General features: G+C 39.7%; 2 protein-coding genes across 2 annotated transcripts; both read right to left on the bottom strand.

Annotated features, from left to right (window-relative positions):
* Nucleotides 1-15,061: 15,061 nt before the first annotated feature.
* On the bottom strand, nt 15,062-46,392 carry LOC121465163 (protein ZNF738-like). Its single transcript, XM_041678359.1, has 4 exons — nt 46,276-46,392; nt 21,644-21,770; nt 21,051-21,146; nt 15,062-16,527 (listed from the first exon to the last, which is right to left on the bottom strand). Exons 1-4 carry the CDS (start codon nt 46,360-46,362, stop codon nt 16,523-16,525), a joined length of 315 nt encoding a protein of 104 aa, XP_041534293.1. The 5' UTR covers nt 46,363-46,392; the 3' UTR covers nt 15,062-16,522.
* Nucleotides 46,393-55,490: 9,098 nt separating this feature from the next.
* Nucleotides 55,491-67,251, bottom strand: LOC121464682 (disks large homolog 5-like). Its single transcript, XM_041677706.1, has 6 exons — nt 67,119-67,251; nt 64,647-64,806; nt 63,395-63,526; nt 62,548-62,731; nt 56,727-56,842; nt 55,491-55,570 (listed from the first exon to the last, which is right to left on the bottom strand). The coding sequence occupies exons 1-6, from the start codon at nt 67,249-67,251 to the stop codon at nt 55,552-55,554; spliced, it is 744 nt and encodes a 247-aa protein (XP_041533640.1). The 3' UTR covers nt 55,491-55,551.
* Between the last annotated feature and the right edge of the window lie 1,460 nt (nt 67,252-68,711).

Genomic DNA, 68,711 nt, shown 5'->3' with positions numbered 1-68,711 from the left:
ACTCAATATTTAATTACATGATAGTATCCAAGATAAATAATACGAGAACTACTTTCTATCTTAAAGTCTTTTATTTTTAGAGTATAAGAGGCTTTGTGTGGTAGTTGAGATTCTTGCATTGGTCAGGCAAAGAACTGGTTCATTGAGAAAGGGTTCTTGTACAAATATCAAGCCAATCCATAAATTAGCATGTAGAATACTCTAAAAGCTAAAAGTATGTCTGCTACCGGGACCAACTATACCGTTTTTTGACATATGCACAAAAGAACTGACATCCCACTGCAGAGATTCTTGCTCAGACATTCACATTGCTGTTCTTTCAAAATAGGTAGGAAATGGAAACACTTAGATATCCATCAACTGCCAACTTGATAATGAAAATGTTTTACTCACAAATGGTTGGAAATAGAAAAATCATGTTGAGTTAGGTAACCCAGACCAAGAAAGAAAAATGTCCCATGTTCTATCCACCCTCAGTATCCCCCGGACTAAGTATAGAAACCAGGAAAGAAGGTGAGAATGCAGTGGAGAGCAGAATACCAGGGTACAAGTGATCTTATTGGGGAAATAGTAAAAGGAGCTACTCTAAATAAGAATAGGGTTGATCAATTCAAAAAAGGGAAATATGCATAATTACTACAAATAGATGTAAAAGAATCATGAGCAATAATACTATCAACTACCTATCAAAAGTAACTATAATAAATGTACATCAGGTACAATTATACAATACAGATTAAGCAGAAAATATAAAACCATGACTTTAATAAAAGAAGATAATATCTAATAAAATATTTATTATTAGCCCTCATATAAGTTTAGTTCACCTCTCACCAAGGAAAATTTTCTTTGCAACAATTCATGAGAAAAAAAATAATGAAACAAATGGCAGAATTCTGGAACCCAGTCATATCTGGCACAACTACAAAACAAGTCCCACATCTAAGGGTCAGAGAACATGCAGAAAATAGAGTCCTATGATTGTAAAGAGCAGAGGATCAGAGTTGTCTCTGTAACTGTGTCTTCTAATATGTCAGAAGATACACCATAATTCTTATCAATATGACTGCCTAAACATGAACTGAACAAGGGAAATGATAATAGGCATTCAAAAATGATTCAAGAAGAGACCATAAGGCCCTGACCTTACACAAAAATCTACATGGGATGAGTAAAGGCTGAGAGTGGGAGAAATAGTTCTCCCCATGGAAGAACACACCTGTCAGTTATCCACCAGCAAATATAAACCATGAAAACATACAGACATGTAGCATTATAAAGGTTGAGAAAGATATATATGAGTGTATATATGCATAAATATATGCATGTAATAACATTTAATGAAGAAACAGTCCATAGATTTGAAAGAGCCAGAAAAGCTGTTTGTGAAAGTTTATAATGCAGAAAATGATGGAATTATGTGAGAACTTCAGAAAAAGAAATAATGAATACTCAGTTGTTTTTAAAAAAGGAATTTTTAGAAAATTTGATAAAATCAAAAATGATATTGAATAAGGTAACCTAGAGCTAGAAATACAAATTTTTACATTCTTTATCTTCTGACGTTACTAGCTCCAAATTAAATGGTGCACATGTAGCTCTATATGAAGGCTTTTTGCCTTGTCTTGGTGTGCCTGGTTTTGTGCAATTGGACTGTTTGACTCTTACAGGCCTGATCTTTTTCTGAAGAGGAAATAGAAGAAGAGTAGATCTGAGGGAGGCTATAGGCAAGGGTGAGCTGCAAGGAGTGGAAATGGGAACCTGTAACCTGGATATATTGTATAAGAGAGGAATGTATTTTCAATTACAATGAAAAATAAAATACAAAAAATGCGCAGGAAAGGGAAAGTCTAATAGTTGTTCTTTCTTCTATTAATTTTAAAAAACCAAGAGTCTATTTTTATATATTTAGTGCTATGTAAATTTCCAAAGGAACAAAGCCACAAAGAGTCTTACTTAGCTATGAACCACACGAAATATCAGTATGACAAAATAACCTTAAAGGTGCAATAGTGGCATGCAGATTATGCAGATAGACAATAATTGTCTAATCTGACCTAAGACCTAATCAACAAGAGTAAACCATGGCTGGAAATGTAAACCTAGCTAACTACCCATGGCTATTGTACTTATGGAGGTTAGAAGAGAACCTATAATCATTACTTTGCTAAATCAGCATAATTCCTAACTATACTAAAATCTTTTTTTTCTACCGAAGAGGGTAGCTCTCAATCCTGATGAAGCAAAGACACAGAGACCCCTACAGAAAGCCACAGCCAATAAACATGAAAAGTTGATACAACTACTAACCCTTAAACTTGGGGATCATTACAGGAGAGGAAATGGTATCATTTTAAGAACAAAAGCAATAGGTCCTTTGTTGTGACTTTGTGTTGTCCAGAAATTTCAGAAGATCCACTCATAAAATCCCAACAAATGACTGCCTAAACATGAGCTGTACATGGATGATACCAATTAATATACTAACCTGGAAAAGACAAAGCCCACATGGCCTCAAGTCCACTAAAATATTTAGAGACAACTAAGATGCATTGAAAGAAGGAGAAATAGTCTTCTGTTGTGAAATATCGCTTTACACTCTGTGAAGATTTGTCGGTGTTGTTAATTTAATAAAAAATACTAAATGGACAATAGTTTGGCAGAGATATAACAGGAATTCTGGACAGAGGGCATTGGTAAAAAGATAGGCAGGGTTGCCAGCCAGATGGGGAGAAAACAGGATGGGTATTAGAGAGTAAGATAGACAAGTCCCGTATAAGAATGCAGATTAAAAGATATAGGATACTCTAAGTTATAAGAGCTAGTGGGACAAGCTTAAGCTATAGACTGACATTTTATAATTAAGAATGGGTTTCTGTGCCATTTTTGTGAGTTGGTAGTCCAAAAAAAATCCACCTATAGATGGAGTCCTATTTCTGGTAATGTATAGTCATATAAGCTCTGAAAAATCTTTTAAAAGTAAGTTCAGTACTACTCAGTGGTAAAAAACAATGACTTCTCAAATTTTGCATGCAAATGGATGGAAATAGAAAATACTACCCTGAGTGAGGTAACCTAGACCCAAAAAGATGAACATGGGATGTACTCACTCATAATTGGTTTCTAGCCATAAATAAGGGTCAGTGAGTCTATAATTGGATATCCTAAAGAAGCTAAATAAGAAGGTGAACCCAAAGAAAAACTATCCTCTTGGGTAGGGGAAGTAGACAAGATTGCCAGGCAAAAATCGGGATCTTAAGGGTGGGGGGGGGAGGGGGTAAGGGGAAATGGGGAGAGAAAAATGAGAAGGGTAGGATGGGGAGAACTTGGGGCAACGGGATGATTGGGATAAAGGAAGGTTGGATAGGGGAGCAGGGAAGCACATATCTTAATTAAGGGAGGCATCTTAGGGTTGGGAAGAGACTTGGACTTAGAGGGGCTTCCAGGTGCCCAAGGCGAGGTCCCCAGTTAGTTCCTGGGGCAGCTGAAGATAGGGAACCTGAAATGATCCTATTCTATAGCCATACTGATGAATATTTTGCATATCACCATAGAACCTTCATCTGGCGATGGATGGAGATAGAGACAGAGACCCACATGGAGCACTGGACTGAGCTCCCAAAGTCCTAATGAGGAACAGAAGGAGCGAGAAGACGAGCAAGGAAGTCAGGACCAAGAGGGGTGCACCCACCCATGGAGACAGTGGGGCTGATCTATTGGGAGCTCACCAAGTCCAGCTTGACTGTGACTGAAAAACCAGGGGATAAAACCGGACTCTCTGAATATGGCGGATAATGAGGGCTGCTGACAAGCCAAGGACAATGGCACTGGGTTTTGATCCTACTTCATGTTCTGACTGTGTGGGAGCCTAGCCAGTTTGGATGTTCACCTTCCTAGACCAGGATGGGGGGGGGAGGACTTTGGACTTTCCACAGGGCAAGGAACCCTGACTGCTCTTCAGACTTGAGAGGGAGGGAGAGAGGAGTGGGGGAAGAGGGAGAGGAGTGAGGGGACAGGGAGAGGAGTGTGGGGGAGGGGTGGGAGGCTGGGAGGAGGCGGCAATTGTTTTTTTCTCAATAAAACAAAAGAAAGTTAAAAAAATAAAAAATAAATAAAATAATACAAAAAATAAAAAAAGACCTTTGTTTGTTGCGGGGTTGGTGAAGATCTTCTCCCAGTCAGTAGGTTGCCTTTGTGTCTTAGTGACAGTTTCCTTTGCTTTACAGAAGCTTCTCAGTTTTAGTAGGTCCCATTTATTCAATGTTGCCCTTAATGTCTGTGCTGTTGGCGTTACACATAGGAAGCGATCTCCTGTGCCCATCTGTTGTAGGGTACTTCCCACTTTCTCTTCTATCAGGTTCAATGTGTTCTGACTGATAGTGAGGTTTTAATCCATTTGGACTTGAGTTTTGTGCATGGTGATAGATATGGGTCTATTTTCATTCTTCGACAGGTTGACATTCAGTTATGCCAGCACCATTTGTTGAAGATGCTTTCTTTCTTCCATTGTATACTTTTGGCTCCTTTATCAAAAATGAGGTGTTCATAGGTTTGTGGGTCAAACCTATGGGGATTGCATTGAATCTATAAATTGCCTTAGGTAGAATTGCCATTTTTACTATGTTGATCCTCCCAATCCAAGAGCAAGGGAGGTCCTTCCATTTTCTGGTATACTCCTCAGTTTCTTTCTTCAATGCCTTAAAGTTCTTGTCAAATAGATCTTTCACTTCCTTGGTTAGAGTTACCCCAAGATATTTTATGCTGTTTGTGGCTATCGTGAATGGTGAAGCTTCTCTGATTTCCCTCTCTGCTTCCATATCCTTTGTGTGTAAGAGGGCAACTGATTTTTTGGAATTGATCTTGTATCCTGCCACATTACTAAAGCTGTTTATCAGCTGTAAAAGTTCTTTGATGGAGTTTTTGGGGTCGCTTATGTACACTATCATATCATCTGCAAATAACGAAAGTTTCACTTCTTCCTTTCCAATTCGAATCCCCATGATCCCCTTATGTTGTCTTATTGCTATTGCTAGAACTTCAAGTACTATATTGAAGAGGTATGGCGAGAGTGGACAGCCTTGTTGTGTTCCTGAGTTTAGTGGGATGGTTTTAAGTTTCTCTCCATTTAATTTGATGTTAGCTGTCGGCTTGCTGTATATAGCTTTTATTATATTTAGGTATGACCCTTGAATCCCTAATCTCTCCAATACTTTTATCATAAAGGGATGTTGAATTTTGTCAAATGCTTTTTCAGCATCTAATGAAATGATCATATTTTTTTTTCTTTCAGTTTATTTATATGATGGAGTACATTGATAGATTTTCGTATGTTGAACCAGCCCTGCATCCCTGGGATGAAGCCTACTTGATCATAATGGATAATTTTTCTAATGTGTTCTTGGATACGGTTTGCCAGTATTTTGTTGAGGATTTTTGCATCGATGTTCATGAGTGAGATTGGTCTATAATTTACTTTCTTGGTTGAGTCTTTGTGCGGTTTTGGTATCAGGGTAACTGTAGCTTCATAAAAGGAATTTGGCAATGCCTCTTCTGTTTCTATATTGTGAAATACATTAAGGAGTATAGGTATTAGTTCTTCTTGGAAGTTCTGGAAGAATTCTGCATTGAAGCCATCTGGACCTGGGCTTATTTTGGTAGAGAGGTTTTTGATAACCTCTTCTAATTCTTCGTGACTAACAGGTTTATTTAGGTTGTTCACCTGGTCCTGGTTTAACTTTGATATATGGTATTTATCTAAAAAAGTGTCCATTTCCTTTACATTTTCCAGCTTTGTGGCATATAGGCTTTTGTAGTAAGATCTAATGATTATCTGAATTTCCTCTGTGTCTGTGGTTATGTCCCCCTTTTCATTTCTGATCTTATTAATTTGCAAATTCTCTCTCTGCCATTTGATTAGTTGGATAGGGGTTTATCAATCTTGTTGATTTTCTCCAGGAACCAGCTTTTTGTTTCATTGATTCTTTGGATTGTTTTCTGTCTTTCTATTTTGTTGATTTCAGCCCTGAGTTTGATTATTTCCAGTGTTCTACTCCTCCTAGGTGAGTCTGCTTCTTTTTTTTCTAGAGCTTTCAGGTGGGATGTTAAGTCTCCAATGTGAGCTTTCTCTGTTTTCTTTAAGTAGGCACTTAGTGCTATGAACTTTCCTCTTAGGACTGCTTTCATAGTGTCCCATAAGTTTAAGTATGTTGTTTCTTTATTTTCATTGAATTCCAGGAAGACTTTAATTTCTTTCTTTATTTCTTCCTTAAACCAGGTATGGTTCAGTAGTTGACTGTTCAGTTTCCATGAATTTGTAGGCTTTCTGGGGGTAGCATTGTTGTTGAATTCTAACTTTCATCCATGGTGATCTGATAAGACACAGGTTGTTACTAATATTTTTTTGTAACGGTGGATGTTTGCTTTGTTACCGAGTATGTGGTCGATTTTTGAGAAGGTTCCATGAGCTGCAGAGAAGAAAGTATATTCTTTCCTCTTTGGGTGGAATGTTCTATAGATGTCTGTTAAGTCCATTTGATTCATTACCTCCATTAATTCTCTAATTTCTCTGTTAGGTTTTTGTCTGATTGACCTGTCCATTGGTGAGAGAGGAGTGTTGAAGTCTCCTACTATTAGTGTGCGGTTTGATGGCTGCCTTGAGTTTTAGCAATGTTTCTTTTATGTACGTGGGTGCTTTTATATTAGGGGCATGGATGTTCAGGATTGAGACTTCATCCTGATGAACTGTTCCTGTTATGAGTATAAAATGTCCCTCTCCATCTCTTCTGATTGATTTAAGTTTGAAGTCTACTTTGTTAGAGATTAGTTTGGCCACACCTGCTTGTTTCTTAGGTCCATTTGCTTGATAAGCCTTTTCCCAGCCCTTTACTCTGAGTAGGTGCCTGTCTTTGTGGTTGAGGTGTGTTTCTTGTAAACAGCAGAATGTTGGATCCTGTTTTCGTATCCAATCTCTTAGCCTGTGCCTTTTAATAGGTGAGGTGAGTCCATTGACATTAAGTGATATTAATGACCAGTGGTTGTTAACTCCGGTCATTTTTTTAGTCATAGAATTTGTGTGTTTCCCTTCTTTGTTTTGTGTATGTGAAGGGTCTCTAGATGTCTGAGTTATTGTGGTCATTGTTGGACTCCTTGGTTAGTGATTTTCCTTCTATTACTTTCTGTAAGGCTGGATTTGTGGCTACGTATTGTTTAAATTTGTTTTTATCCTGGAAAATTTTTTTTCTCCATTTATAGTGAATGAAAGCTTGGCTGGGTATAGTAATCTGGGCTTGCATCCATGGTCTCTCAGTTTCTGCAGTACATCTATCCAGGACCTTGTGGCTTTCATGGTTTCCATGGAGAAGTCAGGTGTAAGTCTGATTGGTTTACCTTTATAAGTAATTTGGCCCTTTTCCTTTGCAGCTCTTAATATTCTTTCCTTATTCTGTATGCTTTGTGTTTTTATAATTATATGGCGAGGGGATTTTTTTTTTTTGATCCAGCCTATTTGGTGTTCTGTATGCTTCTTGAACCTTCATAGGTATATCTTTCTTTAGGTTGGGAAAGTTTTCTTCTATAATTTTATTAAATATATTTTCTGGACCGTTGAGCTACACTTCTTCTCCTTCTTCTACTCCTATTATTCTTAGGTTTGGTCTTTTTATCGTGTCCCATATTTCCTGAATATTTTGTGATGAGAGTTTGTCGGACTTGCTGTTTTCTTTTATCAGTGTGTTTATTTTCTCTATTGTATCTTCAGAATCTGAGATTCTTTCTTCTAACTCTTGTATTCTGTTGGTTATGCTCGTTTCTGTATACTCTGTTTGTTTACTTAAATTTTCCATGTCCAGCCGGCCCTCTGTTTGTGTTTTCTTCTTTGCCTCCATTTCAGTTTTCAAGTCTTGAACTGTTTCCATGATCTGTTTGATTGTTTTTCCTTGGTTTTCTAGGGTATCATTCACGGATTTATTCAATTCTTCAAACTTTCTGTTATATTTCTCATCCATTTCTATAAGGACGTTTTTACATGCTGTTTAAGGGCATCAATCACTTTCATGAAGTCAATCTTTTCTACTTCTTCTTGATTAAGGTGTTCATGTCCTCCCATTCTGAGGTCGCTGGTTTCTGGTGGTTTCATGTTGCTTTTCAGCTTGTTGGGCGAAATCTTGCCTTGGCGTCTGCCCATCTCTTCTTCCAAATGCTCCCTAATGGATCTTCTTTTACCAGATCAGGTCTCCATACCTACCCAACGCTGGCTCTCCCCAACGTTGGCTCTCCTGGCGCCGAGAGATCAGGACTTCATGCAGGTTGGGCAGGTCGCAAAGAAATCGCCTATCCTGCTTCTTGCAGGCAGGCAATAGAAACAAAGCGACTCCCGCCCGCTTGGGTGCCCCTTCTCACTTTTCTCTCCCCATCTCCCCTTTCCCCCATCCCACCCCACCCCCAAGCTCCCAATTTTTGCCCAGCAATTCTGTCTACTTCCAATATCCAGGGGGACGACTATATGTTTTTCTTTGGGTTCACCTTCTTATTTAGCTTCTCTAGTTTTTGATTGTTGAGGAGTGAACAATAGCTATTGAGAGACATTGAATTATAGAAACTGCTAAATTAAACCAAACTATATAATTGTAAAAGCCTTAACTTCAAAGTAGAAGTCAAAAAAATATGTTACAATGGGAAAGATGTCATGCCTTGTTTCCATAAAAACACAAAAAACTGGGGATTCATTGAAGATTGGTGGCGATAAGAATTTATCAAGGGAGACCTTGTAAAACTCCTGGTTACAAATGAAAGAGATAAACCTGAATATATAACAGCTGACATATATTTTACCTACTCAAACATAATATACTGCACATTCCAAAGTTGTCTTAATGCAAAGTATAGAGAGTTATAAAAGGAAATAGCTTTAAAAATAAAACAAAGTCTTTAAAGAAATAGTAAAAGTAATATAAAGAGTACAAACAGACATAGATTAAAGTAGTAAAGAAAAATAAATCATATAAAGATGGAATATACACAGAGTCTGGATTATGTTTATTATTGTGTTTTCATTTAATTGTTTGACTGCAGACATTTGATTCTGGAAGCTGCTAAGATAAACCAACATAAAAGTATCTTGAGTTCAAAATTTGAGTCTAAGTATATGTTTCTGTGGAAAAGAGGTTCTGCTTTTGTTTCCACAGAGGATGGACTCCCATGGATTCCTTCCAGGGTAATATGGTTTGATGGACAAAGAATCCTAAAATGGCTCCATGAACCCTAAAAATACTTAGTCCAAGAATCAGCAAAAAGTAGTCTAGAGAACCACATCCAAATTCCCAAATATTTTTTTTGTAAGTCATCATTGGTATTTATTATTTGTGAGTTTATGTTTCTTTTTTTTAATTAATTTATTTATTTAAGGATTTCTGCCTCCTCCCCGCCACCGCCTCCCATTTCCCTCCCCCTCCCACGATCAAGTCCCCCTCCCTCATCTGCTCGAAGAGCAATCAGGGTTCCCTGACCTGTGGGAAGCCCAAGGACCACCCACCTCTATCCAGGTCTAGTAAGGTGAGCATCCAAACTGCATCTCTATATAATATTCCCCTTTAAATGAAAACAAACATTTACAAACAATATTGGGAATTTGTAATGGCTTTGGGGGAGCCTAGGCAAATTCCCAAATATTGTTTGTTTTCATTTCACTTTACATTGGTATGAACTTTGGTGTGCTGATACAAATTTAAGGTCAATATTTTATACTATATATATAATGTATCATTTAAAATTATGGATTAATATATAGTCCATTTATAAAAAAGTCCCATGTGCTGAGCATGCACACCCTCTACAAATAAACTCTATCTCTACTCCCCAGAATATCTCTCACTCACATCCTTCAATGAAAGTCCCTAAAGGATGAATGTCTCAGTCTCTGGAGGACCACATGTTAGGGATTTTCCCCATAATATTTGGCCTCCTAGCCTCCTGACAAACAATTGCTAGTGTCTAGATGTGTCTGCTGAGGCTTGATGCTGAACAGGGCTTTTCAAAGCTGATTTGAACAGTTTGTGGCAAGCTCTGGATGAGGAGAGTGGAATGCAGACAGTATAGATCACTGTACAGTGTCTCTGCATACTCTTATTTCTAAACAGAAGGTGACTTGTGTTCCAGTGAATTCTCCATAGTGGATAGAGAAGCACATTTTCATAGGAGCCAGTGTCTTTAAAGTTAAGGCCCAATTGTCTGAAGTCTTGAGTTTTTTTTTTTCATCAATAATAAGACTATATACATGGTATTTTAGGGCTTGTGCCTTTCTCTTGGAAGATTAATTAGCCAGAAAGTAATTAAGGAAAGAGTGCTCAGTTGCTATTGCTGAATAACATTTCAGGTCTGGTGGTAGAGGCATATGCCTTTAATCCTAGCACTAGGGAGGCAGAGGCAGGCAGATCTCTGAGTTCAAGGACATTCTGGTTTACAGTGTGTACAGTGTGAGTTCCACAATAGCTCCAAAACTACATAGACAAGCCCTGCCTTTAAAAAAATAAGTTTCTGAAAAGCCATAAGTAAGGAAGTTCTTCATCTCCACAAGTGAGGAGGCAGTAGGAAGCTTGCTTTGAATAGTGACCACTTTGTGGGTCATGACTCTTCAAGGACTATATCTACTAGTGGGAAATATGGGACTTTAAGGGGGCAGAATGGGACAGTTTTCTCAGTGGCCTAGATCTTAAGCTACAGCATAAGATCTATTTCTGTTAGGCTGCTTTACTATTGAAAATTACCATCATTTAGAGAATTCTAAAACAACTATGCAATTTGAAGTTGTTTCTTTGAGGGAACTGAAGAACTCAGCACCTGGCCCAGCAATAACTGACCCAGTTCTCTGGTGTTCTTTCACCATAAACCATCCCACCTAGCATAGAAGCTCAAGTGGTGGGTTCTCTTGCCTTCCTACAGATTCTCCACAGGGAATCTTAGAACAGACTCAGAAAGAAAACCAGAATCGCATGCTCTGTCGTGTTTTCTCCAGTTTAGATAAACTAAGATCTTCAGGCTCATCCTCTGATGTTAGTGTGAGTGGTACCTCCTAACTGGTCTTCCAGGAATACTTGGCACCAAAGGGCTCTGATCACCAAATCAGCTTCAGATTCAGTTTTTCGCTGAAATCTGACCGGATGGTTCTTGTCCTCTGTGCTTGGAATCCTTTTAGATAGTTTTCTTTGTTGATGGCTGTGTGCTGTGGGACAATGGTCTGTGCCCAGTCAATTATATTTTAACAAAATGCTGATTGGCCAGTAGCCAGGCAGGAAGTATAGGCGGGGTGAGCACACAGGAGGTAGAAATGGGGCAATGAGGACAGGAGAGTTCTGGGAAGAGGATTCTGCAGTCTGCCTTTGTGATCCAGACACAGAGGAAGCAAGATGTGACTTCCTTACCGAAAAAGGTACCAAGCCACATGGTTAACACAGAAAAGAATTATGGTCTGATATAAGTTATTAAGAATTAATTAATAAGAAGCCTGAGCTACTGGGCCAATCAGTTTACAATTAATGTAGACCTCTGTGTGATTCTTTGGGGCTGAATGACTGCAAGACTGGGCAGGACAGAAACCCCCAGCAAAAACTGTGTCTTACAATACGTTTTGGTTTTGTCACTTCACTGGGTATGTTTTAGCTAAACCTTTCACTATTAAGATAAGAATTTCTGCCATAGCAAGCTGATGGCAGGACATGCTGGCCTTACTTTCAGGGGAAGAGGCTAATACCTTTTGGATGATTGATTAGCCTGTGGAAAAATGATCTGCCATAAATCAAACAGTGGAGAGGAAGATATTGGAATCTCATTTACACACCATAAGTAAAGCATAGCTCACTGAACAAATGAAGTTAGGTTTCTTCTATATCCCAGAATCAAAACATTATTCATACACACACACACACACACACACACACACACACACACACACACACATTTTCTGCCGTTGTTTGCTTTAAATGGGTGTATTGGGAAATGTTATCATTTTTAATATTTTCTACAGAGAAAATATTTTCCAGTTTCAGATAACCCTGGGTTTTGAATTATATCTGTTTTTATGTTGAGGATGTCTGTGTATTGTTTCTTCTGCAGTTGTACATAAACTATTTTTATCTTCAGATGACTCACTGTATAAAGTACTGCCTTATGCCATAATAAAGATAATAATGCTTTATAAAAAATATACTTTTACAAATATAACAAATTTATCTTTAAGATAAATGAGGTTGGAAAAGTAATGATAAAGACCTCTGCAGGATATGCAATTGAATGGAAGGACTCATATGCTTTCTATGCACAGAACATCATAAGCCAAATATAATGACCTGGAAATTCAGTCTTAGACATGTGCTTAAGTCCAGTCTGTGGTTCCCATAACTCAAAGATAATAATCATGTGACTTTACAAACAGTATGCAATTCTAATGGAAATCCTGATATCACTGGACAACTGGATCCCCTGGCTTTCCTACCTGTGATTTTCTAATTTAAATATTTCAGAATTCTGTGTAAGCTTATATTTTAGGGCTAAATTATATTCATGAATGTTTATCTCTTGAATCCACATGCTTCTTCACAGACCATTTTCTTTATATTTGTCCATGCAGCTATATCTTCTGAGGCCTCTGTGTGCCTAAATTTCAAATTAAAAATGTAAAATTGTCCTTCACCATTACCTGAATCTTGGCTGACCATGACTTTGTCTGCTGTTGTCTCCATTCTAGTAAATAGCAGCAGGGAAATTTTATTGCAACACTGAAGAAGAAAAGGCCTGGATTGTAACATGAGAGTCTATTTTTCACCCTGGCTGCTCAGCTAGCTGAGCCCTGAAATACTCACACAAAAACTGTATTCCTTAAAACTCTGCTTAGCCCATTAGCTCAGGCTTCTTCTTAACTCTTAAAACTTACATTAATCCATTATTCTTATCTATGTTAGCCACATGGCTCAGTACCTTTTTCAGAGAGGCAGGTCATATTTTGCTTCTTCTGTGTCTGGACAGGACTGGGGAGAGAGCTTCCCTCTTCCCAGAATTCTCCTGTTCTCATTGACCCACTTCTACTACCTGTCTGGTTGTCCCACCTATACTTCTTGCCTGGCTACTAGCCAATTAGCATTTATTGAAAATGTAATAGAACACAGAATTGTCCCACACCACTATCAGCATTTATTTAAACCATAATTGACAGAATAAAGAATTGTTCCACACCACTGGACTCCAGTCCTCCTTCAAAACCCTTAACAGCCACTAAGTTCTGTTTCCAACATGTGTCTCTTTCTGCAAAGAACAGATTCATTTAATGTTGGGAATCACATAGGAGCATTTTACTTATTTTATTGTACCTGAACAGTCCAAGAATAAGAATATAGAAATGTAGGTTTGATGTAGGAAGCCCTTCTGTATTTGTGTTGCTTTCATTGGTTGAATAAAGAAACTGCCTTGACCTTCTGATAGGGCAGTACTTAGGTAGGCGGAGTGGATAGGATGGAATGCTGGGAGGAAGAAGGGCAGAGTCGAGATGCCATGGTTCTCCTGCCCAAGATGGACGCTGTGGTTAGACTCATGCCAATAAGCCTCAAGTGTACTACTGGGGCTCAATGATTTTAAGTAGGGAAAAGTAATCTTTACACAAGGAATCCTATGTGATGTTAAAGATTATGTGATTATTTGTTGGAAGATACAATAAGGAAGGTATGTTTATTGTAAATCAACACTGTAATCAATTCTATTGTAAGAAAGTTGGTTCATGTTTTTCTCCTACTCTAAGCAAAGTGAACTGATTTCACTTCTTTTTTTATTGAGAAAAGGAAAAAAAAAGTTTCAGCCTCCTCCCAGCCTCCCATTTTCCTCCCCCTCCTCCCACCCTCCTCCCCTTCCCCCCACTCCTCTCCCCCTCCCTCTCCAGTCCAAAAAGCAGTCAGGGTTCCCTGCCCTGTGGAAAATCCAAGGTCCTCCCCCCTCCATCCATATCTAGGAAGGTGAACATCCAAACTCTTTTGACAATTTGAATATTAAGTATGTCCAGTGTTGCTTCTGGGAGTTTGGTATGGCCTGGTCACATAATTAGCACAAAGATAATATGTATGGGCTATTATCCACCACCAGCCCCAGCTGTCAGAGTAGAAAATAGAGTATACATATTTTCATTGAATTGACAACCATGTGTGTCTAACATTCCTGACTTCCCCAGTGCTATCTATGAGCACATGAACCTTGTACTCCCTATAAATTACAGCATTTTGTACCTTCAGTTTTCTCCCTCCAACTCTCCTATATACCACACATCTCTGCTCTCCTTCAAGTTTGCCCTTTTTTCATGCATTGATATTTTTATACATAAATTTTATATGCATATATTCCTAAATACAAGGAGACCAACCAATACAATGTTACTCTTAATGGACAAGCAGTTTATGTGTTCTTTGGGGAATGGCACCTCTCCTACTCCCTGCTTTCCTAAATGACTAGAGTTCTTTGTTTGATATTGGTGCCTTGTAGCTTTTCCTTTGGTATCATTCAACTACCTCACACTGATTTGAACCTCAATTATACAAAGTTTAAAGTAATCTATGTAGTGTGTCATTCTCTGTCCTACCAGTTCCCAAATGACAGGGAGAGTACATATTATGAATGCTTGGCGTTAACGTAGGCTTGTTTCCAATATTAGGTCTAATAACCTAAATTAATCCATAGTTTTACTTACATTCTGCCACACACCTCACAAGCTCATTCCTCCCTGTTTACTAGCAACTCACCTGCAAGACTCAATTTTTCCTCCTACTTCCTCTCTCTGCCCAGAAGTCCTGTCTATACCTTATACCTAAATATTGTCCATCTGATCTTCCTATTAAATCAATCCCACCAATCCATTTCTACTGTACACACATCCCGTGACAAATCTACATCTATTTTATGACATATTTTCATTGTTGCGGTCATTATTGGAAGAGTTCACACTTATGATACCCAGCCATTAGAGAATAGACTATCAGAACAAAAAAAAAAAACAATAAAAATTGGTCAAAATGCTTAACAGTTTTATTGCAAAGGCACAGAATATAATACAAGCTCATATTTATTTAATATCACAAAAATCACAGGAAAATAATCTTTACATAGAGCATAATCTCATTACATAGGCAACCATATACCAAGAAAGTAAATATGCATCAAAATCTGAAATAGTATGACACTGGATTATTTTAAAGACTTCTTTATTTATTTATACAGTATCCTGACTATAGGCCAGAAGAGGGCACCAGATTGCATTATAGATGATTGTGAGCCACCATGTAGTTGCTGGGAATTGAACTCAGGTCTTCTGGAAGAGCAGTCATTGCTCTTAACCGCTGAGCCATCTCTCCAGCCCCCAACTGGATGTTTTTTAACACATTTCTAAACATACAGTCAAGAAATGTTATTGCTTAATTTACTCCTACTAGAAATATTTACTTATTTATAATAGTTAATGCTTGAATGGTATGTTTACAACAATGATGCATAAATTCAGTTTACAACAAATGTTTAATGACAATAAAGTTCAAATTTGGATACAATGTTTCTAAATTTATAAGAACTTAAAGCTGTCTAAGTATTCACTAAGCTTTAAAAATTAATTGAAGGATGTGAGTCTCTGTAATATCTTGGTTAATGTATAAAGAACTGTACAATGAATTATTGTGAGGTATACTAAGAAATTTTATGAAATGTACATCATATATGAATTTTGTGATGCTTTCTAAGACTTGATTTTGTGTTAAAGGACTTGCCACATTTTTTACATTTGTAAGATTTGTCACCATTATGAAGTCTACCGTGAGCATGAAGAGCTAAGATCTCGGTAAAGGACTTGCCACATGCTTGACATCTGTAAGGTTACTCACCAGTATGAATTCTCTGATGATTATGAAGTGTTGAGACATGGCCAAAAGACTTGCCACATTTTTGACATCTGTACGGTTTCTCACCAGTATGAATTCTGTGATGACTGTGAAGATTTGAGACCCTGGTAAAGGACTTGCCACATGCTTGACATCTGTAAGGTTTCTCACCAGTATGGATTCTGTGATGACTGTGAAGAGTTGAGGCCCTGGTTAATGACTTGCCACATTCTTGACATCTGTAAGGTTTCTCTCCAGTATGGATTCTGTGATGATTATGTAGAGTTGAGACATGGGCAAAAGACTTGCCACATTCTTGACACGTGTAAGGTTTCTCACCAGTATGGACTCTGTGATGTCTGTGAAGAACTGACACCTGGGTAAAGGACTTGAGACATGCTTGACATATGGAAGGTTTCTCACCAGTATGGATTCTCTGGTGAGCTTGGAGATTTGCATGATGGGTAAATGATTTGCTATAATCTTTACACTTGTATTCCTTCTCTTTGGGATTAATTCTCTTATGCATAGTGAGGCATACACATCTGTATAAGCACCTTCCACATTCCATATAGTTGTTTAGACTTTCTTCATTTTGATTGTTTATATAATGCTTCTCTTGTTTCTGTTCATGCTGGAACAAAAATAAAGGTGTATGTTATAATAAAAAAATTCTCTTTACAATTATTGTGTATGTATTGGCTCTTAGGAAAAACAGACTTATTCTATGTATTTAAATAAGGATAAAGCCATATTGTGAATTGGTGTTTTGGGAATTTGTTCCTCCAAGATGGAGGAGGGTCATCTGTCTATCTGTTGCTTTCATTGGTTAATTAATAAAGAAAGCTGCTTGGCCTGATAGGGCAGAACTTAGATAGGCGGAGTGACCGAACAGAATGTTGGGAAGAAGGGAAGTGAAGCAGTCGCCATGACTCTCCTCTCTGAGATGGATGCAGATTAAGAATATTCCTGGTAAGACACCACTTCGTGGTGCTACACTCATTAGAAATGGGTTAATCAAGATGTGAGAGTTAGCCAGTAAGAAGCTAGAGTTAATGGGCCAAGCAGTGTTTTAAAGAATACAATTACGTAGGATCAAACCCCCGTGCCATTGTCCTTTGCGTCTCATCAGCCCTCATTATTCGCCATGTTCAGAGGGTCCATAGGGCAGAAAACCCTGACTGCTCTTTGGACTGGAGAGGGAGGGGGAAAGGAGTCGGGGGAGGGGGAGAAGGGTGGGAGGAGGGGGCGTAGGGTGGGAGGAGGGGGAGGGAAATGGAAGGCTGGGAGGAGGTGGAAACTTGTTTTTTTTTTTTCTCCTTTTCTCAATAAAATAAAAAAAAAAGAATACAATTTGTGTGTTATTATTTCCAGGGCTAAGCTAGCCATGCGGGATCCAGGCAGGAATGCAGCCCGCAGCTCCTACTACAGATACCATAAGGTCAAAAAATAAATACAAATAAATTCCCAAACTAAACATTATTGGCAAAAAGAATGTATAAATATTCCACTGAGTGGTATCTTTGGTATCCATCAACTACTCGGTATGGGGATTTCTTGTAAGAGTGACTCTTATCCCAGTTCATAAACTAATTTTTCTTGGGGACCTGTGGTCTATTGGAAATAGCTTAGGTAAACTATAATAGCTTGAAGAAGTGATGAATAGTAAAGGAAGAGATCAAAGGAACTTTATATGCAGATGCAATGAATTTAGGTTTACAGACTCTAGGAACTCCACCAAGAATCTACTACAACTGAAATAAACGTAATCAAAATTAAGGGGTGCAAAATTAGGTAAAGATTAGAATTAAATGCTTTCTTTTTGTTAAATTTATCTTTCTTGATTCTTTGACAAGTTGGAATAGATGAGTTAACTTATGTTAGTATCTACAATTTGATTTTATTCATCAATATATCAGTTTTTCAACCATATAATTACAGTACAAATTCTGATTATATAACTGTGGAATAATTTAAAATTGTGGATAATACCCCACACATATAGTTTTACTTTTCATGATTGTTTAAACTATAGTGAGTTTTCTGTTTGTTTGTATCTATATGTTGCTGAAGACTGTCTTTTTGAGATCTTCAAGAATTGTGTTAGAAATTTGATGGGATTTTCACTGAATTAGTACATTACTTTCAATAAGATATTCATTTTTACTACATCAATTGACCAATCCTTGAGCAGGGGAATTTTTTCTATCTTCTGATATCATGTTCAATTCATTTCTTTAATCCTGAAGGTTTTTATAAGGGTCTTTCACTTTTTTATTTCAAATTACCCCAAACTATTTTCTGAGGCTATTGTAAAAGATATCGTTTCACTGACTTCTATTTAAGTCTTTTCTCATTTTTATATAGGAGCGCTACTGCTTTTCTTAGTTAATTTTGCATCCCTTAATTTTGATTCAGTTTATCACAGTTGTAGGAGTTTTTTGGTAGAGTTCTTAGAGTCTGTAAACCTAAATCATAGCATTTGTTACTTTGATCTCTTCCTTTACTATTCATCACTTCTTGATCTTCTTCATCCGTGTTACTGTTCTAGCTAAGATTTCAAGTGCTGTATTGAATACATATGGAGAGAGTGAGTACCATTTAAATGGTTCCCTATTTTAGTGGAAAGGTTTGAATATCTCGGTTTACTTTGATGTGGGATACAGGCTTGCTGTAAATTGTGTCTTTCATTTGGAGGTAAGTCTCTTGCATCCCTAATCTCTCCAGGACTTTTATCAAAATGGGTTGTTAATTTTGTCAAAGGCTTTTCTGAATCTAATAAGATAAACATCTGGAATTTGACTTTCAGTTTGTTAAGTGGTAGATTACATATATTGGTTTTAAATTGTTGACCTACTATATGTCTTGAGATGAAACCTACAATAGATCACCTTTTATGATATGCTATTGGATTCAGGATGAAAATATTTTATTGAGGACTTTCATAAATGTTTACAATGAAATTGGCATATCTTTCAGTTACTTTTTGTGTGTATATATGGTTTAGGTATCAGGGTAACTATCTTCACAAAAGAATTCAGTGTTCTGCTGCTTTAATTTTGTAAAATAGTTTGAGGAATGCTCATGCTAAGTCAAGAAGAATTATTAAGAGATAAAAAGTACCTCCTACTATTATTATTCTGCTGCTTGGATATAGTATTTAATTATTCCTGATGTCTTATTGGTTTACCCACAGAGATTTACATCTCTAGTCCTTCATTCCCATTGCTTCTGGTGAATTTTGATAACTAAAATTGACTCACAGGTGGACATGGTAGAAACAATAAGAAAACTTTTAGTTCTAACTAGTATGTTTATGTCAAACCCATTCCATGGAATGTTCAGAGCTCATTCAGGACAGAGTGATAATGTTAAGGCCAGGAAGGCATGAATGACTATAAAAATAGTAGTGCTTTCTATACTACATGACAGTTGCCCATATGAACTCAGGTGATTAGGATAGCATGCATCAGCCCAAGCAAGCTTAAGCCAGATTAAAATTCTAAGAAGAAAGCCTGAGGGGATTTGAAGACGTAAAATTTGCTGGGAAGTTCCTATCATCTGAAAGATGTTTGGAGAAAGGGCATAAAGTTTATTTTAAAAATGTATAATTCCTGATAGTTCAACCATATTGCAAGTCATATTCAATATCCAGGACTGTATGGGAATTACAGACTGAACTCAGTATAAATAAAGATGAGAAAAAAAATCAAAGATATCTGTTGTAGGAAATCCCACAGCCAGTAGCCTTTAGTTACCCACCCACTTGGGCGTGGCCTCTTATACTATTTTTGCAGATGTAAAGAGTGCTTCTGGCCTCGGTTGCTGTTCTTCATTCCAGCAGAGGATTCTGATTTGTGAGTCTATCCCTAAATAATTAAACATCTATTATTCATAATTCTGAGCTAGTGTGGGATTTCTTTTGAGTATCCTTCATCTGGCGCCCAACATGGGACACAAACCATAGACCCTAAAATTAAGAGTCTCATGCTCTACCAACTAAGAAAGGGCATTAAGTCAAAAATGTGCAACTCCTGATACTTCAACCATATGCAGGCCATTCTCCACACCCAGGATTGTATGGAAATTACAGATCGAACTCTGAGTATAAATAAAGATGAGAAAAAAATCAAAGATATCTGGAGGAAGCAGAACATGGGAAGAGTTGGGAAGCTGAATATGATCGAAAGTCATTGTGAGGCATTCAAAATAATAAAAGTATATATGAATAATAAAAGTATATACAAATTTACTTCTCCAAGAAAACTCAAATATAGGTAGAGATGAAACACAAAAGAAAACACAACCTTTATGTGGAAAGTAACATTATAAATTTTGATATTAAGAGATTTTCAGATGATATTAAAATAGACCAATAACATGTATGGATAAACAACTCTTAGTTTCTAAAGAATATTTTGCAGAAGTAGAAAAAGTTATCTTTTAAATTTTGTAGATTCTAACATAAAGTACAAATTCTACAATTTTCCAAAATGAGTTTAACTATAAAATTTGTATTTTCTGATTTTATGTGATACTACACAATAGTGAAAACCATGTAATACTATCATGAGTGCAAACAAACACACATGAACTTAAACAGAGAAATATTCTTTGAAACAGCATGACAAGTTTTTATGCTAATTTTCATCTCAATATTGTTCATTTCAGGGCCTGGTGGCATTTGAGGATATGACAACAAATCATATTACTTCTGATTTATACCATAATTTAAGTATTCAAAGTGAATTTTTAGGTCATTTCATGTGAATGAGGCTTATAAAGTAATTTGGGACAATTATTCACTGTGAAGTTTTATACCATTTCAGGTAAAGATCTTTGCAAACCCTACTTCACAACAGAATTCCTCCATGTGCAAATACTTTGTTGTGGCTTACCTTTTTCTTTTTTTTTTTTTCTTTTTTTTTTGTTTGATGATACACTTATTCTTTTTCTTTTTTTTTTAATTTATTTATTTATTAAGGATTTCTGCCTCGTCCCCACAACCGCTTCCCATTTCCCTCCCCCTCCCCCAATCAAGTCCCCCCCCTCATCTGCTCGAAGAGCAATCAGGGTTCCCTGACCTGTGGGAAGCCCAAGGACTGCCCACCTCTATCCAGGTCTCGTAAGGTGAGCATTCAAACTGCCTAGGCTTACCTTTTTCATTGCCTTCTTTCTTTCCTGTGTTCACATTCCAGAGCTCTTTGCTTTGTTCAAGGGAGCTGATCAGGTCTGGTTTTGACACTGAAATACCTGAATATTGGAAGAGACACATGAGCAAACTTGGAATAATAGTAAAACACTTGGGTTTCTAATGAACCACAATACTATATAAGATGGCATGTAACATAAAATTCGAAATATGATTACCTAGTTGCTATCACCCTATATTTTAAAATACTCAAAAGCACTTTTTAAATGTTCTGCACTTTGAGTTTCTTTGTAAATTACTACTGAATCTAAATGCAAATATGTTGTGAATCATTAAGTTACAAATCAATATATAATCTATGGTGTTTCTGAAAAGTAAAATGTATTATAAATGTTTGAATGATGAATGCCATCTCCAGGAGTCAGGAGTATATTGACAAGATAAAGTTATACAAGTCATTGTGTTCTAAATGATGAACTCTAAGATTTTTATTAAACTGACATATGAAAGTGAGGCAGACAATTCAGACATAGATGTAAAACACACTTGTAGGAAACAATTATGATAAAGAAGGAATCATGAAAGAAAAAAATCTCACCCACAGAGACCATGTTACTGTAGTTCCCCAACATGATTTCCCTGTACAAAGCCCTCTGTGCAAAGTCGAGGCAGTCCCACTCATCTGGAGAGAAATCAATTGCCACATCCCGGAATGTCAAGACTCCCTGTCATGAAAGAAAAGATTTATCAAGTGCCCAGGTACAAATTTCATTACTTAGACTACGGATATAGGAATTTATTTCAAAACTTTAAGTGTTCTTGATTAGCATTATTCTAAAAGACATGCTCCAAAATATAGTCTACACTAAAAATCTTTGTGCTGAAAATATTAAGCCAAGGACAAACTTAAGCTGTAGATGTACAGGCAGAAAAGGGGTATGTGAATGGGAGCCAGACTATCTTCATGTGAAGTTCCAGCCTTCACCATTTAAGGGCATCTATTATTATTGCAAACTGTCTCTTTCGGAATCACATGTTAAATAAACATGAGCTGTAAAGTTGCAACCATGCATGCATGAAGAGCTGTCAAATGAAAATATTCTAATAGTAAGATGTGGAGCCAGGGATAGAATTGTCATATCCAAGAATTAAGCAGATATTCTTACTGCAAAATACTTCAATGACAACAGTGGGAAAGGCCATGCATGATAGAGCTGATACCTGTGTGTGGCAAGCTGGGAAGACACTGACTTCTAATGCCTTAATAAGTATTGGGAACACTGTGGGCAGATTAATAAAGGACAAATGAGGTAGACTGCACAGCTGATGCATGACTCGGATCAGCTAACGTCCAAAGCTGACGCTCCCCTGAAGCTACAAGGCTCCATCATTGCTTCAAGAACACAGTATGAGTATGAGACCTAAAGTACAATAAGTTACTCATCAAAATTTACTAAGGAAACAAAAAAAAATGTTGATTCAACAACTCTGGGAACAGCAGTCCCATAAATTTGATTTTTCTACATTAGAGCTAACATTACAAACTGCACCTTGCCCTTCATATATTTTTCTACAAGAAATCTGATGGGGAAGATAGGAAGAAAAGGACAAACCACCAAGGACATGCCCTGTTTGACAGTGTAGTTATATTACTCATTATACAGTTCCTTCTTGTCTTTCTCACATTCTAGTTCTTGAACATACCCACTCTCAGTTAACTACATCGTAATTATTTTCTTTTATGTTTCATATTGTTTTACTAGGTTTTATGTTTTTTTCTGTATGTTTCTGTAGTAAACAATTTTCTTCCACTCTTCCAGTTAAAATCTGTATAATTTACTCTCATTCCTAAATTATTTTCTCTGCCACCTTCCAACCTTCTCCTCTCACATTATCACTGCAGTCCTTCATAGTTTTACTGATTTTTAAACACTGTGGATACTATAATACAGCTATAGTTTTCATCAATGTGCATTTTTCCCTTGATTTATCATTAGTTGGTTTAATACTGATTTCTATTTTAAACTAAATGATATTAGTTTCTAATAAGAGCAGTAAATTTAATAAGACATGATCTAATATCATTATTTTTGGTCAATTCACAGTATCAGAAACTACAACATTGATTGCAAGTGTTTATTGTAAAAAGTCACTTGTTTGGTTCAAGGCCTTTGCTTTCTTCTATACTATGCATGCTAAGCCCTCACTGTGACTCTTCTTGTATACCCTGATGTTGCCATGTGTTGTAGCAACCTTGCTTTAAAAGAATACATAGGTATTTTCACAATGGGTATATTCAGCATTTGGGGTTGTTCTATAACTTATTAATCTACACTTAGATTATCTTGAAAAAGCCTCGTGTCACAGAGAAAGTGATTTTGGAAACAGATCTGGAAAGCTCATACCTATGTGAGACATCTATATTACCTCCAAAGACGAGGGAACCTTGCAAGAGAGATATGGGAAAGCACAAAGGAGCAAGAGGGTTTGGAGGAGTAAATATAAATGCTATGTTCTGGATATGACAGTCAATAAAATATGAACTTTAAACCAACAGACACAAAATACCTGTAGAAAACTGAAGTTTTAAATATTCCCTTCTGGATAGAAGAGGGGCTTATGAGGGCTTATAGAGTATACAGAGTCATAAAATAAAGTTAATGCTTTTTAAAAAAGGGTAAAGTCTTTTAAGAGACAGAGTACAGATAATCATAGATTAAAGGAAGTAAAAAAAATAAGACACATAAAATGGAAAATTTACAGAGTCTGGATTCTATATATCATTGTGTTTTCTTTAAATTTTTTGACTGTGAAGGAACTAAGTACAGAGAGACTTTTCATTGTATGTGCTGCTAAGCTAATCCAGCATGTATATTATAAAGGTATCATGACTTTCAAATCTGGGTCTAAGAATATGGTGCTTTGGAAAAGAGGTTCTTCTTTTGTTTTCACAAAAGGTGAGAACCTGTGGATTGCTTCTACACCAATATGGTTTTATGGACCAAGGCCTCCTGAAAGGTTGCTATGAACACCGTCAAAAAATTGTTTCATCCAACTGCTAGCACTCATGATATACAATAAAAGATCTGATTAACAGTGCCCCCATACAGCATGAAGCAATTTGGAGAGAAAAAACTATGCCCATATTCCCAAATATTGTTTATAAATGCTCTTTTACATTTAAAAAGGGATATGATATAGATATGAATAATTTACACTGGTATAAATTTTGATTTATGTATACAAATTTAAGGTCAATTTTGTTATATGTATTTGTGATCTTGATTAAGGTATTGTGATTGTGTAGCTCATTTATTAATGTAATAGATAATTAAGAAATATAAGTTAATAGATAATCTCTATAATAGTCAAGTTTGTTGTTAGATTTTCTAGATGTGCATTTCAGATAGATAGACATTCTTCATATCTTTCAAAGACTACAGAATATGGCATTTAAAATGTTTTAATAACTTAGGACTTTTTATGACAGTGAGACATGTCTGCTCCTGGCAGCACTAAGCTACTTCCTGAGGAAGATGGGCATCAAAGAGGCTCCTCATGGAGTTGGTTATCCATTTGGGCAGGAAACTGCTCTTGCCTGAACTGCTTCACTGGACATAAAGTACCCACAGAGAGATGACTGCTGAACTTGCCTAAAGGTGAGATGATCCTTTGGGGTTCCTGCTTCATGAAAGAGTCTGCGAGACATTCTGCAGGACACAAAAGAAAGTGACTTGAACTGTCTTTAAATTTTACGGCTTTATGGAAATGTCTGCTGGATACTATGGGCCTGTGGGCTGAAGATGGATGCCCCAACAGTACAGGAGAACTTTGGGTGAATGTCCAGGCAGCGAGATGTCTCAGTCAATTCTAGAGTTTTGGAAGTTGTTTATAATGCACTTCCTGTTTACTTAGGTAATATTACATCCTTCTGGAGTCTTTGATGGAGTAGAAGAATTTATAGTTCTCCTTAGTTATAATAAAAGATAAAGTAAATATAAATACTATAACTGTAATTCTTATTTGATACCTGTTTTGTTATATGTAATTTGTATGTTAAAGTTAAAGCCTAATTTCCCTTTTAAACAGAAAAGGGAAAATGGTGTAGGAGGTCTTTCAGTTTATGTGTTGCTTTCATTGGTTAATCAATAAAGAAACTGCTTGGCCTGATAGGGCAGAACTTAGGTAGGTGAGGAGACAGAACTGAATTCTGGGAGGAAGAAAGCAGAGTCAGAGAGAAAGCCGCCATGAAGACGCCAAGTCAGACATGCTGAATCTTTTACGATAAGACACAACCTCGTGGTAATAAACACATTATTAGAAATGGGTTAAATCAAGATGGGAGAGTTAGCCGATAAGAGGCTAGAGATAATGGGCCAGGCAGTGATTTAATTAATACAAATCTGGGTGGTTATTTTGGGTGTGTGCTAGCCGGGTGGCCAGGACCAAAAGCAGGCCTTCTCTCCTTCAACAGATTCATACCTACCACCATGCACAAAACTCAAGTCCAAATGGATTAAAGACTTCAATATAAATCTGAATACACTAAACCTGACAGAATAGAAAGTGGGAATTAACCTTCAATGCATGGGTATATGAGATCACTTCCCAAATATAAATATAACATCATGAACACAGACAATGAGATAAAAACTAAATAAAATGGACCTCTGAAACTAAGAAGCTTCTCTAAAGCAAAGGAGTCAATAAAACAAAAAGCCAGCCTACTGAACAGTGAAAGATCTTTATCAATCCCACATCAGAGTACTGATCTCCAGAATACATAATGAACTCAAAAAATTAGATATCAAAATATCACATAATCTGGTTAAAAATGGGGTACAGAACTAAACATTGAATTCTCAACAGAAGAATTGCAAATAGTTGAAAGACGCTTAAGGAAATTTTCAATGTCCTTAGCCATCAGGAAAATGCAAATCAAAACCATCTTACACTGGTCAGAATGGCTAAGATCATAAACACCAATAATTGCTTATGCTGGTGAGGATGCAGACTAAGGGAAACACTTGTCCATTTCTGCTGGGAATGTAAACTTGTACAACCACTCTGGAAATCAGTATGGCGGTTTCTCAGAAAATTGTGAATCAACCTACCACAAGACCCAGCATCACTACTATTGGGCATATACCCAAATAATGCTCAACCATACTACAAAGACATTTGTTAAACTATGTTAATAGCTGCATTATTCGTAATAGGCAAAACCTGGAACTAACCTACATGCTCCTCAACTGAAATATGGATAAAGAAAATGTGATACATTTACATAATGAAATACTACTCAGCCATAAAAAACAATGACATATTGAAATTTGCATTTTAATGGTAGAACTAGAAATATGTGTGTGTGTGTATTCATATATATATATATATATATATATATATATATATATATATATATAACCCTGGAAGGGGAAATAGACAAGATCTCCTGATAAAAATGGAAGCATGAGTCTAGGGGAATAAAGGAAGGCAGAAGGGAAGGAAAGGGGAGAAGAATGGATGAGGAGAATTTGAGGGAACTGCATGTTCAAGAAGGGAGGACAGAGATGGAAAACAAGGAGATAGCTTAATTGAGGGAGCCATTATGGGGCTAGAAAGATAACTAGCTCTAGAGAAATACCCAGGAATCCACAACAATTACCCCAGCTAAGACCCTAAGCAACAGTAGAGAGGATGCCTACACCGGCATTGCCTTGTAGTCAGATTGATGACTATCTTAAACGTCATCAAAGAACCTACATACATCAACTAATGGAAACAGATGCAGAGAACCACAGCAGAGCATTGGGCTGACTTTCCAAAGTCCAGTTGAAGAGAGGGAAGAGTGAGAATATAAGCTAAGAGGTCAAGGCTATGATGGGGATACCCACTGAAACAGCTTACCAGAGATAATGGAAGGCGTCTAACTCTCGCCTGGCAGCAAAGGAACCAGCATAGGACCAAAATATGCCCTCTGAATGTGGGTGACAGTTGTAATGGCTGGGGCAGATTGTGGGGCCACTGGCAGTGAGACAAGGATTTAGTCCTACTGCTTGTTCTGGCTTCTTGGAACCTATTCTCTTTGGAGGGATACCATGCTCAACCTAGACATATCGGGGAAAGCCTTGGTCCTGCCTCAAAGCAATGTGCTAGTTTTTGTTGACTCCCCATGGGAAAATGTCTTACCCTCTGTGAGGAGTAGATGAGGGGTAAGATGGGGAGATAGGAGGGTGGAAGATGGAGGGAGAACAGGGCAGGGTTCCCTGCCCTCTCTTAAGGAGGGAGAGGGAGGGAGGAGGGTGAGTGGGGGAGCGGCGGGGGGGATGAGAGGAGGGAAGGAAGTATAAATTTTTGAATGAAAAAAAATTAAAAATTGAAAAAAAAAGAGGAAGATAACCACATGCCCCTCTCCCCCACAAACATACACAGTCCTCTACCTCTACTGGATTGAAGCATATATTAACAAGTAAAAACCGAGGCAGCATATACAGGTCATGTACAGTTCTACACCAAATTTAGTACTGGAACCGAAATGAAGTAAGAGGTGGACACATGCCCAGATCCCTAGCCCAGAAGCAATCTCTGACTGATAACCCCTTGCAAATGAAAATTTGGTTTGCTTCAAGGAACTGTCACTAGGATAAAAATCTACTCTCAAAGGTAGGCTGCATGCTGAGACTCAGAAAACTCAACAGCATCTTGGAAGTTCCTTGTGTCATAATGTCATCTCAGAACTTTACGTCTTTTCTTTCCCTTATAATTTATATTATTTATAAATTTTCTTGTCACATGTTACCCTAAATGATATACATATATTACAGTTTCAGTTGAGTGTTTTAGGGAATTCATGACCTTAAGAAGTCGTGGATCTCTGAATCCATATCTGTTTCTTGTGACTTTTCTTGCGCTACTTTTCAACTGATTGTTTGGTTTTTCCTATTATTCTGTGTTAGTTCTGTTTTATCTTACTACATCATATTATATTATATTATTATATTACATTTTGTGTCATTATTCTACCTTAGTTTGTTTTCTATTGAGAGACAGAAAGGGGGATGATCTGGATGGAAAAAGGTATGGGGATTAATTGGGAGTCGTAGAGGGAGAGAAAATCATAATCATGAAATTAAGTGAGGAAAAATATCTATTTTCAATAGAAGGAAAATTAAAAATAACAAACCTATAAAACATACCTATTTTTCTGAAATCTAGACATGAAAACAATTGTGTTCATGGGGGGAAATGTGGGGAGATCTCATGCAAGGGAGCCTCCAATGCAAGGGAACAAATCAAAATAATTAGGGACAGGTTCAGTTTCTGCATAAAATTTGATATTTATGTTCATCAATTGGCAATGCTTCAAAATAATTACTACTGATAACTTGAATCCAATGCATCCTGGCTACAGAATGAAACACTATATACAACACCAGAAACACAAAAGCTAAACTATTGATCTCTGAAGTGGTAGACATTGTAGCAGAGAACCAAGTACAGGTGAATGAAGTCAACATCAATACATTAAGATGAACTGATGGCAGCTTTTCACATAGAGTCACATCATTATTGTAGTGACAGTGATTGCCCATGAAAGAAAGCATGGAAACTGTAGTGTGAATATAACAGCACCAGTTTTATGTAACTATAAGCTACATGTATCATCTACATTCTAGATTCTCAAGGGAATGCTGTACATGTAGTTTTGTTTTCCATAAGAATATGACATTTCCCTCTTTGGGCACATAACATCACCCCGCTCAGCCTGTCTGGGCGCTGGGTCAGAATCCTCAGGGCAACCAAGCGGGCGGGAGTTCCTTTGTTTCACTAGCCTGCCTGCACCAAGCAAAGTAGGTGCTTTGTTTGCGAGCTACCCAACCAGCACGGACACCTGATCTCGGTGCCAGAGAGCCAACATTGGGGTGAGTTTCTATCCCCGGGGCAGCAGCCCGGGACAGGGAACTCAGAAGTTCCTCAACCCCCTATCCTTCTTGGGCTCTCTGCAGGGCCTCTACTCCCTGCATACTGCTTCTTTCTTCCTATCCCACGCAGCTTGAATCCAGAACCCTGCCCACTTCGCCCCCCCTGCCCTCTTTGGGCACATAACATCACCCAGCTCAGGCTGTCTGGGCGCTGGGTTCGAATACTCAGGGAAACCAAGCAGGTGGGAGTTCCTTTGTTTCACTAGCCTGCCTGCACCAAGCAAGGTAGGCACTTTGTTTACGAGCTACCCAACAAGCAAGGAGACCTGATCTCGGCGTTAGGATAGCCAGCATTGGGGAGAGCCATCATTGGGCACGGAGATCTGATCTCGGCACAAGGAGAGACATCACTGGGGAGAGCCATCACTGGGAAGGTACATCAGTAGGCAAGGAGACCTGATCCTGTAAAAGAAGATCCATACGGGAGCATTCAGAGGAAGATGGGCAGGCGCCAATGCAAGAATTCATCCAACAATCTTAAAAGCAACATGAAGCCACCAGAAACAAGCGACCTCACAACAGGAGGACATGAACACCTTAATCAAGAAGAAGTAGAAAAGATTGACTTCATGAAAGTGATTGACACCCTTAAACAGCATGTAAAGAACGCCCTTATAGAAATGGATGAGAAATATAACAGAAAGTTTGAAGAATTGAATAAATCAGTGAATGATACCCTAGAAAACCAAGGAAAAACAATCAAACAGATAATGGAAACAGTTCAAGACTTGAAAACTGAAATGGAGGCAAGAAGAAAACACAAACAGAGGGCCAGCTGGACATGGAAACTTTAACTAAACAAACAGAGTCTACAGAAACAAGCATAACCAACAGAATACAAGAGATAGAAGAAAGAATCTCAGATTCTGAAGATACCATAGAGAAAATAAACACACTGATCAAAGAAAACAGCAAGTCCAATAAACTCTCATCACAAAACATTCAGGAAATATGGGACAAAATAAAAAGACCAAACCTAAGAATAAGAGGAGTAGAAGAAGGAGAAGTGTAGCTCAATGGTCCAGAAAATATATTTAATAAAATTATAGAAGAAAACTTTCCCAACCTTAAGAAAGATATACCAATGAAGGTTCAAGAAGCATACATAAAAACGAATAGGCTGGATCAAAAAAAAATCCCCTCGCCATATAATATTCAAAACACAAAGCATACAGAATAAAGAAAGAATATTAAGAGCTGCAAAGGAAAAAGGCCAAGTTACTTATAAAGGTAAACCTATCAGACTTACACCTGACTTCCCCATGGAAACCATGAAAGCCACAAGGTCCTGGATTGATGTACTGCAGAAACTGAGAGACCATGGATACAAGCCCAGACTACTATACCCAGCCAAGCTTTCGTTCACTATAAATGGAGAAAATAAAATCTTCCAGGATAAAAACAAATTTAAACAATATGTAGCCACAAATCCAGCCTTAGAGAAAGTAACAGAAAGAAAATCACAAACCAAGGAGTTCAACAATGACCACAATAACTCAGACATCTAGAGACCGTTCACCAACACAACTCAAAAAAGGGAAACACACAAACTCTACTACTAAAAAAGTGACCGGAGTTAATAACCACTGGTCATTAATATCACTTAATGTCAATGGCCTCAACTCACCTATAAAAAGGCACAGGCTAAGAGATTGGATAAGAAAACAGGATCCAACATTCTGCTGTTTACAAGAAACACAACTCAACCACAAAGACAGGCACCTACTCAGAGTAAAGGGCTGGGAAAAGGCTTATCAAGCAAATGGACCTAAGAAACAAGCAGGTGTGGCCATACTAATTTCTAACAAAGTTGACTTCAAACTCAAATCAATCAGAAGAGATGGAGAAGGACATTTTATACTCATAACAGGAACAATTCATCAGGATGAAGTCTCAGTCCTGAAAATTGATGCCCCACGTCCGTAAAAGAAACATTACTAAAACTCAAGGCTGCCATGAAACCTCACACACTAATAGTAGGAGACTTCAACACTCCTCTCTCACCAATGGACAGGTCAATCAGACAGAAACCCAACAGAGAAATAAGAGAATTAATGGAGGTAATGAATCAAATGGACTTAAGAGACATCTATAGATTATTCCACCCAAATAGGAAAGAATATACTTTCTTCTCTGCAGCTCATGGAAACTTCTCAAAAATCGACCACATAGTCGGTAACAAAGCAAACATCCACCGTTACAAAAAAATATTAGTAACAACCTGTGTCTTATCAGATCACCATGGATGAAAGTTAGAATTCAACAACAATGCTACCCCCAGAAAGCCTACAAATTCATGGAAACTGAACAGTCAATTACTGAACCACACCTGGATCAAGGAAGAAATAAAGGAAGAAATTAAAGTCTTCCTTGAATTCAATGAAAATAAAGAAACTGCCTACTCAAACTTATGGGACACTATGAAAGCAGTCCTAAGAGGAAAGTTCATAGCACTAAGTGCCCATTTAAAGAAAACAGATGAAGCACACATTGGAGGCTTAAAAGCCCACCTGAAAGCTCTAGAAAAAAAAAGAAGCAGACTCACGTAGGAGGAGTAGAAGACTGGAAAACAAAAAAAACAGGATAGCCAACAATCTTATATAATAAAGGAACTTCTGGAGGCATTACCATCCCTGACTTCATACTCTATTACAGAGCCACAGTAATGAAAACAGTGTGGTACTGGCATAAAAACAGAGCAGTCGACTAATGGAATCGTATAGAAGAACCGGATTTTATCCCACAAACCTATGAACACCTCATTTTCGATAAAGGAGCTAAAAGTATACAATGGAAGAAAGAAAGCATCTTCAACAAATGGTGCTGGCACAACTGGATGTCAACCTGTAGAAGAATGAAAATAGACCCATATCTATCACCGTGCACAAAACTCAAGTCCAAATGGATTAAAGATCTCAATATCAGCCCAAACACACTGAACCTGATAGAAGAGAAAGTGGGAAATACCCTACAACAGATGGGCACAGGAGATCGCTTCCTATGTATAACCCCAGAAGCACAGACATTAAGGGCAACATTGAATAAATGGGACCTACTTAAACTGAGAAGCTTCTGTAAAGCAAAGGACACTGTCACTAAGACACAAAGGCAACCTACTGACTGGGAGAAGATCTTCACCAACCCCGCAACAGACAAAGGTCTGATCTACAAAATATATAGAGAACTCAAGAAACTAGACTTTAAAATGCTAATTAACCCAATTAAAAAATGGGGCACTGAACTGAACAGAGGATTCTCAACAGAAGTTCAAATGGCCAAAAGACACTTAAGGTCTTGCTCAACTTCCTTAGCAATCAGGGAAATGCAAATCAAAACAACTTTGAGATATCATCTCACACCTGTCAGAATGTCTAAAGTCAAAAACACCAAGGATATCCTTTGCTGGAGAGGCTGTGGAGGAAGGGGTACCCTCATCCATTGCTGGTGGGAATGCAATCTTGTGCAACCACTGTGGAAGTCAGTGTTTCGGTTTCTCAGGAAATTCGGGATCAACCTACCCCTGGACCCAGCAATACCACTCCTGGGAATATACCCAAGAGATGCTCTATCATATGACAAAAGCATTTGTTCAACTATGTTCATAGCAGTATTATTTGTAATAGCCAGAACCTGGAAAAAATCTAGATGCCCTTCAATGGAAGAATGGATGAAGAAAGTATGGAATATATACACACTAGAGTACTACGCTGCGGTAAAAAACAATGACTTCACGAAATATACATGCAAATGGATGGAAATAGAAAATATTATCCTGAGTGAGGTGTCCCAGACCCGAAAAGATGAACATGGGATGTACTCACTCATAATTGGTTTCTAGCCATAAATAAGGGTCACAGAGTCTACAATAGGTGAACCTATAGAAGCTAAGTAATAAGGTGAACCCAAGGAAAAACATATAGTTATCCTCTTGGCTAAGGGAAGTAGACAAAATTGCCGGGGAGTAAATTGGGATCTTGGGGGTGGGGTGGGATGTGGGTAAGGGGAGATGGGGAGAGAAAAAGTAGAAGGGAAAGATGGGGGGACTTGGGGAAATAGGAGGATTGGGATAAAGGAAGGGTGGATAGGGGAGCACGGAACCACAATTCTTAGTTAAGGGAGCCACTTTAGGGTGGGCAAGAGACTTGAACCTAGAGGGGCTCCCAGGTGCCCAAGCTGAGGTTCCCAGTTAGTTCCTTGGGCAGCTGAGGATAGGGAACCTGAAATGACCCTATCCTATAGCAATACTGACAAATATCCTGCATATCATCATAGAACCTTCATCTGGTGATGGATGGAGATAGAGACAGAGACCCACACTGGAGCACTGGACTGAGCTCCCAAGGTCCCAATGAGGAGAAGAAGGAGGGAGAGCATGAGCAAAGATGTCGGGACCACGAGGGTGCACGGACCCACTGAGACAGGGGAGCTGATCTACTGGTAGCTCAACAAGGCCAGCTGGACTGTGACTGAAAAAGCATGGGATAAAACTGGACTCTCTGAATATGGCGAACTATGAGGGCTGACGAGACGCCAAGGACAATGGCAAGGGGATTTGATCCTACTTAATGTGCTGGCTTTGTGGGAGCCTAGCCAGTTTCGATGTTCACCTTCCTAGATATGGACGAAGGGGGAGGACCTAGGACTTACCACAGGGCAGGGAACCCTGACTGCTCTTTGGACTGGAGAGGGAGGGGGAGAGCAGTGGGGTGAGGGGGAGAAGAGTGGGAGGAGGGGGAGGGAAATGGGAGGCTGGGAGGAGTTGGAAACTTGTTTTTTTTTCACCTTTTCTCAATAAAAAAAAAGAAAAAAAAGAAAACAGAGAAAGCACACATTGGAGACTTAACAGCCCTCCTGAAAGCCCTAGAAAAAAAAGAAGCAGACTCACCTAGGAGGAGTAGAAGATCGGAAATAATGAAGCTGAGGGCGGAAATCAACAAAATAGAAACACAGGAAACAATACAAAGAATCAATGAAACAAAAAGCTGGTTCCAGGAGAAAATCAACAATATTGACAAACCCCTATCCAAACTAATCAAACGGCAGAGAGACTTTGCAAATTAATAAGATCAGAAATGAAAAGGGGGACATAACCACAGACACAGAGGAAATTCAGAGAACCATTAGATCTTACTACAAAAGCCTGTATGCCACAAAACTGGAAAATGTCAAAGAAATGGACACGTTTTTAGATAAATACCATATATCAAAGTTAAACCAGGACCAGGTGAACAATCTAAATAGACCTGTTAGTCGCGAAGAATTAGAAGCTGTTATCAAAAACCTCCCTACCAAAAAAAGCCCAGGACCAGATGGTTTCAATGCGGAATTCTACCAGAACTTCCAAGAAGACCTAATACCTACACTCCTTAATGTATTTCACAAGACAGAAACAGAAGAGTCATTGCCAAATTCCTTTTATGAGGCTACAGTTACTCTGATACCAAAACCAAACAAAGACTCAAAGAAGAAAGAGAATTACAGGCCAATCACACTCATGAACATCAATGCAAAAATCCTCAACAAAATACTGGCAAACCGTATCCAAGAACACATTAGAAAAATTATACATTATGATCAAGTAGGCTTCATCCCAGAGATGCAGGGCTGGTTCAACATTCGAAATTCTATCAATGTAAACCATCATATAAATAAACTGAAAGAAAAAAAACGTATGATCATTTCATTAGATGCTGAAAAAGCATTTGACAAAATTCAACATCCCTTTATGATAAAAGTATTGGAGAGACTAAGGATACAAGGATCATATCTAAATATAATAAAAGCTATTTACAGCAAACGGACAGCTATCATCAAATTAAACGGAGAGAAACTCAAAACCATCCCACTAAAATCAGGAACACGGCAAGGCTGTCCACTCTCTCCATACCTCTTCAATATAGTGCTTGAAGTTTTAGCAATAGCAATAAGAAAACATAAGGGGATCAAGGGGATTCAAATTGGGAAGGAGAGCTTAAACTTTCATTATTTGCAGATGATATGATAGTGTACTAAGCGACCCCAAAAACTCCACCAAAGAACTCCTACAGCTGATAAACACCTTTAGTAATGTCGCAGGATACAAGATCAATTCCAAAATATCAGTCGCCCTCCTATACACAAACGATATGGAAGCAGAGTGCGAAATCAGAGAAGCATCACCTTTCATGATAGCCACAAACAGCATAAAATATCTTGGGGTAACTCTAATGAAGGAAGTGAAAGATCTATTTGACAAGAACTTTAAGGCATTGAAGAAAGAAATTGAAGAAGATACCAGAAAATGGAAGGATCTCCCTTGCTATTGGATTGGGAGGATCAACATAGTAAAACTGGTAATTCTACCAAAGGCAATTTATAGATTCAATGCAATCCCCATCAAGGTCCCATCAAAATTCTTCACAGATCTTGAGAGGACAATAATCAACTTTATATGGAAAAACAAAAAACCCAGGATAGCCAACAATCTTATATAATAAAGGAACTTCTGGAGGCATTACCATCCCTGACTTCAAACTCTATTACAGAGCCACAGTAATGAAAACAGTGTGGTACTGGCATAAAAACAGAGAAGTCGACCAATGGAATCGTATAGAAGACCCGGGTTTTAACCCACAAACCTATGAACACCTCATTTTCGATAAAGGAGCTAAAAGTATACAATGGAAGAAAGAAAGCATCTTCAACAAATGGTGCTGGCACAACTGGATGTCAACCTGTAGAAGAATGAAAATAGACCCATATCTATCACCATGCACAAAACTCAAGTCCAAATGGATCAAAATCCTCAATATCAATCTGAACACACTGAACCTGATAGAAGAGAAAGTGGGAAGTACCCTACAACATATGGGCACAGGAGATCGCTTCCTAGGTAAAACCCCAGCAGCACAGACATTAAGGGCAACATTGAATAAATGGGACCTACTTAAACTGAGAAGCTTCTGTAAAGCAATGGACACTGTCACTAAGACAAAAAGGCAACACACTGACTGGGAGATCTTCACCAATCCCGCAACAGACAAAGGTCTGATCTCCAAAATATATAGAGAACTCAAGAAACTAGACTTTCAAATGCTAATTAACCGAATTAAAAAAGGGGCACTGATCTGAACAGAGAATTCTCAACAGAAGAAGTTCAAATGGCCAAAAGACACTAAAGGTCATGCTCAACCTCCTTAGCGATCAGGAAAATGCAAATCAAAACAACTCTGAGATATCATCTTACAACTGTCAGATTGGCTAAAATCAAAAACACCAAGGATATCCTTTGCTGGAGAGGTTGTGGAGGAAGGGGTACCCTCATCCATTGCTGGTGGGAATGCAAACTTGTGCAACCACTTTGGAAAGCAGTGTGGCGGTTTCTCAGGAAATTCGGGATCAACCTACCTCTGGACCCAGCAATGCCACTCTTGGGATATACCCAAGAGATGCCCGATCATATGACAAGGGCATTTGTTCAACTATGTTCATAGCAGCATTATTTGTAATAGCCAGAACCTGGAAACAACCTAGATGTCCTTCAATGGAAGAATGGATGAAGAAAGTGTGGAATATATACACATTAGAGTACTACGCTGCAGTAAAAAAACAATGATTTCTTGAAATATGCATGCAAATGGATGGAAATAGAAAATACTATCCCGAGTGAGGTAACCCAGACGCAAAAAGATGAACATGAGATGTACTCACTCATAATTGGGTTCTAGCCATAAATAAAGGTCAGTGAGTCTATAATTTGATATCCTAAAGAAGCTAAATAAGAAGGTGAACCCAAAGAAAAACATATAGCTATCCTCCTGGTTATGGGAATTAGACAAGATTGCTGGGCAAAAAAATTGGGTTCTTGGGGGTGAGGTGGGAGGGGGTAGGGGGAGATGGGGAGAGAAAAGTGACAAGCGGAGGATGGGGGGAACTTGGGGAAACGGGATGATTGGGATAAAGGAAGGTTGGATAAGGGAGCAGGGAAGCACATATCTTAATTAAGGGAGCCATCTTAGGGATGGCAAGAGACTTGGACCTAGAGGGGCTCCTAGGTTCCGAAGGCGAGGTTCCCAGTTAGTTCCTGGGGCAGCTGAGGATAGGGAACCTGAAATGACCCTATCCTATGGCCATACTGATGAATATCTTGCATATCACCATAGAACATTCATCTGGCGATAGATGGAGATAGAGACAGAGATCCACACTGGAGCACCTGACTGAGCTCCCAATGTCCCAATGAGGAGCAGAAGGAGGGAGAGCATGAGCAAAGAAGTCAGGACCACAAGGGGTAAACTCACCCACGGAGACAGTGGGGCTGATCTATTGGGAGCTCACCAAGGCCAGCTGGACTGAAAAAGCATGGGATAAAACGGGACTCTCTGAATATGGCGGACAATGAGGGCTGCCGAGAAGCCGAGGACAATGGCACTCACTGGGTTTTGATCCTACCTCAATGTCTGGCTTTGTGGGAGCCTAGCCACTTTGGATGTTCACCTTCCTAGACTAGGATGGAGGGGGGAGGACTTTGGACTTTCCACAGGGCAGGGAACCCTGACTGCTCTTTGGACTGGAGAGCGAGGGGGAGAGGAGTGGGGGAGGGGGAGAGGTGTAGTAATATGGGCGGCGGGCCTTCATCCCCAGCACCCCAGCCGCCTGCTCGGCTAGCTTATGCCCCGAAATAATTACATGGACACTGTATTCTTTTAAACACTGCTTGGCCTTTTAGCTCTAGCACTTACAGGCTAATTCTCACATCCCGATCAACCGTGAGCATCGGTCTTACCGGGAAGATTCTAGCCTATGTCCATCCTGGGTCGGAGTGTCTGCCGGGGAGCGGGGCATGGCGTCTCTTCTGAGGCATCTACTCCCAAGAGGAGAGCTGTGGAATCTGAGCTCACTTCCTCTTCCTCCCAGCGTCCTGTTCTGCCTACTCCTCCCACCTATCTTTCAACCAATAAAATGGGCCAGGGCAGTTCCTTTATTAGCCAATGACCTTCCTCCATCATTTCCCCTTTTTCGGTTTAAACAAAAAAAAAAAAAAGGTTTAACTTTAACATAGCAAAATTACATATAACAAAACAGTTATCAAGTAAAAGTTAAAATAATCTGTATCATAACTAAGGAAAACTATAACTAACTATTCTTAACTCCATTAAAGACTCCAGAAAGACACAATACTACCTAAGCAAACAAGAAAAAAGCAACTTTTAAAACTCTAGAAATGACAGAGACATCTCGCTGCCTGGATAGTCACCCAAAGTTCCTCTGTACCATTGGGGCATCCATCTTCAGCCTTCAGGCCCATGGTATCCAGCAGACATTTCCATAAAGCAGGAAAATTCAAAGTCAGTTCAGTCACTATCTGTTGTGTCCTGCAGAATGTCTCACAGACTCTTTCATGAATCAGGAACCCCAAAAGATCATCTCACCTTAGGCAAGTTCAGTAGTCCTCTCTCTGCGGGTTCTCTGTGTCCAGTTTATGCAATAGTCCAGGCAAGAGCAGTTTCTTGCCCAAATGGCTATCAAACTCCATAAGGTGCCTCTTCAATGCCCATCTTCCTCTTGAAGTACATTGGTGCTGCCAGGAGCAGAGTGTCTCATTGTCATGAAAAGTCCTCAGTTATTAAAACATTTAAAATGCCATATTCTATTATCTTTAAAAAATATGAAGAATGCCTATCTAAAATATATCTATGCACATCTAGAAAATATTAACTAACATGACTATAAACTTGACTATTATTTATGATTATCCATCAACAACCTATATTTCCTAATTAAACATTACATTTTAATAATGAACTACATAATCACAACATCTTAATCAATATCAGAAATACATATATATATATAACAAAATTGACCGTAAATTTCAATCTATACTAAAAGCAAAATCTATACTAATGCAAATTATTCATACCTATATCATATCCCCCTTTAAATATAAAAGAACGTTTATAAACCATATTTGGGAACATGGGCGCAGTTTTTTCTCTCCAAACTGCTTCCTGCTGAATGGTGGCTTCGTTAATTAGGTCTTTCATGGTATAACCTGTGTGCTAGTTTCATCTCAGTTGGCAGTTGAGTGAAGCAATTTTCTGGAGATGTTCACAACAACCCTTCAGGAGGGCGTGGTCCATCATACCAAATCGGAATAGAAGAAATGAACAGCGTCTCATCCTCTGTGAAAACAAAATAAGAAACTCCTTTCCAAAGTATCATATCCTTAGATCCAAATTCAAAATATCTATGTTGGATTAGTTTAGCAGTATTTATAAATAAGTATCTTTTAGCATCTGTTGCTCCTTCCTCAGCATTTAAATAATTTAAAGAGAGCACAATAGCATACAGTATCAAAATTCTCTGTTTATTTTCCATCTTTGTGCAGCTTTGTTTTAACCTCTATTTTGTTTATTTTTACTTTTAACTCTTTGCTTTTTGAGACAGGTTCTCTGTATCTTTGACCTGAAGTAACTCTGTAAACCAGGCTGTCTTTGAACTCTCAGAGATCTGCCTGTCTCTGCCTCCCAGGCATTCGGGATTAAGGGTGTAAACTACTACACCTTGAACTCACAGAGATCTGTTTGTCTCTGCCTTCTAGGCACTGGGATTAAAGGCGTGTGCTATCACACACAACAACTCTCTTCCTTTTTTTTTATTTTTTGCTTTAAGAACTTCAACTTTTAGTCTGCATATATTTTTAACACACAGTAAACCATTTAGAAATTTTGTTTGTCTTTGAATCTCTCTTTACTGTATATCTCTCTTTTTCTGACCACAAGAGCCCTTAATTTACCAAGCAATCTCAGTAGAACTAAAGGCGTGGCTTTGCCAGCTAGATCCAGTCCATTCCTTAGCTTTCCAGCCTCATGGCGGATATACAGGCTGTAGCCATGTTTACTGCAACAACTGTATGGCATTTCAAGGTCCCTGCCAGCAAGTGAGATACAACAGACAACACTCAAGTCCTCTCTCGGTAGCCGGCCCTCCTGCCTCAAACAGTCAGAGTTTGCCCTGGCAGGATGGCCCAGAAAGCCGGCATTTTTAAACGGCACAGCTTTTTTCCTGCTATGGCTGAAAACCGAAAAGCATGCGTTCAGCTTTCCGTCAACACCGTTTAAGTGTTTTGTGGCAGGACCTCTTAAGAGCTGCAGGGTTTTGCAGCTGAAGCTGAGTCAGGAAGCCTCTCTTAGATGAGGTGCTTGCTTGCCTCTAGCAAGCAGAGCAGACCCAAGAACACAGCGAGTCTAGCTGCCATCAAACAAATCGTAGCACTTTACTCCAAATGCTCTATTCAAAAGCTCTGTCTCCCGCAGGAGCCAGACAGAGATCACAATGGTGGCACAGCCCCAGGAAGTCGCGCTTTAAAATGATACAGCGTTTTTTTCTGCTACTGTTGCTGAATCAGGAAATCTCTCTACAGCACGCCACCAACAAACAGCAAAAATCTGTGTTAAACTCTCGCTCCCTTATTTTTAAGCATTCTCAGGTTTTTTAAGTGGGTTTAGTCCATCACGTGGGGCGCCAACTGTAGTAATAAGGGGCAGCGGGGCTTCGTCCACAGCACCCCAGGCGCCTGCTCGGCTAGCTTATGCCCCGAAATAATTACACGGACACTGTATTCTTTTAAACACTGCTTGGCCTTTTAGCCCTAGCACTTACAGGCTAATTCTCACATCCCGATCAACCCATCTCTAATAATCTGTGAGCATCGGTCTTACCGGGAAGATTCTAGCCTATGTCCATCCTGGGTCAGAGTGTCTGCCTGGGAGCGGGGCATGGCGTCTCTTCTGAGGCATCTACTCCCAAGAGGAGAGCTGTGGAATCTGAGCTCACTTCCTCTTCCTCCCAGCGTCCTGTTCTGCCTACTCTTTCAACCAATAAAATAGGCCAGGGCAGTTCCTTTATTAGCCAATGACCTTCCTCCATCAGAGAGGAGTGGGAGGCTGGGAGGAGGCAGAAATTTTTTTTTCAATAAAAAAAAAAGTAAAAAAAAAAAGAGTTGGTTCTTCGAGAAAAATAAACAAAACAGACAAACCTTTATTAAAACTAACCACAAGCCAGAGAGAAAATATCCAAATTATCAAAATCAGAAATGAAAGGAGGGACATAACAACAGACATGGAGGAAATCCAGAGAATCATTAGGTCATATTTCAAAAACCTGTACTCCACAAAATTAGAAAACTTAAAGGAAATGGACAACTTACTGAATAAATAATCATTTACCAAAATTAAACTGAGACCAGATAAGCAAATTAAACAGACCTATAACTGCTAAAGAAATTTAAAAACAGTCATCAAAAGTCTCCCAACCAAAAAAGGTCCAGGACCAGATGGTTTCAGCTCAGAATTCTACAAGATTTTCAAAGAAATAATACCAATATGCCACAAATGACTCCACACCATAGAAACAGAAGGAACATTGCAAAGTTCTTTTTATGAGGCTACAATTACCCTGATACGCAAACCACAGAAAGACAATACTAAGAAAGAGAATTACAGGCCAAACTCACTTATGAACATTGATGCAAAAATACTCAATAAAATACTGGCAAATCAAATCCAAGAACACATCAGAACCATCATACACCATATTCAAATCAGCTTCATCCCAGATATTCAGGGATGGTTCAACATACAAAAATCTGTCAACGGAATCCACTACATAAACAAACTGAAAAATAAAAAATACATGGTCATCTCATTTGATGTTGAAATAGCTTTCAAAAAAAAATACAAAGGACATACCTAAACATAATAAAGGCAATATACAGCAAGCAAACAGTCATCATCAAACTAAATGGAGAGAAACTCCCAACAATCCCACTGAAATCAGGGAAAAGACAAGGTTTTCCAGTCTCTTCATATCTATCCCATATAATTCTTGAGGTTCTAGCTAGAGTAATAAGACCAAAAAAAGGAGATCAAGGGTATACAAACTGGAAAAGAAGTCAAACTCTCACTATTTGCTGATAATATGATAGCTTACATAAGTGACCCCAAAAATTCTACCAATGAACTTCTACAACTCATAAACATTTTCAGTAATGTAGCAGGATACAAGATTAACTCAAAAAATCAATAGCCCTCCTTTATACAGATAAATGGGTCAAGAAAGAAATCAGAGAATCAAACATCACCATTCACAATAGCCACATATAGCATAAAATATTTGGGATAACTCTAAAAACGACTTGTTAGATAAAACCTTTAAATTTTTGAATAAAGAACTTGAAGAAGATACCATAAAGTGGAAAGATCTTCCCTGTTCTTGGGTAGGTAGAATTAACATAGTAAAAATAGTAATCTTACCAAAAGCAATCTACAGATTCAATACAATGCCCATCAAAATCCCAGCAAAATTGTTCACAGACCTCGAAAGAACAGTACTCAACTTCATATGGCAAAGCAAAAAACCCGGGAGACCCAAAACAATCCTGCACAATAAAAGAACTTCTGGAGGCATCACAATCCCTGACTTCAAACTCTACTACAAAGCTACAGTACTAAAAACAGCCTGGTGTTGGCATAAAAATAGACAGGCAAACCAATAAACCCGAATCGAAGACATGGATATTAATTCACACACTACAAACACCTGATTTTTGACTAAGAAGCAAAAAATATCAAATGGAAAAAAGAAAGCATACTTAACAAATGGTGCTGGCATAAATGGATATCAACTTATATAAGAATGAAAATAGACCCATATCTATCACCACAAAACCTGCACAAAACTCAAGTCCAAATGTATCAAAGACCTCAACATAAAGCCAGCCACACTGAACCTCATAGGAGAGAAAATGGGTAGTACACTTGAATGCATTGGCACAGGAGACCACTTCTTAAATATAACCCCAGGAGCACAAACACTGAGAGAAACAATTAATTAAATGGGACCTCCTAAAACTGAAAAGCTTCTGTAAAGCAAAGCACATGGTCAACAAGACAAAACGACAGCCTACAGAATGGGAAAAGATCTTCACTAACCCCACATCAGATAGAGGTCTAAGCTCCAAAATAAACAAAAAGCGCAAGAAATGGGTCATCAAAAGAACAAATAATCTGATAAAAAAATGGAGTATAGACTTTTTTAAAATTTATTTATTTATTAAGGATTTCTGCCTCGTCCCTGCAAACGCTTCCCATTTCCCTCCCCCTCCCCCGATCAAGTCCCCCTTCCTCATCTGCTCGAAGAGTAATCAGGGTTCCCTGACCTGTGGGAAGCCCAAGGACGGCCCACCTCTATCCAGGTCTCCTAAGGTGAGCATCCAAACTGCCTAGGCTCCCCCAAAGCCAGTACGTGCAGTAAGATCAAAAACCAACTGCGATTGTTCTTGAGTTCTCAGTATTCCTCATTGTCCGCTATGTTCAGCTAGTTCGGATTTATCCCATTCTTTTTCAGACCTAGGCCAGCTGGCCTTGGTGAGTTCCCGATAGAACATCCCCATTGTCTCAGTGTGTGGGTGCACCCCTCGTGGTCCTGAGTTCCTTGCTCGTGCTCCGTCTCCTTCTGCTCCTGATTTGGACCTTGAGATTTCTGTCCGGTGCTCCCATGTGGGTCTCTGTCTCTGTCTCCTTTCATCGCCTGATGAAGGTTAATATTCATGAGGATGCCTATGTGTTTGTCTTTGGAATGGCTAAAATAAAAAACACCAATGATAGCCTTTGCTGGAGAGGTTGTGGAGAAAGGGGTACACTCACCCATTGCTGGTGGGAATGCAAACTTGTGCAACCACTCTGGAAAGCAGTGTTTCGGTTTCTCAGGAAATTTGGGATCAACCTACCCCTGGATCCAGCAACACCACTCTTGGGAATATACCCAAAAGAGGCCCTATTATACAACAAAAGTATATGCTCAACTATGTTCATGGCAGCATTGTTTGTAATAGCCAGAACCTGGAAACAACCTAGATGCCCTTCAACGGAAGAATGGATGAAGAAAGTATGGAATATATACATATTAGAGTATTACTCAGCAGTAAAAAACAAGAACTTCTTGAATTTTGCATACAAATGGATGGAAATAGAAAACACTATCCTGAGTGAGGTAAGCCAGACCCAAAAAGAGGAACATGGGATGTACTCACTCATATTTGGTTTCTAGCCATAAATAAAGGACATTGAGCTTATAATTCATGTTCCTAGAGAAGCTAAATAAGAAGGTGGAGTATAGACCTAAACTGAGAACTCTCAACAGAAGAATCTAAAATGGCTGAAGGATACTTAAGAAAATGGTCGACATCCTTAGTCATCAGAGAATTGCAAATCAAAACAACTCTGGGATTCCATCTTATACCTATAAGAATGGTCAAGATAAAAAACACTGATGAGAACTTATGCTGGAGAGGTTGTGGAGAAAAAAGAACACTCCTGCATTGCTGGTGGGAATGCAAACTGGTACAGCCGCTTTGGATGTCAGTGTGGCAATTTCTCAGAAAATTAAAAAACAACCTTTCTCAAGACCCAGTAATACCACTTTTCGGTATATATCCAAAGGATGCTCAATCATGCCACAAGGACATATGCTTAACTATGTTTATAGCAGCATTGTTTGTCATAGCTAGAACCTGGGAATAACCTAAACGCCCCTTGACTGAAGAATGGATAAGGAAAATGTGGTTCATTGACACAATGGAGTACTACCAGCAGAAAAACATAATGACATCTTGAAATTTGCAGGCAAATGGATCGATCTAGAAAATATCATATTGATTGAGGTAACCCTGGCCCAGAAAGACAAATATATGTACTCACTCATAAATGACTTTTAGATATATAGCAAGGAAACCCAGACTACAATTCACAATCCTAGAGAATCTAGACAACAATGTGGACCCTATGAGAGACACAGATGGATCTAATCTACATGGGAAACAGAAAAAGACAAGATCTCCTGAATAAATTGGAAGCATGGGGACCATAGGAGAGGGTTGAAGGGGAAGGAAGAAGCTTGGAGAGGAGCAGAGAAAACCGTATAGCTCGAAAAAATAAAAAACTATTAAAAAAAAAAAAGGAAAAGAAAATCCTTGCCAGAAACATCTGCCGAGCCCTGACAAGAGATGCTTACTGTGATAGGTTGAGCTCAAATCTCAATTTTTTCACCACAACACCATAAAGTTCTTGTAGGATACACGTAATTCTTGTATTTTTTCCAGCACCTGATGGCCCATATACTAGGAGGTGAGGAAAGTCACCAAATTGCACCTAGCGAAGAAAGAACAAGGCATTTTACTTCGTCGAACCCAGGTGCTCCAGGTTAAATTACTTCTAAAGCACTAAGGTATTTTGTTTACTATCCGACTCCAATAGAAAATTCATCAAACTCTCATGTTTGCTTTCTCTGGGCACTAATGTAATCTAACTTGCACGAACAACACAGAACATGCAAGGCACAACACTAAATGCTTAAAGGCAGGAACTCCCTCAGCAAGCTCTCTGAAGGGCACTTTCAAAAATGAGGGCTGATGGGAATGTGGAACTGATCTCTGTGACTGAGACAGATGCTTGTCTTGATTGGGTTCCCAAAATGATTTTCTTGCTAAGAAGGGGGTACACTGATTCCCTTGCAAGTTCATTTGTAGGGTACAGGAAGATTGCACATAAGGGATGCTATGGGAAAGAGTGTGTTATCAAACAGCAATAAGACAATGACATCAAACTAAAGGGCACTATGGGCATGGGGGCTTGATCCGATGAGAAGATGTAGACTTTAAAAGTAAATTCATTAAGGCGTAGGAATAGTATACTAACCCCTGTCCTAAGAATATAAACAAGTAGCTACAGGAATCAATAAAATGTGTCCATCCTATGGCTAGGAAACTTAACGTTGAAGCTACTGTAAAAACCGGTGTGCATACACATGAAGTATAATGCTCGATTTTTATATTATTGCACGCATTATAAGAACAACAAAGAGGCACTAGGTAAAATAAGTCCTCGTTTTCTGAAAGGACTTAGCTGTGATTCCGAAGAGGCTGGTAACTACGAACAGGGTGCAGGGCACTGTCCCCTCCATCAGCCCGCCATCTAGCTACCTGCAGCAGGAGAGCCTGTCGGCCCCAGCCCTTCCTACAAACGGGGTTTGCAGCCTCCGCCAGGTCCGCACCCCAAGCTCACGGGACCCCGGGCAGCAGAAGCAGCATTCCGGGGAACCTGTCACTTTGGGTCCCCCTAACCCTGCAGCGCCCGCCTTCTCACTCTCTTCCGCGGGCTTTTCAGGAAGCGGCGGAACGTGCCGGCCTCCGCCGTCCCGGTCTGCTCACCAGGTTGCTCAGCTGCGCCGCCTGTTCCTTGTGATAGTCCAGCCTGGCGAGGGAGCACGGCCGGTATTTGTCCACGCAGAGGCTCATGGCAGCTGGAGACGCACCGGTGCGCCAGCCAGCTAGACGAGTTTCCCGCGAGCTCCAAACCACGCGTCACTTCCGGCAGCGGACGACTTCCGGATCGGGGACTAAGGTATCTGAATGGAGCCTGAAATAGTCACCGGCAAAGCTCGCAGCAGACTCTCGACCCCAGTTCCCACGCTCCGGTCCAGCATGGGCAATTCATGGTGCAATCCTTGTCCCTTTATTCTCACGATCAGTTACATTTTAGAAAACATTCGATGGAATTAAAGACACATCAATGACAGTCTGAGCTTCCAATCTGAGTCTTAGGAAGTTTCCTCCATTTCATTCATCCATTCATTTATAAATTCATTCAAATTTATGCCACAGAAATTTATCTTTTTTGTAGAGTTGGTTTTCTCTTAATTTTTTTCAACGCCAAAGAGCATTTGCCTACATATATCTAAAACTATGTGTTCTTGGTGCACTTAGAGGTCAGAAGAGGATTTCAGAACCCCTGCCACTAGGGTTACAGATGGGTGTGAATTGCCATGGCAGTGATGGGAACTGAACCCAGGTCCTCTTCAAGAGCAGCCAGTGCTCTTAAACACTGAGTCATCTCTGCTGCTCTAGAACTGTGTTCTTGTCAACTGCAGTTAATCCATCTCTAGGTTCTCTCACAGGCAAGTGCCCAGTAGAGATTATTGAATAAATAGTGGAAGGAAGAAAGATTTTAACTTTATTTTACTTCATTCTTTATTTCCATTACACAAAATTCTTTTTTTTTAAATTTATTATTTATTAAGGATTTCTGCCTCGTCCCTGCAACCGCTTCCCATTTCCCTCCCCCTCCCCCCGATCAAGTCCCCCTCCCTCATCTGCTCAAAGAGCAATCAGGGTTCCCTGACCTGTGGGAAGCCCAAGGACTGCCCACCTCTATCCAGGTCTCCTAAGGTGAGCATCCAAACTGCCTAGGCTCTCACAAAGCCAGTACGTGCAGTAGGATCAAAAACCCACTGCAATTGTTCTTGAATTCTCAGTATTCCTCATTGTCCGCTATGTTCAGCTAGTCTGGATTTATCCCATTCTTTTTCAGACCTAGGCCAGCTGGCCTTGGTGAGTTCCCAATAGAACATCCCATTGTCTTAGTGTGTGGGTGCACCCCTCGTGGTCCTGAGTTCCTTGCTCGTGATCTCTTTGGATAAGAATAAAATAAAATTAAAGTACCATGAAAGACGACAGAAAGCCTGTAGGGAAGAACACATGGGGTTAACATGCTATTTTGCACAGAGCACATTTGAAAATCTTCTAGGTAAAAGACAAAGTGTGAAACACTTGGGAAAATATTCTGTATATCATGGCCACACAATCATGGTGCCACTTAGATGCACATCTTAAAATGTGTTTTCTAGTGTCAGTGAATTCTTTCCAACTCTTCCACACCCCTGAAACCCTGTGCCATTTTCTCAGTGATTTCATCAGGAATTTTAATTATTATCATTCTCTCATACAGGACATTTTGACCACAATTTCCCCTCCCTCCACTCTGCCCAGTCCTCACCTCCTACCCCCAGATCCACTCTTCATCCATTTCCCTTCAGAAAAGAGCTAGTTTGCCATGGATATCAACCTAACATGTAAGACTTGGTACAAAATGCCTCAGGAGCCAGGAGAAGCTCCACTTTGACAAGGTTTTGTTTGGGGAAAGATCACCTTCTCTAGGACTGAAAGGACTAATTCACAAATTGAAAGCTGGCCCAGGGAAGCTGCAAGTGCCCTCCAGCCCACTACTCTTACCTTTACCACTAGTACAAAGGATGTCACTTTTCTTCTTCCTTTACGATCGCCATATATTTGGTTTAAAAGTATTCATGAGTTAATTACACAGATTGAGTTCTGACCCTTGCAGGCACTTGGCTTGGCACCAGAGTCTCAAAGGCAAAGAACAAATAAACACAAATATTTGGATTTGGGGTTTGGAGGCCCCATTCAAGAACCTGGTATTGAGTAGACCATCAAGTGACTTTCTGGGCATGTAGCTTCTGACAGGTTGACTGACTGTAAACTGAGGCTGAAGGATAAGAGAAACCATCAGAACTGAAAGAAAAGTTCAGCACACACTGTCCCAAACTTTAGCATTCATGTTTCCACCTCCAGATTCATTCCTGTAAGATCATGTGTTCTAGGAGGCTAAACCTACCGGATTTCTTTGTTTCCCAACTTATGCCTCTCAGTGCTTCCCAGAGCAAAATCTGATGCCTGGGCAGGAGGGAGATAGGTACTCATACAATTGTACTATCTCCAGTTGAAATCCTGAGCCTGTGGCCAGAGTCACAAAACTCAGGCATTGAGGCATTCATATATGAGCTCCCAGGATGTATTTGAACAGCCCCTGAGAAGTGTTTGTTTATGTGAGATGCTGGCTACTGTGAGTTGGTGGTGATTCTTTGCACTTGCCTGGCAAATGATTGCATGTTAAAATCTTAAGGTAGCACATGCTTTTCTCTGGGCCAAATGGAACATCATAGTTTCTGATGCAACAACAGGGACTCCCCATGGCTCTTCTTGGTTCTGTCTGAGATACTAACACTTTTTGCATTTCTTCAGGATCCCTTTGATCTCTCTGTCCCTGCCTCTCTGTTCCGAGTGAATCTTTTTGCCACATTTTAAGCAGCCTGAAGTAAATTACTATCAACTAAATATAAAGAAATAATAGGAACAAACATCTCTGACTAAAGTGAGGAATGAGCATATTCAAGGGACTATAGAGAGGAAACAAAGTTGTGATTATGCATTTAAACATGACATTGAAAATAAAAACACAAAAATCAACAAGATGACCAATATAACATAATTATTTATTATTTTCTGTTTTCTTTTTTATTTACTTTTCTATCACGCAAGACATTTTGACTACAGCCTCTCATCCCACCATTCTTAGTCTTTCCCCATCTCCCCTCACCCAGATATACTGTTTCTCCATTTCTGTTTACATAAGAACAGGCTTCCCAAGGATAGGACCAAACACAGCATATCAAGATGCAACAAGATAAGGTGCAAACTTTCATGTTAAGCATGGAAGAGACAAGTTGGAGCAAGAGAGTCCCAAGAGCAGGCAAAAAAGTCAACAATACAGCTACTGCCACTTCTAGGAGTTCTACAAATACCCAATCTAAACAACCATGACATACATGCATGCCGAAAACTTAGTGCCAATCCACGGCAGGATCAACGATTGCCACTTTATTCTCTGTGAGTCCTGATGGACCCTGCTCATTTGGATCTATGTGTAATGTTCTTCTGGTGCCCTTGAGCCATCCAGATCCTACAATATGATAACAATGCCTTTAAAGGTCAACAAGCTCAATTCTCTGATCAAAAGAATCTTCCTGAGTGAATCAAGTAATATCAGTCACTTTTCTCAAAGTAACATATGTTGACTTTAATGGTAGCCATTATCTTGGAGCAAAATGATGGATAAAATAATCCAACAAAAACAATAAGAAAACAGAAGTTCCTATGTGCTAACTCCAAAGCTAGGCCTGATGCAGCCTAGCAGGGATTGGTGCCAAGCTGGTGGGAATTCTTCAACATTTGTTAATATCTGACTTGTTACATTCACAGTCTATATTATTTTCACTTAAACCTTTAAGGATCAGTGAAAAGGATACAGCTAGTACTGAGGATGTGAAGGAAGAGAGGGACCTGTATAAAGCAAGAGTTCTGTTGTCTTCACACTCTAGTACTGCAGACATGGGTTCACAGATGCACCTTTATACACAAATGAAATATACTACTTTTTAATACACTTTAGTCTAGAGCAGGAGAAAAACATCAACCAACATACTTAACTTAGTGTTGATTACAATAAACATAATTTAGTTGTTATATCCTCCAGCAAATTATTACATGACTTTTAACATCACAAAAAGTGCCATGTGTAAAAGGTATTACTTTTCCTTACCTAACAGTGTTGCATTCCCAACAGTATATTTGAGACCTTTCTCTGTTTATCAGTAAATAGCTAGTAGGCAAGTCTAAGTTATTGAGAATCCAAATCACTAAGCATCATCAAAAACAAAACTAAATTCTCAATTTTACTTTATATTATATTCTGCTTAGTTTATAGCGAGATTGTATAATGTATGGTGCACATTAACTAATAATTAATTATAAAAATTAGAAATGAATCTGCTTCCTCTAAGAGGAAAAGCAAACAATAGTAAATGTTTGGGGAAATGATTGTGACAAAAGGTCATAGAGAGCTACTACACAGAAAGCTGTGAGGCAATTAGATAACCATGGTGACAGAAATGAAAAGAAAAAAAACCTATGGTAAAATTAAGTGTAGGAGCAAATCACTCATAAAATGTTAAAGACCGAAGAGAAACAAATAAGGCCAGCCTGCTTAGGGACACCAGCTGGCAGGAAAACAAAGTCCAAACTGTACTTCAGATTATACAGTATGAGAGGGTGCTGTATACAAGGGGACTGACTACCTGCACTAAGTACCTCTCTAACATGGTATAATGTCCACATGAGATAATGAACAACGTATCTGATTACCTTTACCAGACTCCCCCCATACAATAAAATAAGTAAAATGCTACTGTGAGAATACAAACATTATTAAATGAGCCTGTTTTCTACAGAAGGAGACACGTCGTAAAAACAGAATTTGGTGACTGGTGGGGCTTTGTAAGTGTATTGGATTCCACCTCTCCCCTATGTCATTATTTCAGGACATTTTACCAGCTGCTATTTACTAGAATAGAGGAAACAGCAGACAGAGCAATGGTACGTCAAGATCCAGGGAATGCTGAAATATATTTTCAGATTATAATATGAAATTTAGGCACAAAGAGACCTCAGAAGAAACAGAAACATGGAGAACTATAGACGAAGTAGCCTGAGAATAAAGCATATAGATAGAAGAAGATAAATATCAGAACATAATGAATCCCAGCCTGTTGCTACAGAGAGAGGACCAAGAAGTGAGTGACCAGCCAGCTGGCAGGACATCCTCTCTCCAGGCCCTCCATACTGGGACAAAACCCTGGGCCCCTCCCACACCTGCCTCTGCTTCATTAGCCAGTAGACAGGAGAGGTTCCTGCAAGTAGGCTTCTCCATGATCCCCACCCTGACCATCAGATCCTGTAAGCTACAAATCCCACCCTGCCCCCAAACTGCCATATCCCCCATGCAACCTCAGTGGAAAGGTGAAACACAGCCTGCTACTATAGAGAAGCAATCAGGTGAGTGACAGCCACCCAGAAGGACACCAAACTATCTAGGCTCTCCAAACCAGGGCAAATCCCTGGAAGCCTCTGCCACCTACCTCAGTTTTTCTTGCCAGCCAGCAGGACAGTTTTCTACAGGTAGGCTTGACAAATACCCCTGCAACACAGACAGTGACAGTACAGAACAGACAAAGAACAATTTCCAAGACACAAACAGCCACTGTAAGAATTAGACCAATATGTAAAGTCAATAACGGCATCAATTGAAGGAAGAGATGGGTAGGTGCCAATGCAAGAATTCATCCAACAGCCTAGAAATCAACATGGTAACACCAGAACCCAGTAGCCATATATCAGGAAGACTAAGATCAACCTACCCCAGAAGATGCAAAATAAAATGATTTTAAACATATCTAAACACAATAAAAGCAATAGACAACAAGCAAATAGTCAACATCAAATTAATGGAGAGAAACTCAAAGCGATTCCACTAAAATCAGAAATAAGACATGGCTGTCCACTCTCTTCATAACTATTCAACATAGTTCTTGAAGTTCTGGCTAGAGCAATAATTCATCATCAACAACAACAAAAAGAACAAGGGGATTCAAATTGGAAAGAAAGAAGTCAAACTTTTGCTATTTGCAGGTGATATGATAGTTTATATAAGTGACCCCAAAACTTTACTAGGGGACTTCTACAGCTGATAAATACCTTCAGTAATGTGGGGGGATCCAAGATCAACTCAGAAAAATCAGTAGCCCTCCTATATACAAATGATAAAGAAGCTGAGAAAGAAACCAGAGAAACATCACCCTTCATAATAGCCACAAATAACATAAAATATCTTGGGGGTATCCCTAAACAAAGAAGTGAAAGACATATTTGAGAAAGTCTTTGAAGAAATAGAAAAAGATACCAGACTATGAGAAGAATTCCCATGCTCTTGGATAGTTACGATCAGCATAATAAAAATGGCAATCCTACCAAACGCCATCTAGAGATTCAATGCAATCCCCATCAAAATCCCAACACAGTTCAAGTGCTCTGCAATTCAGTTTCCCTGCTACAGTAACCAGTGAGATGACATTTCAGATACAGAGATGACTTCTAGCTCTAATAATACTCAAGGTTTTACATTTTGTATATTACCTACTGGAAAAGACAGATAATGTGTTGTGGGATTCTGTGTAAGGGCCAAATTGGGGAAGTCCGCAATGTTACATATGTCTTCAAGTCTTGCTGCTGCAGTAGAAAGCAGCTCATGAGAAGCCTCTCCCATCTCCACTCAGGAGTGGTGACTGAGCATCATGTAGAAGGGGACAAAGAACAATTTAAACTTTGAAAAGACTACAAAATAACACACTGACCTTTCTATTTTTAACTTGGATACCTACCATCCTGCCAAAAGACAGTTTCTAATGCAGTTTTAAATTGGATACCCATCCGCCCACCCACCAAACTCTAAGCCAGTGCTTTGTTTACTGCAAGAAAAAAGTGTACAGAATATTTAGGATGCTGAGTATTTCATAGGAGAGCTGGAAAGTGCTGTAAAGAGTCTTTTTAATTGTTTAACACCACCAAATAAATGAAATTAGGAGGATTTCCGGGGACAGAGTTGGGACTGTTGTATGATAAACCACATGTCATCTAATCTTTCTGTGGAGAGACAGTGGTTACGCATTTTAAAATGTCTGGGTACACTATTACTTCTCATGACAATTTGTCATAATTCAGTAGCATGACCTTCCCCTAGAAATAGCGAAATATTTTGAAATGCTACAGCATTACCGAAGTTCTGATGACTCAGATCTGTCCTACTCTTTATTGTAATTCGCACTGAAAATTAGGATTGAAACTACTCTACAAATTAACATTAAATAAAAAGAGAAAGCATTTACGATAACTGTACCTTTTTTTCTTTTTTATTGTTTTTTTTGAGCTATACATTTTTCTCCATTCCTCTCCCTTTTCTTGTACTTTTTTAATACTTTTTATACTGTTTATATTTATAATCATGCTTTTACTCTATGGTCTTATTAGAAAAAATAAAATCAGCAACCTTGGTAGTTGATGCAAATGTAATATGCTAAATTCTGAGATAGCCTGAGAAAAAGCTGGAGATATTATTTAATAGTAAAAGTAGAAGAGGTTTCTCACCTGCATTGTAGCATTAAGTTAGTTTGTAACACTCACATTTATTTTTACATGTATGCCTGTGTGTGAATGTTTTCCTTGCATGTATATGCTCTACATGCATGCTTGGTGCTGAGGTCAGAAGGTACTGGGTCCCCTGGAATTTTAGATTCAAAAGGATGTGAGCCCCCTTATGAAGCTGGGAACCAACCCAAGTGTCCTTAACTACTGAACAATCTCTCTAAACCCTAAACTCACACTTCTTAAATTTAGCAGATGAAATGATGTTTTGAGTAACCTATATGAAACAGCCTTATGGAATTTTATCAACTATTTTGTGACATAAACCAATGGGTGGGACCATTTCAGAGCTTTGAATGAATCCTTCTGACTCTGTTCCCAATATTCCTACTGTAAGTAGATGACAGTGTTGGAGCAGGCCCTTACTCTACAGCTTCCCCATGTGACATACATGGTTTAGGAGCGAGAGGTTGGAAGGCATCTCCAGAATCCAAACTTGCAGCTCAGCAGTTCCCCTCTGCTGTGGGCACCCTTTGCTCATGCATTTCAAAGGCATCTTACAGTGGTTTGCTATCCCAGGATCACTATGTGCAATTGTGATTGGACACTAGGATAGAACAAATGTAGTGCAGAACGAGGAGTTCCTTTCTTTCCAGATCCCTTCTTCATGACATTCTCTTAAATCTGACTGTAACAGAAAGTCTTGGTAGTAAAGACAGGAGTAGGTCAGGCCATCCACATCCAAGGTACTACCCTCCTGTGTAAACCTGTGTAGACCTGCCTGGATGCGAAACGGATGTAACCAAGGCTCCTGGAACATGCAGAAATCCATCTCTGCCCATGAGTTCTGTAGTCACAGGAGAGCAACCCCACATCTGACTCAAGAAAGGCTGTAAAACTGAGGAGTCGAAAATTGATTTTATTCATAAAAATACTCTTTATACTCAATACGAACTTTAGAAAGGCTAGTCAGTACATACAGGGTAGAGCCTTAGCCAACTATTAAAACAACAAGAATAAATTATTTAAAAACCAACAACAAAATTTAAACCAAAGCAAAGAAAAATATATCCAAACAAATGAAAACCAAACCCAAACCAGAACCCTTGCTCCAATTTAGCTAAAAATAATCTCTAGCTCTAGATCCAAAAAATCAATCGAGAGCATCTGGCTCCCTAAAGACACCAAAGGTGACCAAACCTCCTCTATAGACCCTTTCTCAGGACTGACATTGCCAGTCCAGGATGTGAAACTGGAGAATCCCCTGACATTTCCTTTATGGATGATCAATGATTAACACAGGTGAGGGATGCTGTAGTCTCTGTACTGCGTTATCTTCACCAACACTTTCCTGTGACATGGAGTCTTCCTCAGCACTCACAGGAGAGGGAATCCTGTTCTTTTCCCTGTGGTGTGTACAGACTACAGCATGGCATCAGTACAGTCTTTCTCGTGAGAGTCCGCACCATATATGGAGGGCTCAGCCGGCTTACTAAAGACATGGAGAGTACAGAGGAAGCCTTGCTCAGCAGCATATCCTCTCCATGCTGCTGTTTGCCACTCAGGGTCCACCTGCTGACCAATGTCGGGATTTGGAGTCATTCTTGGTGGCTCCTCTGAATATCAGGCTTCTTTCTCATGATTTCCTTTCTCCAGGAATAGTGGGCCAACAGAACATGAATCAGATTGGCGATGGATCCGCTGCAGGAGGTGGAGATTTTTCTTACTCATTTGTTCACAGCTACAAGGAGGGGTCTGCTTCTCAGTAGGTGTTGCTGCTCAAGTGGAGAATGTGTGAAGCTTCCTTCAGCCTCCTCAGTTCTCCAAAGCGGAGCTGTCAGAGAAGGAAAGGCAATCAGATGCATAGGAAGCCTCATTGGACCACAGCCTAGACAAAACCAGGCCCTGGCCACACATGGGAAACAAACATCAAGGAAGAAAACCCACCCCATGAATGCCAAGGTTGCAGGGGACAGGAGTCAATGGTTGCTCATTGGCCTGGCACACTCAGGGCTCCTGCTGCAGCAGGTCTGTCTGCAGGAGGCTCTCATCCTGGACATGCTGGAGGTTTTCATATTAGGGGAGGAAAACAGCTGGGACACAGGTCTGTTAAGGACCTGCCCTGTCAGCTTTTGAGCTCTCACCAACTCTACTCAACTGGGAAATCCAGCATTACATTTGAGCTGGGCTCATTCACTCCTTGCTTCTTCAAGGATAAGACAGCACCTGAGTTTCTTTTTTTCTCCACCTTTAAAACTGCTAGAAAGTGAGCTGAGAAATACACACTGTGGTGAACTAGAAAAACAGCCCATTACTCCAATAGCTTAGATACATTCTTTTGAAAAAAAAAACAGCAGTATAGCAATGTCTGGGTCACAGGCCTTGACTAGATGCCAGGAAACTGTGAGCAACCTGGGAAATTAACTGTATGAGGCCCTCAAGAGGAGCAAACACAACACTGCAGTGAAGGCTGGGCTTATTCCTTCAGCACAGAAACTTCCTTGGATTCAACATGTCAAACTCTAAATGTGATTTTAATTCCAGAGAAACCTTCTTACAGGAAACAGATGCAAACTGCAGAGAACTCATAATCAATAAGAAGGTGCTGTCTGCTAATCTGCCCAAGTGAAGGAATTTGTCTCTAAAGGTGATACTCCTGGAGGAAAATAAAGTGGCAGGAGGAGACACTGTCTTCCACAATTAACACTGCCTCTATTAGGTCTGGGACTACCATAGGAAGGATCAATGCACTCAGAACACACGAGAGCACTCAGAATTGAAGAAGTGCACACAATTGAGAAAGATTAAGGATAACACATATTGCTTCCTGTGCAGACATTTCTGTTGACTGAGCCAGCCCAGTACTCTCAGATGTTCTTCCCTGGCTGTGACTGAAAGTCATGCAAATGTCCAGGAACCCAAATAGGACAGAGATTCAGGTACTGGGGAACTACTTGATATAACTCCCTCTGCGTGGCCTGGGATCCTACCTCATCTGGGAGACAGCGAAGGGATTCTGCAGCTTTTCTGCGAATTCTATATATTTGGTGACCAGATCCCTCAGCTTCAGCAGGGATTGTCGTCTTTCCACCAATATATCCTGTTTCTGTTCATTAGAAGATTATGTTCTTAGTGGAGGGTTGAACACTCAAATGCGCGCGCGCGCACACACACACACACACACACACACACATACACACTCCTCAACGCACACACACACATACTCCTCAACGCACACTTCTGGATATACATGTACAAGAACATACACATTCAGCAAAATAACAAGAATTAATCATTTGATATTTCTCTGTATCAATGGTTCCATTTCCTTAATAAAAATACACAGAATGACAGAATGGATGCAGAAACAGGAACCATTTTTCTTCTGCATACAAGAAACAAATGTCAACATCAATTATAGACATTACCTCTGGGTAAAGAATTGGAAAAAAAAATCTTCCAAGCAAATGTACTTAAAAGACAAGCTGGTGTAGCTATTTTAATACCTAACAAAATCGACCTCAAACCAAAATTAATCAAAAGACATGGGGAAGGACACACCACAAAGATAACATTTTAATTTTTTTAAAATTTTTTTTCGAGACATGGTTTTTCCATAACTTTGGAGTTTATTCTGGAAGTAGCTCTTGTAGACTAGGCCTGCCTTGAGCACAAGAAGATCTGCTTCCCTCTGTTTTTCAAGAGCTGGGATTAAAAGTCTGCACCACCACCACCTGGCCCTCATTTCAATTCTTAACATCTATGCCCTAAGTAAATTTTTAAGATAAACATTACTATAGCTTAAAACACATATTGATTTCCACATGCTAATATGGAAATTATTACCAATAATAACCTCAGTCTCACCAATGTGCATGTCATCAGTGTGCAGGTCATGCAGACAAAATTAATAAACTCTGCATTAACTGAAGTTTTAAACCAAATAAACCTAACAGATATTTATCAGACAATTAGAGAATACAACTGTATATCAACAACTAAAGAAAGGAAAGCATATATAAGTTTATGGAAATTGAAGATCTCTATATTGAATGAAAAGTGGACCAAAACATAAAGAAAGAAAGAAAGAAATTAAAGACTTTCTAGAATTCAATGAAAATGAATACATAACCTACGCAAATGTATGGGACACAATGAAAGTAGTGCTAAGAGCACTGAGTGCCTACATTAAAAAATGGGAAGATATCATACTTAATAGTAACACCTCAAAGCTATTGAACAAAAGGAAATATGTCCAAGAGGATTAGACCAGAAGAAATAATCAAACTGACAGCTAAACCAATAAAATAAAAATAAAGATAATTGTAAAAAATCAGTGAAAGAAAGAATTGGTTCTTTGAGAAAATCAACAAGATAGATAAACCCTCATCCAAGCTAAATAAAGATGGGCAAAGAATATCCCAATTAATAAAATCAGAAACTGTATGGGGACATAACAACGGATACTGAGGAAATCCAGAGAATCACAAGGACATACTTTAAATCAAGTACTTCATCAAACTGGATTATCTATAAGAAATGAATAATTTTCTCAATAGGAATCATTTATCAAAGTTAAATTAAAATCAGATAAGTAAATACACCTACATTCCCCAATGAAATAGAAGCCATTGTTAAAAGCCTCCCTCCACCCCATAAAAAAAAAAAGCCCAGGGTCAAATGGCTATCACACAGAATTCTACCATACTTTAAACGAATAGTTAATGGCAATACTCCTCAAATTAGTTTGCAAAATAAACACAGAAGAAACAGTGCCCAAATCATTTTATGAGGTCGCAGTTACCTTGATACCCAAACCACAGAAAGACTCAACGAAGATACTTACAGACCAATTTCCTTATGGACATAGATGAAAAAGTACTCAATAAAATACTTGCAAATAAATCCAAGAATATTTCAAAAAGATCATCTATTATGATCAAGCAGTCTTTAACCTAGAGATGTAGGGATAGTTCAGCATATGAAAATTAGTCAATGTAATCTACCATATAAAATTAAGAAAAAACATATGGTGATCATCTTACTAGATACCAAAAAATCTTTGACCCTTTCATGAAGAAAGACCTCAACACAAAAACAGACAGGAGAGAATATAAGGAATAGCTGGAACATGCCAGCAAAGGAGATGATTTCTGAAGAGAACACTGGCACTAAGATCAACAATTAATAAAGGACCTCAGGGAACTTAAAGGCAAGGAACACCATGAGTAGGAGAAAATAGAGGTTTACAGAATGGGAAATGATTTTCATCAACTCGCATCAGACAGAGGGCTAATATCCAAAATATACAAAGCATTCAATAGACTAGACATCAACCATCCAAATCGTTCAATTATGAAACGTGGTACAGATAGAAACAGAAAAAAAAAGAAGAATCACAAATAGCTGAGAAACATTTAAAGAAGTGTTCAACATTCCTACCCTTCAGGGGAATTTGAACCAAAAACTCCTTTGAGATTCCACCTTACACCTGTCAGAATGGCTAAGATCAATGGCACGAATGACAGCTTATGGTGGTGTGGATTTGTAGCAAAGGAAACACTCCTCCATTTCTAGTGGGAGTCCAGAGTTGTCCAGCCTCTATGGCATCAACATGGCGATTCCTCAGAAAATTGGGAACTGATTTACCTCAAAATCTAGGTACACCGTTCTTGGACATATATCTAAAGGATGCTCTATCCTATCACAAGAACACTTGCTCAAATACCTTCACTCTGGCTTTATTCATAATAACCAGAAACTGGAAACAACCTTGATGTCCCTCAATGAAAGAATGGATAAAGAACGGGCAGTACATTTACAGAAGAGGATATTACTTGGCTGTGTGAAAAGTGATATCCAATTGCTATTATAAGCAAATGGGTGGAGCTAGAAAAAAATCATGCTGACAGAGATATCTGAGATCCTGAAAAACACATATTATATGTATTTACTTATAAGTGGGCATCAGTTGTTAAGTAACTGATAATCAAGCCACTTTCTTCAACCCAGAAAAGTTAGGTAAAGAGAAGGTCACTAGAGGAAACAGAAGAATTTCCCTGGGAAAAGAAAATCAATTAGATTTTGCCAGTAAACTTTGGTTGGGTGGGGAGGGAATTGAAAGGGATCCTGTAGGGGGGAGGGATGGAGGGAGAGAGTGTGGAGAGAGAGTGTTGGAGTTGGGAGGCTCCCAGAGGCTGCTTCCAGTGCTGAGACTGGATTGCATTCAGTTGAATATTTGGCTGGAGGGGATTCTGTGGAGATCCCTATACAGCTCCGGCTCATGCTAGGACAGTGTGTTGTTCTCTGAAAACTAACAGTGGGGTGGTATTCTTGTGGACAACATCTACACATGATTGAACCTAGAGAGAGCAAGCAGTTGCCTGCGTGGAGCCTTCACCCATATGCTCTAGTCTCTTTGGCATGGGATGATACTCTGCAGGTTACAGAAAGAGAAACATGACATCAACTCAGCCACAAAAACCTTGACTTACAGTCTGTCCTCCCTGCAAGTTATGCTGGGGCACTGTTGGTGCAGAACTTGAGAGAGTGGCCATACAATGTCTGGCTTAACTTGAGGCTCATGCAAGGTGAGGCAGTCCATGCCCTATAATCCCTGGATGGCTAAAATCTGGAGACCAAATAGCCCAGAGACATAGCACAGAAGCAAACATAACTAAAAAAAATCAATGAACTGATTACTAATATTCCTATCAATGTTCTGCTATACTCATAGATTGGTGCCTTGCTGGTCCTCGTCAGAGAGTATTTCTCTAGCAGTAGTTGTGTGGAAGTGAGTATATGAATTCGAACTTTCTATCAGTCCTACCCATTGGAGCTCAGGAAAACTTTCAGAAGAAATGGGGGGGGGGATTTTAGGAGTAAGCGGGAATGATGGGCTGGAGGGCACTAGGAGAACATGGCCCACTGAATCAAGTAAACAGGGCTCACATAGGCTCACAGAGTTATGTATGGGGCCTGCATGGGTCTGCACCATGTTCTCTGCATATATGTTGGTGTTTTGGTGGGACTCTTAATAGTGGGAGTGGGTGTGGTGTGTCTCTGACTCTTTTGTCTGCTCTTGGGAAGCCTTTCCTCCTATTGGGAAGCTTTGTCCAGCCTCTGTATGAAGGCCTTTTTCTTGTTTTGTTATGCTTGCCTGTTCTTTTCTGGAAAGAAAACAAAGGGTAGCAGATCTGGAAAAAGAGAGGTTTATAGGAGCTGAGAGAAGTGGCGGTAGAGAAAACTATGGTATATGAGAATAATTTATTGTCAATAAAAGGAAATGTTCACTCAATAAAAAAATATGAATTGTTGAAGAGTTACAACACTTTAAAACAGAGTTATTAACTGTGTAATCTCTACGCAAAAGGAGAGCTTAAAATTTTCTTCCTCTAAAATATTAACAAGGAGCAGGAATCCCTATGATTCGATGGCATATAATTATTTTCACTTATAGCTGGGATTCATAGGCCATGGCTAGTGGGAAGGAGGTAAAATTGCCTTTTCTGTGAACAGTAAAATTTATGGACAGATCCTTAGTAAGGGTTAGATTCTGCCTCCTGCAGGAAAATCCTCTGCTCCTGGAGGTCTCAAACGCAATGAGAGCTGGAGGGTTGCACCAAGCAGACACCAGCTATAATGTAAGAGACGAATTAAAGGTAATAACTTCATCAGTTCCTTCAGGACAGACATCTTATCTGTTTGCTGCAGGTAAAGCTTACTTCCTGGCATTTATGGGACTCCCAACATAGACTGTTGAATGGTTAAATGAATGAAAGCTACCTTTATGTTATTCGTCTTAAAGCTACCTGTCTACTAATGATAAAGCATCTTAAATTGTATTTACACAGATGCTTTTGAGATGACTATAATTTAGCATCTATGTCTTAAAAACACAAATGTAAGCCCGGCGGTGGTGGCACAAGCCATTAATCCCAGCACTCGGGAGGCAGAGGCAGGCGGATCTCTGTGAGTTCGAGACCAGCCTAATCTACAAGAGCTAGTTCCAGGACAGGCTCCAAAACCACAGAGAAACCCTGTCTCGAGAAAACCAAAAAAAAAAAAAAAAAAAAAAAAAAAAAAAAAAAAAAACAAAAAAACAAAAAAAAAAAAAAGCACAAACGTATAATCTACTGACCTTGGACATTTGGTTTAACCATCAATTTAAATTTAAGTATTTAGACTAAGTTTGAGCTTGTGATGCAAACCCTTAATCCTAGCTACTCAGAGACTGAGACAGAAGGACTGAACATTAAAGTCTGGACTGAACTCCACTGTGAGTTCAAAGCTAATCTTTGGAATGTAGTGTGATCATATCTCAAGACTTTAAAAGGATTTGGTGATATATCTCATTGTTAGAATGTGTAACAAACATGAGCAAAGCCCAGGTTTAATGTTATTTTAATAATTAGATCAAATAACCATGGGAGAACTGCTATTTTCTGAAGGGAAATTAAGGAGGAGTGGACCTGGGGTCCGGGGAGCAGGGGGTGAAAATGACTGGGAGGAGGGAAGGAGGTTGAACTGATGAAACATGAGAGAAGATAAAAAATGTAGACAAGAACCACCCCTTTGACATTTGCAAGGGGATTTCCTCCTTCAAAGCTGTTTCCAGCCATTGATCTCACAAGATGCTAAATCCTTAGAAAGTCTTGGAATAATCACAGAAATCAACAATTGGACAGGATGTTAGTGAGCTACTGGAAAAGTGGGTGGATGATCACGTGTGTGTGTGTGTGTGTGTGTGTGTGTGTGTGTGTGTGTATTACTACTGATGGTGGACAGCCTGCCCACTTTGCTGCAGCCTACCTTATCCCCCTCGTCACATAGCTCACAGAACTTCTCATCGGTCTTTTCATAGAGATTCTTCACCTTCTCACAGGCCACTTGCAGTGAAATCTGCTCCCTCCGTAGCTTTTGGTTCTCCTCTCTCAACATACTCACTTTTTTCTTCAGCTGAGTTCGCTCACTCAGGAGCTGGTTGTGGAGGATGCTGAACCATCACAAAAACAACATGAGACCTACCTAGCCTCCATCTCCCACATCACCCATGCAAACTCCCATGTCCCCAGACAGTCCTAGACCAGAGCCCACAGTCACCATGCCAGGATACCCTAGTGGCTGTCAAATGTCAGAGAATGGCCAAATTACAGAAAGACTCAGACTGGTTTTGAAAACTGTTACAATAAAAGAAATGCATGTACTTCTGAGAGCAGGGTTTGCCTCCTACCACATGTACTTAACTGTCCATGGTACTGGGAAAGCATCAGCAGGTCGAGAGGTAGAAGACAAACATTCTGTGAGGGAGGACAGCAGACCCAATTGAAATATATTCTATCTATGGGTAGAATGGGATCACCTCTGTAAACCCCTACCAGAGCCCCCAAGACCCACAAATGCCTGACACCTTTATCATGGTACAAATAGATTTTCTATCTAGAGGCTGCTGAGGCTGGCAGGACAATGTTGTGATGGGCTCACAGATACTTCAGTCTTAGCAAAACTAGTCCAGTAGGTCCAAGTCAAGAGCATAAGACAGACTGCTTTTTAGAGGGAGACAGGCCAAAAGGAAAGTCCTCACTTTGGGTCAAAGACAAAAACTTGGCAAAAGCAGTCACTGCCAAGGAATAGAGTCCCAGTGAAGGCAGTCACTCACCTGTAAGAGACAGCTTCCTCAGTCAGCTCCTTGCACTTGTACAAGGCCTCTCTCATCTCCATGGGGAATTTCTGTAGATCCAACATCACTTTCTTATGCTCCATATTCAGCATCTCCAACTCAAAATTTTGCCTGTATTAGGGCATAGCCCCAGAGAAAAGAACCCCGTGAATTGTGGCCTTAATGATCCTATGATTTCAGGCTGTGCCCTGAACACCCAGCACAGTCAATGTCGCATTCTGATAGCTATGAACCAGGACAACCTGGTGCTGTTTAAACTTGCTGACGTGACCCCAGACCAGCAATCAGGGGTGCAAAGGGAGTGATTCAGAGTTGCATGAGTTCCATTAATGGGCCTGGAGGAATAGAATAGTTAAGTCCTGGGGAGCCTGTGTCACAAGTCTGATCCCACCAGAAATCTATGATAATGTTGTTCCCATCTTCAGAACGGGGATTTTTGATCCCAGGTTCCTATTGCTACATGGATGTCTAAAGCACAAAATCAGTGTTTCCAGCGAGCAGACCTGACTTAAGGATAGATATATAAGTCTCCAGTGGATTCCAATGGGTTGCCAAGGTGAGCACACGGGCCAGGAGCACCATCACTGGTCATAGTGGAGTTCCCTGACCCTAAGGGAACTTAGTTGGATCACCTGGAAACTGTGGCACAGAAAGAACCACATGCCACAGACCCCCAACTGCTAGGACACACACACACACACACACACACACACACACACACACACGGAGGATGCCAAATAAATGTAGGCAGGCAGAATTATCTCAGAATATAAGAAACCAGACTAGAGAGGAGCAGGGATGAAGTTCAGACCTCAAGTCACACACTGAGATGCACCAAGACGACTAGGCCCCTGCAGCTGCTCCCAGGAGCAGCCAGTACTCAAGCACCTGCTGGTTAAGCACAAAGACTCACCATAAACTCACAGCACCTAGCATCGTCCACAAGCCAACACCTGTCAAGGCCTCATGAAATGTATGCTGAGAGCTCACAAACTATTGCCCCATCCCCAGACTGATCCAGGCCACAGGCTCTGCTTTTCATTTAGAGGAATCACACAGCCTGTGTCCTGATATCACTCCTTCCCAGATTTCAGCTATGCCTCTCAGATGCCTTCAGGATATTTAGTTTAGGCAGAACACTCTGGAGGTGCAGCCTCCAGTGACCTGAGGAATGCTGGGGTTGACTCGGTAGGGTCAAGACAGTTACCCAGGAACTAGACAAAATGGCTACCTGGTGTTCAAATCCTTGTTGGTATAATTAGCCAGAATTCCACGAAGTTCATTCCTTTCTTGGGTCATCATCTGAAGCTGCAGGGTCAGTGTAGCCACCTTGTTCATCCGCTGCTCCTGCCCAGTAACGGAGTTTGGGGTTGATGTTTTTCCGGTACTCCCTGCAGGTAGATAAATATTAGTGAATTTATGCAGTAGTATGGCACAGGACCAGGAGAGATCATGTTGAGTTCGAAGAAGAGGCCAAGGAAGAGTGAATGCATGGAACACAGTGAAGGATCAGGACAACTCCTCAAACTGGGAGCCCATAAGCTATGCCTCTGTCTCCACTCACTGTGGTTAGCTATGTGTATCAGCCCCTACTGCTGCCCCACTGGCCCTGAAAGGCATATGTCACACAGCCATGCTGCTTTGGAAATATCAACTCATTTCTGATGTGATACAGAAAATTCCTTGAGTCTCCAGTGCTTAGAGACTCTCAGTCTCTTAGTGTGGCCTGGAATAGAAGTAACTGAATGTCTGAGACCCTGGTTCATAGATGGGGAATTTCCCATGAGATACTCACAGAACCTAAAGAAATCACTGATGATGAGTTGTAGCAACAACCTACTCTCACACCCCATTAATCTGTGCCTCCAGCTGGTCTTTGCCACTCAAAATAAAATTAAGCAACTCACAGAACAGAAGCTGTAACCTTGACAACTCCTGGATCTCTGCCAAACTAACTAGCAGCAATCCTTGACTATGGGTCTGCACTTTAGTAACCCAGAGAAGCAATATAGAACCATCTCTTCCAAGATCCCAGCTACTAAACCCCATTTCTGTAAGGTCCAACTCAACCCCCAACCTCCTCCTTCCTAAGTCAGATCTCTCTGCCAACCAGTGTGCTCAATCTTGCCATTGTGTCTTCTGGTGAACCCTATATGCACATAATTGATGTGGGAGTGATTTCTTATTAATAAAGAAACTGCCTAGACCCATTTGATAGGCCAACCCTTAGGTGGGCGGAGAAAACAGAACAGAATGCTGGGAGAAAGAAGCTGAATCAGGAGTCACCATGATTCTCCCACTCCAGGCAGATGCAGGTTAAGATCATTCCTGGTAAGCCAGCTCGTGGGCTACACAGATTAATAAAAATGGGTTAGATCTATATGTAAGAGCTAGCCAATAAGAAACTGAAACTAAAGGGTCAGGCAGTGTTTAAAAGAATCCAGTGTCCGTGTAAGTATTTCGGGTAAAGCTAGCCGTGCGGGCGGCCGGGTTCCAGGGACTCAGCCCCGCCGCTCCTATTTCAACACATAATGAGTGCCCCAAGAACACAACACTGTTGATTTCAAAAATAGATGCCAATGACTCTTTAGGATACAGCAGAATGTCCAGAGAACGGACTGTTAGGGTCACTGCCAACTGCCATCACTTATCTCATAACCGTCTCTTCCCCAGTTCACCAAAAGCCTAGACCAAAAGCCAAGCTGGCTTTTTCAGGTGCCTTCCCTGACACACAGGGGAAGCTCGTCAGCAGCTCTCTGATAGTTACACTCCAATTAATTATAATTTAATACTTCATCATTTATGGAGGTCAAGACTCATTTTCTAAACATTCCCAAGGAATGGCTCTTCACCTCCTAATCAAAAAGATGGGAAGTGAAGGATACTAAGAAATTAGCTCATGTTGATGTGGAACGAAGTTCAGTTTCATGAAGTGAATGAGTACCTCAGGAAATATCCACAGGGCTGTTACAATGTGTGGGGGTGATGGAGATTGTGGGTGACCCGTCAGACCAAAGATGAGTCACATGGGTAATGATGAAAATTTCCCCCAAACTTCAGCAGAATACATTCCATCCATAATGATGTTAGCAAAAGTGAGATCACCTAGTGACAGGACAGGCTGGAGACACCTAAGGGCATCCATAGGTGAGCCCTCACTCACCAAGAACAGACACTTGCAGGGAGAGTGATGGCTCATTCCTGCACTCAAGTTAAAGATAAAGTCAAGTTAAAGATGACTGGCTATTGAGATTCAGGAACTCAGAAACCTTAGGGGTCACTGACATGCAGCAATACCCAATGGATTCTACCCTGCAAGTGGATGTGAGGTAAAATTTGAGATCCTCCAGCTTTGGCCAGAGGATTTTACTCTCCCTGTTATTAGTGACCCACAACCAAAAGAAATCCAGTGTGGGTGAAGCTCAGTGCTGTAACTGAAACCTCATTCATCCCTCTCTCCTTCCTTCCCACTCAGAGTCAAAGCAGAGGGCCCTAGCACAGCAGCTGCAGGGTTGACCATTACTGGCTCTCTGCCAATCTAAGCATCAGAAACCCTAAACTCCAGGTCTACTCTTTAGTAACAGAGAGAAGCAGGATAGATTCATTACCTCCACAAAGCTCTAAGATCCTGTGACTCACTATGAAAAACCAAGCTGAAACCTTCCACCATCAAGAAACTCCCCACTCCCTCCCCAGGACTCACTGCGTTTTCCCCAGAACCATTTATGTCTTGATGTGCGACACTGAGGTTGAAGGCCAGCTTCCTTCTGCCTCCCTCTAGTCTCGTTTTGCTCTCCTTTCTGTCTCCCAAGGAGCCTGCTCAGTCTTGCCAACATGGCTATGTCCAAAACCCGTAGGCAATGAACAGATGCCCCACAGGCAGTTGGTGTTGCCACAACACTGATGACATCACAGAGAATCAGGGCTCTCCAGGATACAATAGAATGTCCAGGGAGGGGTCTGCTGCTGTCCATGGTACAGCCATTACCTCTGACTCATTTTCTCACTCCAAAATGACCTTAAACCAAGCAGCCATATCAGGAGCCTCTCTGGGGTCAAAAATGGAAAAGGAAGCTCTTATACAGGTAGTAATAAAAAATTTCCCCTGGAGAATCAGCAGAGCACACTCAGGCTATAAGGTTGTGAGTGAAGATGTGATTCACTCTTGACGTGTCTGGTTGGAGTCACATGAGGCCAGATGATCCCTCAGATATTTAAAAAAAACAGTCCTAGAAGCAATATGATGGTCCAAACCTTGAATCAATATACTGAGGCAAGAGCAGTGACAAGTCAGAGGTCTGTCGGGGCTGTGTAGAGGCACCCTAAATTGGAAACACACATGCACATGCACACACATACAGATAGAAGAGGCAAACAATCATGGGATCGAATATGATGTACATCACTGCTATGGTCCTTCTATCAGCAAACAAAAGCCAAATTCCTTGGCCTAGAGCCAGGTGTTATGATATATGTGCTTGTTAATGGCTTTGGGTACAATACCCATTAGGAGATCATGAGAAGGACAGGCATTTGGAGAGGCTTGGGGTTATTAAATCAGAGTTTGGTGATAGCCTAACCTCAATTTTCTATTTCTGACAGTTCTTGTAAAGAGGATCCAGCCCATCGTTAGGCTGAAATTCATTTTCTCCAGATCTCTGGACTTTCTCAACAGAAGCATGTTCCTTAGAACTTAGGGCTGATGAGGTCTGTCAGGTGATCTGTGCCATTTCAGATATGGAAGCCCTAAGCAGGTGAACGTGATTAGCAACTTTTTTTCTAAATAGGGTCTTGTAGAGACCAACAAGTTGAGAACCAAACATCTGGCAAAACTGGTATGAAAAAGTTTTATGAACATACAGAGTGGTGCTGTGGTAAAGAAGCAGAAGTGAGAAGTGAGAGTGAGAGAGAGAGAGAGAGAGAGAGAGAGAGAGAGAGAGAGAGAGAGAGAGAATATGGTTTGCAAATCAATCTGAGATGTGACAAGATCTAGAAAACAAGGTATAATGGATTACCAGCAAATTCCAGCAACTAAGAAAGAGGCCTGTGTAGGGGAAACCCAGCCCAAGGGGGTGTGTTAGTCTTGGGCTAATGTTTAGGTATAAATCTGGCAGGTGTGAGCCCCGCTGGTCCCTTTTTGTACTTCCTGTTCACTGGATCCCTAGTGTTGTAAGCTATTCCCTCATTAAAGTTTACTATTTCATATTAAGCTAGCCTGGTTATTACGCCACACAGCTTGGCCTTTTCAATAATTAATTGTGAGATATCACACTTCCATGAACACACTTCTCCAACT

The sequence above is a fragment of the Microtus oregoni genome, unplaced genomic scaffold (genome assembly GCF_018167655.1).
Source record: "Microtus oregoni isolate MIOR12 unplaced genomic scaffold, Mior012 000029F_ref0000214, whole genome shotgun sequence".
Classification (NCBI taxonomy): domain Eukaryota; kingdom Metazoa; phylum Chordata; class Mammalia; order Rodentia; family Cricetidae; genus Microtus; species Microtus oregoni.
The sequence above is the reverse complement of the archived record's forward strand: the minus strand, read 5'-3'. Positions and strand labels throughout refer to the sequence as shown.

Coding starts and splice junctions, on each gene's coding strand:
- LOC121465163 (XM_041678359.1), bottom strand. CDS start 46,362: ATGAGCCTCTGCGTGGACAAATACCGGCCGTGCTCCCTCGCCAGGCTG. Junction 21,771..46,275: donor CGGCGCAGCTGAGCAACCTG/GTGAGCAGACCG, acceptor CTTTCATGACAG/GGAGTCTTGACATTCCGGGA. Junction 21,147..21,643: donor CAGTAACATGGTCTCTGTGG/GTGAGATTTTTT, acceptor TCCAATATTCAG/GTATTTCAGTGTCAAAACCA.
- LOC121464682 (XM_041677706.1), bottom strand. CDS start 67,251: ATGTTGGCAAGACTGAGCAGGCTCCTTGGGAGACAGAAAGGAGAGCAA. Junction 63,527..64,646: donor AACAAGGATTTGAACACCAG/GTAGCCATTTTG, acceptor GCCCTAATACAG/GCAAAATTTTGAGTTGGAGA. Junction 56,843..62,547: donor TATGTGACGAGGGGGATAAG/GTAGGCTGCAGC, acceptor TCTAATGAACAG/AAACAGGATATATTGGTGGA.